The 72,089-nt window shown below is 38.1% G+C and overlaps 2 protein-coding genes across 7 annotated transcripts; one reads left to right on the forward strand and one right to left on the reverse strand.

Annotated features, from left to right (window-relative positions):
* Positions 1-26,440: 26,440 nt before the first annotated feature.
* On the forward strand, positions 26,441-43,771 carry LOC149260884 (paired amphipathic helix protein Sin3-like 4). Of its 4 annotated transcripts, none has more exons than XM_089421242.1 (25): positions 26,441-26,877; positions 27,236-27,330; positions 28,492-28,641; positions 28,747-28,933; positions 29,032-29,076; positions 29,175-29,273; positions 29,485-29,667; positions 29,778-30,126; positions 31,271-31,407; positions 31,646-31,721; positions 31,849-31,878; positions 32,029-32,333; positions 32,498-32,652; positions 32,797-32,924; positions 33,038-33,292; positions 33,729-34,409; positions 34,581-34,672; positions 35,318-36,001; positions 36,401-36,501; positions 36,619-36,757; positions 36,846-36,998; positions 37,168-37,355; positions 37,456-37,567; positions 37,774-37,952; positions 43,219-43,771. In XM_089421242.1, exons 2-24 carry the CDS (start codon positions 27,260-27,262, stop codon positions 37,930-37,932), a joined length of 4,479 nt encoding a protein of 1,492 aa, XP_089277368.1. In that variant the 5' UTR covers positions 26,441-26,877; positions 27,236-27,259; the 3' UTR covers positions 37,933-37,952; positions 43,219-43,771. The 4 variants fall into 4 exon arrangements, with proteins under 4 accessions (XP_089277368.1, XP_089277365.1, XP_089277363.1 ...); XM_089421239.1 differs by having other exon boundaries at positions 27,252-27,330; XM_089421237.1 differs by having other exon boundaries at positions 26,441-27,330.
* A 3,057-nt stretch (positions 43,772-46,828) lies between these two features.
* On the reverse strand, positions 46,829-55,361 carry LOC149260885 (uncharacterized). 3 transcript variants are annotated; one of them, XR_016258342.1, is made up of 3 exons: positions 54,877-55,351; positions 53,227-53,673; positions 53,016-53,117 (listed from the first exon to the last, which is right to left on the reverse strand). XR_016258342.1 is itself a non-coding variant. In XM_089421253.1 (2 exons), the coding sequence occupies exons 1-2, from the start codon at positions 55,199-55,201 to the stop codon at positions 47,585-47,587; spliced, it is 345 nt and encodes a 114-aa protein (XP_089277379.1). In that variant the 5' UTR covers positions 55,202-55,361; the 3' UTR covers positions 46,829-47,584. The 3 variants fall into 3 exon arrangements, 2 of the variants coding, with proteins under 2 accessions (XP_089277379.1, XP_089277382.1); XM_089421253.1 differs by lacking the exons at positions 53,016-53,117; positions 53,227-53,673 and adding an exon at positions 46,829-47,604 and having other exon boundaries at positions 54,877-55,361; XM_089421256.1 differs by lacking the exons at positions 53,016-53,117; positions 53,227-53,673; positions 54,877-55,351 and adding exons at positions 46,829-47,604; positions 49,786-49,916.
* Between the last annotated feature and the right edge of the window lie 16,728 nt (positions 55,362-72,089).

Below are 72,089 nucleotides of genomic sequence, written 5' to 3' on the forward strand. Positions count from 1 at the left end.
GAGACATTTGTAAAAAAGTAACTTCATTTTTTAATTCACTTTAGGAAAAGGTGAAAAGTAGTATATTTAATTGTTGAGTCTAATAAAGTGTATTCCATCATTAATGACTATGAATAGCATTAATCTTAAGCATACATCTTACTAAAAGATTAAGGTTTTGTTATATTAGGGTTTTTGCTATAAGTACAAGGACAAGTTGAGATAAAGGGTTTAGACATGGTTTTTTGTTGGGCAAAGATAACGACCATTTTAACAAAGCTAAAGGGAAAGAGAGGAGCTAGAGTAGAGGGAATAAGCAAACCATATAATAGTGGGTCATATAATAGCCATCCATACAATATATATGCATAATCCTATGATCCAAAGAGGAAACCTTTACATTCACATCGAGTTGTATAGAAGATATGTGTATTCATATGGGTCCATGAAATAAACCATATAGTGCTCCTTACAAGCTATTTATTCTTAATTTTTGTGCAAATTTGTTTGTGAGGTTATTTTTATTAACCATGTAGTTGTTAGTTTTCCAAACTATGGAGGTTTTCTTGTACACTTCGGACAAGGAACGAAAAGTTGGTTTTGAAGGATAATTTGATTTACTCTAACTATTATGTTATCGATGCTATAGTCTAAAGATAAATTTTGTGTCATTAAATTTAACATTTTATTTGCTTAATTTGGATCGCAACGACAACAATCCCCTAGGGATGAAAATTTCTACATGGTATTATAGTTTCTCTATGATTGAGATTCTCAAAGTTTTACAATAGTAGATCAATGACCGAAAACAAAGACCAACAGTTGGTGAGTTTCAAATTTTTGTTTAAACTAACTTTGAAATCCATGAGTTTGTTAAGTAGATATTGGAGTTGGCGTCAACTTACCTCATAGTCAAGGATATATTAGATGATGTTACAAATTTCCTATCTTGGAAAGTTGAGGTTACACTTTTATTGTAAGAGAATGATATCTAGGATATATTCAAGTCTGTCGTGCATTTTCATATAGATCCATGACAATTTCCAACTCATAAGAAAATGGAAGTGAGGGCCAAGGGGATGATTATGGATACAGTTAAGGATCGCTTGATTTATTACCTATTTGAGAAGAAGACAATAATGGAAATGTTTGATGCCTATGTTAGCCTTTGCTAGAGTGAGAACATAAATAGGAAGATGATATTGTGGAACAAACTCATGTCCATAGAGATGACTAGATGAATTTTAGTAACTAGTTCCCTTGTGAAGGTCATACATATTCATGATTAACTTGCAACAATTAGGGAGAAGGTTGTAGATGTAGAGATGATGAACATGTCATAAAATGGGTTCTTAGCTTCATGGGAACCATTTTCCAAAGGTATTTGTGCTTGTGGGAACCTTTCCAACTTTGAGAGGTTATGGGATGATTGTATGTAAGAGGAGACTTTGATGGAGTCAAAAGCCAACGAGAAGGATGTTGATAAGGACCTAGCCCTATTTGGATAGACAAATAAGGGTAAAGGTAAAGGACGTAAATGAGTGCAAGGCAAAGAATGATGAGTTAGCTAATGAGGAGGGTAAACAATGAAGAAGAAGCAACAATAGAAGCAGACAACATCCTCTACAAAAAGTTGGATGGATGAGTTTGTTCTTATGTTTGAGAAATATTTCTCAATTGTATATTGCCTTTCTACTAACACGATTATGAGGAATGCATGGTACGTGGTTAGTGGGATACCCTATCATATGACATCATCCTAATGGTTATTTTCTAGTCTAACATAGTAAGACTTAGGGGTTCAACTTGAGCTTAGGGAGAATGCCAAATACCTAGAAGTAGGAGTTGGTAGCATTCCATTCTATCTATAATCAAGTAACTCTTTAGATTTTTATGATTTTTTTTGTTCCAATTCGTAGGAAGAATTTGCTTTCAGTTTCGGTTATGGGGGACAAGGGCTATGCTATCAAGTTTAAGGACCAATAAGACCTCATTAGGTCAAAGCAACTTAACCCGGATAGCTAAAGCAATAAGGGTTATAATAGTTGATTTTTATAGGTTTTAGGGTGAACATGTTCAAGGCCTCATTCATAGAATTGATAGCTCATGTAAGTTGTGGCACAAGCAGATGGGGAACTTGTATTGTTATATGTTGCCTATTTTGAGGGTGATAGTTACATGTCTTCCATGGTTCAACATTTAGAAACAAGGAGTATGTAGACAATGTAAGCTTGGAAAGCATGCCAATACTACCTTCCCAAACAACAATTATATGTCTAAAGAGATTCTAGACGTGGTACAGTCAAATGTTTGTGAATCGATGTCAGCAAATTCAATTTTAGGAAGCATGTACTATGTTCCCTTTATTAATGACTTCTCTCACAAAACTTGGATCTACTTCTTAGAGACTGAGATTGAGGTCTTTAGTAGATTTAAATAATTCAAATCTAGTTGGAAACCAAATGGGGAAGAAGATCAAAGTCTTGAGGTTAGACAACTAGGGTGAGTACAACTCTAAGGAGTCAAAGGGATTTTGCAAGGACACGAGGATCAAGAGGGACCTAACTATTCACCCAACCCACAATAAAATGGGGTTGTAGAGAAGAAGAATCAATTCATCGTAGGGATTACTAAGATAGTGATTCATGACCAAGACTTGCCAATGTTCCTTCGAGTAGAGACATGCAACACAGTGATCTACATCCATAATAGGTGTACTTACAGGACCTTGGAGGAAAAAACACAACATGAGGAATTCATCGAATTGAAGCTAGAGGTGAGTTATTTCTACATCTTTAGATGTCTAGTTTATATCCATGTATTAGTGGATAAGAGGACCAAGTTGGATCCCTCCAATAGGAAGGATTTATTTGCAAGTCGCAATGAGACTTCTATTATGTGTAAGGTCTATATTTTATAGTAGAGTAAGACAATAGTGAGTAGGGATGTAAACTTGGAGGAAGACTTTGCATCCAATAAGTCCCTTAAGCCTATTAATGATAAAGGATGAGTAGGAAGCTCCAAAGGCTAAGCCAACATGATTAATGACTCATAGTATAAGATAACAACCTTTAAGTGGAGGAAGAGACACCGACTCTTTCTAGTTTTGTCAGGAGACCTTGATGGTTAACTTAGACATAAAGGGATGATCTAGAGTGTGTCGAGACTCTTGGGAGCACATTTGGAGAGAGAAAACGTTAAAGGAAGTTTCCAAACTACATGGCATTTATGAGAAACATCATAGATTATGAGCCTTCCAACTTTTAGCGAACAACAAAATCAACATGTAGGGTTGGATTCCATGGTGGAGTGCCCTTACATCATGAAGAATGATGTTTGCCAAGATTGGAAGGGAACTATAATGAGTTCCACGTGGCTCTACAAATTAAGCATGCAATAAATGGTAACATTGAGAAATTCAAGGTGAGGTTCCTAGTGAGAGGGTTCTCCGAGAAAGAGTGAATGGACTCTAAGGAAACATTTGATCTAGTCGCTCAATACACTTCCATCATAGCAATTAGATCCTTGGTTTCATTTATGGTATGAAAGATACATCAAATGGATGTGAAGACAATTTTCCTTGATGGGATCATTGAGTAAAAAGTGTACATATAGCAACCTCAAGGCTTTGAGGTGAATGGGAAGGAGTCCCATGTTTGTAGGCTCAAGAAGGCCTTATATGGGCTCAAGCAAGAATTGAGAGCATGATATTCTAGGATAAATGTTTATGCACAAAATATAGGCTTCATCAAAAGTGGAGAAAATCTAACTTATATTATATGTTGGGATTGATTTACTTATTTTGGTGTTGTATGTAGACGACACCTTTCTTACATGTGTAGAGAAACTCATTATAGGGTGCAAAGTAGATATGGTTGTTAAGTTTGAGATGGAGGACATTGGTGTGATGCATTACTTCTTGGATATGGAGGTTTGATAGAGACCAAGTGGGACATTCCTTGGTTACAATAAGTGTGTAGTCGAGATCCTTAAGAACTTTTACGTGGAGGATTGGAAACATATGGCCACACCCATGATCATTAATTTTAAGAATGTGATAGCTTTAGATACGCAGTTGGTGGATCCCACATTGTATAGATAATTCATAGGTTCGATAAGGTATTTGGTCAACACTGAACTAGATATATGTTTTGCAATGAAAATTTCAAGTTAATTCAAAGTGGAGTTGATGTGGAAGCATCGAGTAGTAGCAAAAAATGTGCTCAAGTACTAGGGGGGCACAATGGGGCATGGTATGAGATATATTGGAGATAGTGAAGTGAAATTGTGGGGGATTATAGACTCAAAGTAGGTACGCAATGGAGTAGATAGGAAGAGCGCCTCAAGATGTTTCTTTAACTTGGATTCAATAATGATATCCCATTTCAATAGGAAGCAAACTTCCATGGTTGTTAGCTTAGTAGAGGCGAAATAAATGGTAGCTAATACTACTAGTTGTAAGCTCACTTGGCTTAACAATGTTATCGGGGATTGTTTGATTAAGAGTTGGATACCATGATCATTTATTAAGATAATCAAAGTTGCATCAAACTCTTTGAGAATCTAGTATTTCATGGTCGGTCCAAGCACATAAAGATTGTATATCACTTCATATGATATAGGATTGAGAAAGGAGTAGTCAAGCTCTAATATATTCCCACAAATCAATAGGTAATTGATATTATAAGCAAGCCCTTAACAAAAGGGAAAGCTTGAAACATTTAGAAACAAACTTGGATTGATGTAGAATTTCTTCCTTGCTAATAGGGACTATTGAAAAATACAGCTCAAACATTAAATTCTACATAGGTTCAATGTGAATGTGTTGAAAGTGGTTCAAGATATTTTGTATGGTAACTCCATTATGTACTTCACTTTAGGAAAAAGTGAAAATTCTCATATTTAGCTATTGAGTATAATAAAGTGCATTTCATGCAGGGAAACTGATTAGTTGAGTAGAGTTGGAGAGTAAGAGAGGAGTTGGAGCACAAGGACGGAGGGGGTCATAAAACAACCATCTATATAGATCTGCACGGGCATGCAAGTTTGTACAATAAATTCATACAATCATGTGGAGCTACACAATATAATTGTACAATTGTATAGATCCATGCAACAAGGCATACAATCTTCCTTGCACGTTGTTTCTTATCAATTATTGTGTATACCTATTTATGAGGTGATTTTGATTAATCTTGCAATTGCTAATTTGGCAAAATATGGGGGTTTCCTTGTAAGATTTGAATAAGGGATGAAAATTTTATTAGAAGGAGAAATTACCTGTATATACGTGAAACTATTTTATGTTTTTGATATTAATTTTTCCAACCATTGTTTGATTGATACTAGGTTATTTTTTTGTTAATTAAATTCAACAATTTACTTGTTTATTTGAGATGGAAAACACAACAATCACCTAGGGTTGGAATTTTTTGCATAACCCCACATTCTACAAGTCATTTTCCCTTAATTAAAAAAGTTGATTAGTAGCTACAACATTAATCTATAGTTTCTTGATAGTTGCTTTGAAACACGTGCTAATTGATGTGGAAATTATAAATCCAACCTGGAAATTGCATAATTTGGGGTTTATTTGTTGGTGTGTTATGTAACCACATGTCATAGATCGAGTCTATAACTCATCCTTTATGTAAATTGCTTGCCATTCACCTACAACAACTCCTTTTGTGTCTAAGCCCAAAACTTCAATACGCAGACAACTAAGTCATTGATAAGCACGTGCCTTAGATCACTCTTTGACATCCATGTACACATGGATATATGATTGTTGAATTGTAATTGTAATGGGCAGATGCATATCATTAATTGAGTGTTGTATTGGGATATTGTAATAAGATGAGTTTATTTTTTGGTTTGTAATTAAACTAGACACACAATTATATAATTGGAATTGACCTTGGTAAAGTGAGTAGTGCATCAATTTGAAAGGAGATCCATTATTTTATGCATGTTGATGAATAATAGCAGGGAAGCATGATTCTCAACATTGACATATTGATTGTTTAAATTGCAGACAATTAATTATCCAAATTTCATGGTAAGTATATGTGTTGATAAGATGGACAAGCCATGTGCCTACATGTTGGGTCCTTCATTTTTTACAACAATTGTGGAAAATTTGATAAAATTTTGGTCGGAAAAGGGTTACATAAGACATTATCGAAAAAGGTGAAGTAAATGGCCAAAATAACCAGATGTCAAGAATAACTGGAAAGAAGCGGCAAAGAAAACAAAAGGCAGTTACGTTGGAATTTGTAGAGACCATAAAAGAAGGATAGTTGCTCTAGAATTTGAAAGAATCAAAGGCGTTAAATACCAAAACACCCATATTTTGTCAAAGTGTACCATATCATGCAAGCGGGATCAAGGAAAGAAAATCTATAAAAGGCTTGAAGAAAGATGGCAGGAAGAGAATTTTTTGAGCATATGCTGAGATACTGCTAGTATTGTGTTGGAAGGATTTTTTATGTTTCTACTCTAAGTTCTATTGTATTTTGATCTGATAATGATCCCAACTCCTATGTCTCATGAAGATCATTTTGTAGTGTATTGATCTAATTGTTAATGGAAAGAGGTGTTGCAGGAATTATTTGTCTGATTGATGATAATTTATTTGGCCTCTCAATTTTTTTAAGATTATGATTCTAATTGCTTTATGTTATTACTTATTCTATGGTGTTTTGTCCTATTTCTTATTGTGTTGGACATGTTCATGTAAGATCTGATATGATATCAATGAATAATGACCTATTTGTTAAGTTGTTCCTTGATGTTATTTATTTTTCTGCTAAGTCTCAGCACGCCTCGGGTGAGACACCTCTCTTATTTAGGGAGGTAAAAATACCAACGGATTGCTAGACTATGATGAGCGTCTTTGTTGGCACCCTGTGTCCGAACCCAGGGTCTTTCTTTGTTAAAATTTTAAGCCAACAAATGGTTCCATTGTCGGGACCCTTAATATTCTGAAGGGATCCAAACCATGATATAAAGGATCCTCAGTGGAGATGTTCAATTTTGGTGGCATGAGCAGATTGATCGATTTATTTTCCAGCAAGTAAAGTTATAGTAGAAAAATTTAGAGTGGGTAAAAGGGGAGGTTTTGTATGCAAAACCTACCTGCGACCAATACGAATATTCTGGTGTAAGTTTCCTGAAGAACTTCATAATTGGTTGCGCCAGTTGTAGATTAAAGAAGGAGATGGAAATCATCTTAATTCTCCTCGTATCTAGACAAGTACTGATCTAATTGAGTTGCATAAATTAGATATTGAGTAGACTAGAGCCATTGATTTTTGGGTACAAGCAACTTTAGAAAGTTATATTATTGATATTGTTGCAGAATATCATTTGTCTTTTTCTAAGGCTGAATTTGTGTTCAAGTACGAGTTGCGGGGAAGGTTGTTGGAGGAAATCCCTCTCTAGATTAAAGTTTTTATGGTGGAAGAAAACTTGTTGTCATTTCAAGAACTAAATATGGCAACTTAAAATTTTATGTATTAGGGGTAGGATTTAGGGGAGAAATGTTGTCTGGTTGTGAAAGATGAAGACATTGTGATGGATGCAGATGAGTCATGGAGGGATCAATATTTAAGAGTATAGAGAAGAGTGCAGATAGTTGATGAATGGAGGGAGCAGACATTGTGTGAAATTCAAAGACGACGACAAGAGTTACACCAAATAGGATAGGTGTTGACTAGTCCAAGGTTGTGAATATGAGGAACAAGTAGTTCAAAGTTGCGACATATAGGAGTGCGTAGTGGTGCAAGTTCCAGTCGAATAGAAGGTCTTGGGAGCATTGTCGTCGGACAAATGGAAGGAAGTAACAAAGTTCCCCTTGAGTCGGAAGGAGTGAAGACGTCAAACGAATCACTTTCAGTTCAGTTAATGGACTTGAGTGCCCCTCGTGATGAAGAAATGCATTTTGTGATGAGGTGGTTGTTTTTCGAGGATGATACATCCCCTGTAAGTAATATTTCATTGGTTCCTAACACAAGTAGCTCCTTCCCTAACCTCCCCCTGGTACCTTATCAAAATCCTATTCATTTTATTTCAAAGTCAGTTAAGACTATAAAAGTTCAAAAAGTTTACAATGCATATACAATTTGTGCTTCTAGTAGTGGCAATAGTAGTTTTCAATCGAGTTCTTCGGGATCTTCACAACCAAGTTCACAAGGGTTTATACTCGTCTCACTGCGTCAATCTACAATGGTCAGTAACATAGTAAGTTCATTCACTTTATACCCTAAGTTTTTAAGAAGAGGAAATGAAAATGTTGAGCAACATCGGTACTTGTGTGAGGGCAGATGGAGGGCTAGACAAACACCTGGTGTTGCTAAACTTATTGAATTTTAGAATACTCTAGAGAGAGAGCACTCAAGTGGTTTATTAAATGGTTCTGTCTACATTTTAACCCTACTATTGATGAGGTACAATGAGAATTTATTAAGGAGTTTAAACTCGCTTAGACAAACCAACAAGGGTTATCTGAATCATGTGATATTAAGCAATGAAAAGGGGAGATTGCATGGGAGTGTATGCTGCGTTTTAAATATTATATTAGTAAATTGAGCTACCCTATTGATCCTAATCATCAACGATATTGGTTTATTAAATCTATGTTGTCGTTAACTCAAATCCCCTTAACAAAACAAAAGATTGATACATTTTAAGATGCATTGGAGCAAGCCACAAAGATTGAAACTATGGTAGGGTATCCTCATGAACACAAGGGTATTTCTACTTCTAATGATCTCGTTCTTGTTGGTTTACAACATCAAATTATTGATATGACATAGAAATTAAAAGTTATGCATGTAGTGCGACCTCTGCAGTCTTAGATATGGTGCACTAATTGTCATGTCGAGGGTCATCATGCAATAAAATGTCCAATATTGAGAGGTCCAGGACCATCCTCTATGCCTATGGGACCAACTCTAACTTTTTCTACTATTGGAGTTGCACAAGCTGGTACACATACTTTATATCCAAGGCACACTCAATTTCATGTGTCCCTAAATCAACAAGGTGCCTCTCTAACTAAGTATTGTGAGATATGTCGTATGTATGGTCACTCCCCTTGGCTCTGTCCTATATTACAGAAATACTCAAATTTTCCAAACAATGTTTTTTGTGAGTTTTGTGGATCGCCGACCCATCACACTAATCAGTGTTAAGCTTTGGATACCCTGGCCAACTGACTTGATCAATCTACATTTATAGTGAAGAAATCTCCTCGAGAGCGAGGAGGAGGAGGTTCAAAGGGGGGAAGAAATGGATGAAGGGTTTTGATCCATTGTTATAATTGTGATTAAGAAGGGCATGCTGCCCGTGATTGTCCATTACCTAGAAGGCCTCAGTGTTCCCAATGTAGAGTAAATACTCATGCTACAAAAGATTGCCTTGAATTGATTGCTCTATGGGAAGAGCGTAATCGACAACGAGGAGCAAATTTGATTAATGTAGAGCCTAGATAACTGGAACCAACTCCAATACCAAATATTAATATAGTTACCAGATGAGGAAAAAGGACTAAAGTAGATACAAACACCTTTAAACAACTAGCCATAATCAGACCTACATCCCCTAGGAAGTATTATGATTATAATTGAAATAAATAATACTACAGAGATGTAGCAAAAACTTTAAGTAGTTGGCATCATCCTATAGCCCTCATGTGAGACAATAGGAACCGGTAAGAATGCAGAGTCCCAGGTCGCCTCAAGAAACATCGCAACTTGTAATGGAATGGTTTAAATAATTTTTGTAAATTTTGAATGATGAATAACTATCAAGATAGTTCCGCAAGAAACTCAAGATTTCCGTTAAGGATGAGGAACTCTCGAATAGGCATGTTTTTGTAAATTTGTATGAATGACATTATAGGCGTGTTCAATGAAACAAGAGGAGAATAAGAAGATAATTTCAAGTTGATGCTCAAATTGCATGATTCCAGATCAAGGATTAAATGTTAGATTCGAGTTTTGATGTCAATATCCTACCATGGAAGACTTGGGAAGCACTAGGGAAACCAAAATTGGTGTTTTTTCCAATTCAATTATGTATGGCTAACCAATATTGTATTCTTCCAATTGGACACATGGAGGATGTCGAAGTTGACATTGCAAGGGTAAAAACATATGTATATTTTGAAGTCATATATATTATAGGGGACAAAGACCCATATCAAGACTTATTAGGTATAGATTGGGCCTTTGAGAACTATGTTGTCATTGATCTCAAGCGGGAGATAATGACTTTTGAGGTGGATGGAGTTCACATTATACAATCAATAGATCCTTATCAACGTCCAAGATTTACAAAACTTGTAGATGACAGAGAAGAGCCTACTATTTTAGATTAGATATATCAATTCACTGCAGGAAAAAGAGAATATTTTATTAATCTTATAGCAAATGTTTCCATTGGTTGGAGGAGTATACAAAGAACCAAGGTTGGTTTGGACATTGCATTGGATGATTGGAAGCAACTAGAGCATGAACTGCACTCTAGATGGTGTGCAATTGTTCGTTGTGTCAGTTGGATTGGCACTGAGGTACGATATTTTCCCACTTTTAATGGTATAGGTTCTACTATTAATTTCATTAATGAAGTTGATACAGATATTGAAGAAACATAGAGGATACCCTAGTTGGATGTTTTTCTTCAGGCAACACCAACAAGGTGGTGGGAAGCCCATCAAAGTCATTTGCAAATTGGGAGTCAATTAAATCTGCCTTTTTATGTCGCTCTGGTGCCTCAAAGAATTATTCAGCTAGAATTCCTATATATGAGGGATATATTAGTCCACAAAAACACCTTCTAACCCGCAGAACTAAGTGGACTGAAGCAGAACTTCCTGTAGACATGTGGCTACATCAATTTATTCATACACTGGAAACATTTCAGCAAGCTTGGTACTTAAAGGAGGAAATGAGAGGAAAAACAATCAAGTGGGAATTTATGATAGCCTAGTTTTCCATTGATTTTTCCTTTTCAGATGAGGATGAAAAGATTGCAAGAGATTTAAGAGCAATAAAAAGAGTTCTATTCCCTACAGGAAAACATGTTCAGGAATATGACAACAAGGATCTCTTTGAGCATATATATGAATCAGGGTTTCATGAAGTTGTTGCTTGCAGTAAGGTTAATTGAGACCATAATGATGACAATTTGGAATAATTGAGGCATTTGAATTTCAAATAGTCTGAAGGTGAGCAAAATATAAAGGAAGATCCCGTATGGGATGCTCCACATTTGAAGCCATTGAAGTTGTGGAATCATAACATTGGCACCAAAGAAAATCCTAAGCTAGCTTCTATTGGTGATTATTGGGATGAACAAACCACAAAAGAAATGTTTGATATGTTAAAAGAGTACAAGGATATTTTTCCTACATATGTTTCCAAGATTAAAGGAATTAAAAGAGACTTAGGAGAAATGCAAATTTGCTAGAAGTCAGATGCTCGACCAGTTAAACATCGACCTTACAGATTAAATCCCAGAGTGAAAGAATAGGTAAATAAGGAGATAGATAAGATGCTTGTTGCAGATCTCAAATTTCTTGTTGATGAAGCTGAGTGGACCAGTCCTATTGTAATTCAAGATAAGAAGGATTCTAATGATATTCAGGTTTGCGTAGACTGTCGAAGCCTTAATAACGCCTGTATTCATGATCCATTCCTTACTCCCTTCAATGATGGAGTATTGAATAATGTTGCTGGAAACGAAACCTATTCTTTTATAGATGGAATTTCAGGTTATCATCAGGTGCACATTGTGGAAGAGGAAAAGCACAAGACTACTTTCATAATTGTAAAGGGTTCCTATGCCTACCATGTCATGCCATTTGGAGTAAAGAATTTTCCTATTGTGTTCTCAAGGATTGTTATTGCATCTTTCCGAGATCATATCCATAAATTTTTGGAAGTATACATGGATGATTGGATAATATATAGTTTTTTGAAAAAACATTATAGTCTTTTGCAAGTGATGTTTGATCGTTGTCGGCAACTGCATATTTCTTTATATTTGAAGGAGTGTATATTTGTTGTTCCCTTTGGTACTCTACTTGATCATATTGTTTGCAAGGAAGGATTTTGTGTAGATCCTGTTAAAGTCGCAGTAATTTTCCACCACCAACTAGTGTTAAGCAATTGTGATCAACATTAGGGCATACAGACTACTATAGCCGCTTTATCCACAACTATGCTTTCATCACTGCACCTTTGGAAAGCTGCTAAAGAAAGCTGAGCGTTTTGTATGGACTGTTGAATGTGATATTCTGTTTAACACTTTAAAGGAAAAACTTGCAAGTGCTCCAATTATAGTTTATCCATATTGGAATAAGGAGTTTCACGTGCATATAGATGCCTCAGGAAATGCCTTAAGAGCCATTTTAGCTCAACCAAGAGAAGGTAAATTAAATCATCCCATTTATTTTTCTAGTAGAAAGCTCTATATAACTGAAAAGAACTATACAACGACAGAGAGAGAAGCTTGCACTATGGTATATTCACTTCAAAAATTAAGGCACTATCTTCTTGGCAGACCTTTTAAATTATTAACCGATCACTCTGCTTTGAAATATTTAGTTAATAAGATTATTTTGGAGGGAGAATCTGCAGTAACCTTCTGTCATTTCAATAATTTACATTTGAATTTATTGTGAAACCAGGGCGATCAAATGTAGGACTAGATCATCTTTCTCGGTTAGAGTTTAGTGAGGCAGGAGGATTAGTTGATGACCAGTTACCAGATGCAGATTTGTTACAGATTAAAGTAGTACCTGATTATTTGGAGGATATTGCAATGTTTTTAGCCACTGCAAGTGTCGTGGTGATTATACTACAACTTAAAAGAAACACATGGTGGTGTGTGTTGCATATTATCAACCCATTGCAAGACAATTATACAAAATGGGGCTTGATACCATATTGCGTAGACGTGTTCTAGACCGTGAAAAGGAAGATGTTTTATGGGGGTGTCACTCTGGAGTTGTGGGAGGAAAACGAACCGCCATAAAAGTTTTGCAAGCTAGAATTTGGTGGCCTACCTTGTTTAAATATGCTAAAGAGTATGCTAATAAATGTGATGTTTGCCAAAGTGTGGAGCGACCATCGCAATGAGATGAGCTTCCATTACATCTTGTTTGAACCCTTGAAGCCTTTGAGAAATGGGCCATTGATTTTGTGGGGGCCATCAATCCACATGCATGACACTCTCATGCCTGATACATTATCACTACTACTGATTATTTAACATGGTGCGATGAAGTTGCAACTGTTAAGGACTGTATTGTTGATATTGTTGCATGGTTTATCTTTGAAAATATTATTACCAGATTTGGGTGCTGAGGAGTCTTGCCAATGATTAGGGTGCACACTCCATTAATGAGATTATCAACACATTATTGCAGAACTTTATTATTAAACACCATAAGAGTAGTTCATATCATCGCAAACTAATGGGAATGTTGAAGATTTTAATAAAATCTTTGAAAAGGGGCTTGCTAATATTTTTCTAGAAACATAGATGATTGGGATGGGTGAGTTTCAACTATGCTCTGGGCCTCATACTACTGTGAAGTGACCATGCAAGTATACTCTGTTCCAGCTTATTTATGGTCAGGAAGTTTTAGTGCAGACTGAGTTTACTATTTTGAATATGTTTATTACACAAACTACTAAGATGTTTGATGATGAATTTATTGGAGAACGATTACAGGAGATATGGGAGTTAGATGAAGAAATATTTTGGGTCAATTTCCTTCAGACTTTTGAAAAGGAATGAAAAAAGGCTTGGCATGATCACCATATAAAGAAAAAGTCCTTCATTGTTGGAGATCAAGTCTTGCTCTATATTAAAAACAAATATATGAAGCATTCGAGGAAATTACAAATGCACTGATTGGTTCCCTTCGTTGTTGCTGAGATATGAGATTTAGGAGCTGTCAAACTTGTGCAGATTGATGGAGCTCTTTTTCTAGGTTGGGTGAATGGTGCACACATGAAACCTTAATACGGTCAATAAAATTTTTAGGTAATTGTTGAGCTTTGAAAGGAGGTCATAGTCGGGTCTAGGATCGAGTCAATCATGTTAGTTAGTTTGTTTCTATTTGTTGTGATAATTAATGTAGTTGCATCAATTTCGTCAGTTTGTTTTAGTTGTGATCCAGCATAACTGATTGTGGTCGGAGAAGCACGTGTCATGTGTCTTGTCTGTCAAGTTTGTAATAATTAACATAGTCTTTTCAGTCATTATTATATTATTTCATGTAATATTGTCTCACCAATTTTGATCATCCACTTTCTAACTTTGTAATCATTCCCCGTTAATTGGCCATAATCATAATCTACTTTTTGAGTTTTTTACATCATCAACCTGAGGTCCACCTCCTAATCATCATTATTATCCCGATTCAAATCGATTTTGGCAAGCTATTGTATTTATTAGTTAATGGTCTAATCATTCTGCGTCCTATCAAGATTTTCTATATACCCTGCATGCATTTTCCATAGTTCTTCATTATGTTTGTCTGCTTAATCGAATTATTCACCCTAGCTTCTGTATCAAATCCTTCTTATTCTCAACCTTATTTTCAACCTCCTATCTATCTTGTTTACAGTCGTCGACCTTGTGTCATGGCTTATCCCTCTAAGCCTGTTGTCTCTCCAGGTTGCTCATATTCTCACATTGTGCCCATGAAAGACACCGTTGGGAAGTATGAGAAAGCTTCATTAGTTGATAATGATTTGGATGATTCTTTTCTATTCCCAACTTTAAAGCCGAAGTTTTTATGAAACCTTCAACAAAGCAAGGTGGAAGATCTTCTTCCCGCATTAAGAGACTTCCGACCTCTATAATGGTCTACGTTGATGACGTTATGAAATCTGCCTGTTTTTTGTATCACTGGAGCAGCTATGCAATGTACTAAATTTCTGATTAGTGGTTGCATTGAGGGTCATTGTGACTTGACAAAAAGTACTTGATCCATGTTGATGATATTCATAGGTTGACAAGATTGTTAGTTTATGGCATAGATGTTTCCTCTACCTTTGGGACTACTTCTAAGCAAGGTCAAAAAAAAGGCGATGACAACTTCTATACTAAGTATGCCACTCAAAGAGGAGGGCATGATGTTGTTATTGACATGATAAATAATCCCAGAATCAAGTTTGCATGTCACATTATAGCCCGTAAGCTTATGCGTCATTACACTAAAGGTGAATGTACTTTGGATGCCATCTTTGTCGTAGAAGCCTCTAACTAGGGTGAGTCGCTTAATTGGTGCAATTATGTATTGTTTGAGTTATTTTAAGCTTGTGAGGATGTTTTCAAGTGGAACACATATTTTATTTATGGTTATTTGGTATTTTCTCTTGCCATGATGAAATGGTGCACTTGCTTATACCCCATGGCATATTTCAAAAGATCCAGCTAATAAGACCATCAACGAGGAATCTTTTACACTTCAGTATACTAAAATGGTATATGTTACATAAAATGTGACACAAGTTCCTAGGTCAATTTTGGATGAATACTACCACTTAATCTGGTTTGGGATCAGTCATGGTAATACTTATATTCATCCCAAAACTACTTGTGTCAAAACTTTTCATATGAAGCCACTGCCCTTTTATATTTCTGAGGAGGTGTTCCACATTGAAGTGATGTCTTGGACAAGAGTCCAATGTTAGTGCAAAGATGGCAAAAGAGTCTACTCGCTTGAAGGAATTCTACCTCGCATGTCTTGCCTCGAGAGCCCATCCACTTCCAAAAAGCACACTGTAGTCCAAGTTCTTTAGCCGGTCTTGAAGAAATTTCAAGAGTTTATTTTCTCTGCTCATAGCACTTTGCAAGCGTTTGGTCCACTGGTAAGTTCTACACCTTCTATTGTTGAAGTCCACATTGTTGTTCCTATTAATAGTCACTCACTCAAACCACCAACTATCCCTTTTTCTACCATGGGCCCCATTTTTGTAACCTAGTTGGCAGTTCCATATACTATTCTATTTAGTTTTGATGCCCTCTTTCCATCCATAGTTTGACATAATCCACACAGTCACAATTCTCAGATTGTAGCCCTCATAGTTGAAGAGGCTCAAGATTTTGTTGCCATAGCTCAAATAATTGAAGAAACTCATTGTTCTCTGCCTGCTAGGTTTGCCCATTCCCCTAATTCATTGCCACACACAACATCCCCCTCTGCTACCATTTTTGAAATCCCACATATAGGAAACCTTAAGACTGATGAGGCTGAAATGGAAGTTGATTCCACTATTCATAGTATTACAGAGCAAACCCATGAAGCCTCATATGTGCATACCACTCCTGTTACTACTGCCTTTGTAGCTGCACCCGATGAATTACCACCAACATCTTGTCTAGATATTTCAACCACCCATATTGTACAACTTAGTCAAAACCCTGTCCATTTTCGTGAAGTTTTGAGCCTTATTGCACAAGCTCACAGTCTTGTTCCTTTATTACCTTTGCATACTGTTAACTAGATTCATGCTTGGTTTCATAAAGGACAAAGCCAAGAACACGAGACTTCACTGCATGATCACTCTGAGAAATCTATTGCTAGTGGTTAACCTTTACATGCTCAGTTTCATTTGCCCGATGATTTGTCATATGATAATCTTCAAAGTTGGTCCTCTTTCTAGTTACTTAATTTTATTCAAGCCACTGCTCACCATGTGGAAAATTGTCACAACTCTTTAGCCTCTGAATATGAACAATAGTAGCAACAACTTCTTGTTGTCACAACTGCATGAGATCAATTGTGTAGTGAGAAATAACATTTGGAGCGACAGGTTGAAGAAATTAGTACTAAATTACATAGAATGTGGCCCAATGTTACAAATGTTGTCCCAAATGATCCTGAGGATTTTAAAATGCGTTCCCCGTTCAAATGTTGCAACCACATTGTGACTGCATACACTAAGCTCATTACTACTAATCAGGAATTGCGCCATACTGTTGAGACTGTTCAAAACGCTTTTGGATCTCGTGATTGAGTATAATGCTAAGATTGAGCAGGAACTGGTTGACGGTTCTTCCCTTAGAGATTCTCTTCGCCAACTCATCGATGATGCACAAGAGGTCTTCCGACAAGTCCAAGATTGGGTTGGTCTAGTTGCGAAAAAGAATCATCCCTTATATGCTTTGCGACAACAAACACAACAATTCTTTAATCAAGCATTGGTCATTGTTGACCTTACTCAACAACAAGAATTGTTTACCCGAGTTGATGCATTGGAGAAGTAGATCCACCAGTTAGAAGAGGACTCGCGTGCAGCCAAGGATGTGTTGCAGGATCTTCAACCGCTTGCTCAGAAACACTTCTTCCACTTGCGCCAAATCAATGTTGAAGTTAATAGTCAATGGCAAGTTGTGGGGAGTGAACAACAGAAAAAATCTATTGTTGAGCAGATTACTCACTTTATTGATTAAGTCGCTATTAAACCCATAAGAATAACGACTTATCTTATGAAGTACATTATGACTTAGGTCAGGCTCTACACATATTCATTCGTAAATTATGATGCCTTAGTAGATTAGGATTATTTCAGACTTAAGTATTTGTGTATTCCAATGAAGAAAATGGTTGATGGGGAACTAACAACCTCCCCAGATATATGCAACAACCCGCAAGCCACATATATCAGAGACTCATAGTTTAGCCTAGGATCGAGACGTCTGGAGACCACTGAAAACTAGAGTTAGGATCCCAAACTCCAAGGGGACGCCTATCCTTCCAACCTTACTATGATGGGCCATGGTGCTCCCTTGTGGGATTTGAAACCGGGTGGAGAGGATAACATCCCAATGAGATAACCACTCGGTCATACTAGTGAAACAACCACCCCATCATCCTTAAAATATATTTTGTGTATTCCAATTATTTCTATGAATTAATAGAGTTTACATAAAGAAGGAGGGATTTCCTATCCTCACCCACACGTTGGCGTTGTTGTGATAGGCATGGTATTTGGGTTCAAAACTTAAAATCATCATTTAATGAAGAAGCTACCAATACTTAAAGATGGAGAGATCTACTAATCTCGTTTACACATTAGTGTTGTTGTTATTAATAAGCCTACAGGGTTGAAAACCTAAAATGATGGTATGACAAAAACATAACCAATATCCCAAAATCATTCTTCCTCTTCCAAAATCTTTTTAAGACTCTTAAAAAAAAAAACAAAAGATTATAAATAAGTTAATATCTTTCTCTTTTTTTTTTTTTTAAGTGATACCCAATGTATTAGGATGGTCAATTTGTGGGATGTGCCATTTATGAACATTATCCAATGATGTTGACATATAATTTTACACAAGTGGAAAACCATATTACATGGAATTACCCACTAGTGGTTCGTATTGGGGGGGGGGTAGACTTTCATTCTTGCTAAATGTTTGTCTCTGACCATTACTCTATTTCCTTGTATTTGAGAGGGACAAGCTCTAAACCAAGCAGAAGCAGTTTTAGGACACACTCAAGGCCCATATAAATTAATATCAATAAAGCAATTACCATGTAAATAATAATTGTCTTGCAATTAAAAAAATATTATTATCTAATAATTATCTTGTAAAACTCAAGATTTTTGTATTATGATGGATCTGGTCTTTCGAAGCTATTTTTTAAGTTGAACTTATATTTCATTGAAAAAAGGAGACTACAAAGGTTGTCATTTAGATCCATCCAGTATACCAAAAAACCAAGATAACCTAAAATTCCAAATACATCCAAAGCTAGAGAGTAGAATGCTCAATCTGGCACATCTAGGCACAATCATACTAATCATCTCCATAGTGGGAACAAACATGAACAAATGAGACTAGGTTCATAAGAACTCCTCAAACCTAATTACAAAGTTACAATGCAGTAATAGAAACAGACATCAGGTTACTCAAGAGGAAACAAGTATACCAAACCCAACGAACTAGCAAAATCAGGCTTGCACTAGTAAAACTAAAAGCCAATTGACAACATACCATAGAAAAACATTCCTCCATGCAACTCAGAATCAACAAGAGTTGATTTCCACTAAAGAAACAATATTTTTCATGCAATACCTAATGCTCGATATCGAAATAAGCCAAGCACAACACCTCCATACCATTCAAAAGACTTTATAATTTAATATCCACAACAGAAAATACCCAACACCAATGAAAACAACAAACAACAACAAGATATATCATCACCATCTAGGCAATATATGTCACTAGTGAAACCAACAAAATGATGGGAAGATGTATCATCATCATCAGAGCATGAAGTCACTTTGTTTAGGATACAAAACATATGACATGAGGTACCAAGACAATGCAAAAACAACATATAGGCGACACCCCTAATACACATCTAGTCCACTTCCATTGCAAAATATATAAGGGAACCATATCCACAATATTCAATTGAAGTGACCAGGAAGAAACACCTTGACTGAGAACCCTCATAAACACATAAAGCCATATCAATACTGTGTAACCACGACCGAACTAAAAGCTAGCCCTCTCTGACACTATGTCACATATTAGCCACGAGGAATTCTTCAACCAAATCGCACAAGGACTAAAATTCATTAAGGAAAAAAACCAAGAGTCCAAGGATCCAAAATGCCATACCTTATCAATCTCATTGAATATTACCCAAAATTGTCGCCAAAAACTTTGAAATTCTTCATCTTTAATCATGGTTGGAAGAAGAGATTGTAGTCGGCGCTTGAGCACTGGATCCTAGAGGATCCGTAAGGCCCCGAGAGGCATAATCACTCACAAGAAATCCCTCTACGTGGGCCAAACAAGATTCCAATCTATCCAGGCAAAACTTGTGATTTTGGAGCATGCGTTTGATATCCTCCAGAGATGAGAACACATTGTAGTTGTCCACCTACCTATCCTTGAATACCATTCACAATAGAGTAGAAATTTGAATATTTAAAGCAAGATAATTCAAAAGATGAAGCTTCCTACTCCTAGACTTTCCAGGATAGGAAATGCCTTTCCATTTCAAATCAACACCTACTAGATCTGAATCATGATATAAATGCTCTCCTTCATCTTGAGTGTCAAAAACTTGAATTTATTTCCTCACCTAAGGAGGAACACAATTAAAAGGGGAAGCCACAAAATCATATGCAAAAGGATGAGACTGCTTTCTCCCCAAAGAATAATTACTTCCTCCACCTCACCTGCAAGGCATACTCTGCCTCAGAGGCATTAGAACGCTACAAAGATAACACTTGGGGCAACTACAAAAGGACTTTTAGCCAAAACTAAAGTAGGAAGAAGGACTCAACATAGGACCTAGAGCACCAGACCTAAGAACCATTATATCATCACTGAATTGCCATACTAAAGGTTCCAAATTCACCAAGTAATCGAGCTCCTGACAGATAAAAACAATGACCCAGCCAACTTGATAATGCCTCAAAACAAAGAAGCGTTGACCCTTACACTGACTTGATTTTGATAAACAAAGACACAACATTAATAGGGTAGAGCCATGAATTAACAACCAACCTAGAAATAGCTGAAAGAAATTCCACGAGAAAACCTTACAACTATTCTGAGCAACAAACAATCTATAGCTTAAAAGCTGACTGGAATTAAAACTGAAAACACACCCAATGACCAATACAAATCCATAAGGACTGGAGAATTAACATCGGGATAGACAAAGGTAAAAAATGAATGACCCAACTAAAAACAATATGCCAGAGCCAAAATTAAAATAGTATAAAAGAAACAAGCATCAATATATCAGTGACCACTCCCATGAAAGGAACTATCACCGCATGTTGTCTTCAACAGTGAAACATCAAATCATGAATGCCAACATAACCACAAAGCAATGGAGAAACACCAATTGAAGGTGGTAGAAGGTTTTCCATCACCACCATTCACTAAACATTCCACGCGACAAAAAACACCAAGATCAAAGTATTAAAAGAGGACACCACCACTCATTGTAGAAATTAACAGAAATTTGCTACTACTGATGAATTTGAACTGAAAATGAGAGATTACAAATTTCCTCTACTATTTTGCAGAATGGAAAACACAATTTAGAAACACATGCAATGACATGCAACCATCAAAACCATAGGAACACAATGATTTACAGGGGAACCCAATTGGGAAAAGCCTCTCAGTTGCTTTGCATTAATTTAGATGAAAAGAGAAACAATTACAATGCCTTGCTTCAACTCTGAAGCACATCTTGCACTGCAATCTTGTTCTCCTGCTTCCTGACCTACTCTGGTCAACACTTGGCCAATTCAAGCATTAACCAACCTCCTATTTCCTTGCGCATTCCTGGAGGAATTAACCCCTAAAAAATAGGAGAAATTCTCTATTTCCTTGCGTGATAGCTTGAGGAATTGATCACCTGCTCAATGCAAAAGCACCGTACGCTAAAAAATATATAATTATAAATACAAACATGTCTTTTCCTCCACCTCAACTAGGCAATTCAAATTCCATGCATGATTGTGTCTATTTTTAGTTGATTAACTAGTTAATTGAGAGATCAGTGAGTTAACAACAACCTTAACTACTCAATTGACCTTCAACTAACTCAACTAATGACTAGAGCTCAATTAACTGAGTTCAACTAACAATGAATCAATTAGATTGCTAAATCTTAGCAATCAATATATGAACAACTCTACTCTTTGCCTACAAAATCCAATTTACTCATGTCACTGATGTAGAAAATCGAATTACTCAATTTAACTAAGGCACAAGTCAAAATTGAGCCTTTTCTTGCTACAATTTCTAACACTCCCTTTTAGTAAGAAAAGGGCTCTGCACAACCTCAATCCAAATCTCGTGGAATGTACTGTAGTACCACCTCTCACTGTTGTTGTTGCTACTGCAACAACGACAACTGAGAAGTATCTGAAATACTAAATCAATTGTGTCTATGAGCTACAATTGTCTCTTGAGCATCTGAGTGCTACTAGTCTCTGCATTGTCTACTGGGAAAACTGCATTGTTGATGATTATGCACTGTGCCTCCTGCACTCTTGTCAATATTGTTATGTGCTCCTCAACATTTGATTGCAACTAGTCTGCAACTATTGCTCAAGATTTGACTACATCAACTGACATTGATCCTTTTGCTACTAAATATTGTGGGCCGCAATAGCAAGGGTAATGATCCATGAGATGAGTATATTGCAATATAGCTACAGAGATCAAATTGTTCTTCAACCCAGGTACACACATAACATTTTGCAAATGAAGATGGGAGCTTGACTCCCTCTTAAAGGTGACAATACCAATTCCTTTGCCACTATACCTCCCATCATATCCAAATTCTATATGTAGTTGGATATCCTTCTCCTCTAGGCTACTAAATAATTCTTTACACCCTGTCATACGGAATGATGCACCAAAATCTAGGTACCACTCACTCCCTCTTACTATGCTTTCCATGCAAGCAAAGAGGATAAAATCTAACTTAAATTGAGATGCCTTTTTCCATGTAAGCAAAGAGGATAAAATCTAGCTCAAATTGAGATGCCAAGGCATCTCCTCCTTCTCCTGCTTCAGGGTCCTTGCTAGATTTCCTATGCGGACACTTAGATGCATAGTGTCCATATTCATGGTAGTGAAAACATTTTATTTTGTCGAGGTCCTTCTTCTTGCCTTTGTTCTTGTTGGACTCAGCCTCACCTTGAGCCTTTTTGCCCCTAACATTCTTTCATTTGCCAACTAGATCAAATTCTTCTTCCTCATCTACAATGGATGCGACACCATCTCTAATGTTTCTTCTTATCTCCTCCTGCACCAAATCAAACCAAAGTCTCTCCTAGTCTGGTAGCTTGTCTCTTCCATTAACTAAATCCTGATAGTTGTGCTAGGATTTGGGAAGGCCAAGGAGTGCTAAGCTCACAAGTTCAAATGATGGCACATTTTCTCATACTCCTCCAAGTTCATGTCGAACCTGAGTGAATTTGGAGAGGTAGTGTGGAATGGTTTCATTTTTTTGCATGCAGATGTTTATGAGCTTCTCCCTCAATGCCAATTTCATGGCATCACTACCATTTTCAAATAACTTAGTGAGGGTCTTCCACACAGCAAATGGAATCTCCTTGCCATGTAAGTTCGATACTATGTGGTCTCTCACACCCTCTAAGATGATCCTCCTGAATTTTGTGGTATCTTTCTTCCACTAGGCTAACTGTTGTGCATCTGATACTGCCGATTTTTGAATGTCAGTTTTCGTGTACTCCAACACTCCATTATCATCGAGTACAACTTCCATCGTATCCTTGCAAGTTATGAATTTCGAGGTTCCCTCTAGGGCATACTCCAATCTCAATCCGTTGAAAGACATTTTCCCGCACAGAGGAAAACCTGCTTCACTGAATCTAGAAATCGAAATATTTGAAGGAGAATCTCTATTAACTGGTTTCTATTATGTTTTGATCTGTGATACCATGTAGAATTAATAGAATTTTGCTACTACTGATGAAATCAAACTGAAATCAAGAGATAACAAATTTCCTCTAAAATTTTGCGGAATGGAAATCACAATTTAGAAGCACATGCAATGACATGCAACCATCAAAACCATAGGAACACAATGATTTACAAGGGAACCCAACAAGGAAAAACCCCTCCGCTGCTTTGCATTAATTCATATGAAAAGAGAAACAATTACAATGTCTTTCTTCAACTCTGAAGCACACCCTGCACTACAATCCTGTTCTTTTTCTTCCTGACCTGTTGGCCAACACTTAGCCAATTCAAGCCTCATCCAACCTCCTATTTCCTTACGCAATCCTGGAGGAATTAACCCCTAAAAATTAGGAGAAATTCATTATTTATTTGCACAATAGATTGAGGAATTGATCACCTGCTCAGTGCAAAAACACTGTACACTCAACAATATACAATTATAAATACAAACATGCCTTTTCCTCCACCTCAACTAGGAAATTCAAATTCCATGCATGATTTTGTCTATTTTTAGCCAATTGACTAGTTAACTAAGATATAAGTGAGTTAACAACAATCTCAATTACTCAACTGACCTTCAACTGACTCAACTAATGACTAGATCTCAGTGAACTGAGTTCAACTAATAATGACTCAACTAGCTTGCTAAATCTTAGAAATCAATACATGCACAACTCTACTCTTAGCCTACAGGCTCGAATTTACTCATCTAACTAGGATACAAGACGATGTCACTCTAGCTAAGTGAAATCCAAGTCATCCCGGTGATGTTGAAAATCGAATTACTCAATTTGACTAAGGCACAAGCCAAAATTGAGCCTTTTATTACTGCAATTTCTAACACACGTCACCTTGCACGCGAACACTAGCTGACACGATAAAAGATGCCTAAGCTCCTTAATGGATTTGGTACCCTTGGGAGGAGAATGACACAGGCTCCAACATGTCCATCAAATCAAGAGCAACATCCCCATCAAAGATGGTCTATCAAAGCTTAATAAATATAAATATAAGGTATTACTTCGTTTATTATTATTATTAAGAAAAATGTTTAAAAATCACCATAATTTTGATGAGTTAAAAGATTAGGAAAGTTTGATATTACAACAAATATTTTCAAACTATAATATAGTTTGAATTTATTAAGTCCATAGACATGGTCTATTTTGGAATAGGGATTCCAAAATTTTCATTTATTAAAAAATAAAAAAAAGTATGAATGCTTTTGATTTAATAATTTGAGAATATTCTTCATCGTATACACAATCTAATGGATGAAATCAATGATTTTTTTTTTTTTTTCAAAACTTATGTGGTGTGTTTAGCACTTCCACTCCCATGCTGACATTACAAATTCTCAATATTACATAATTTAAATGGTTGATAAATATTTTGATGAATATAAACACTTATCACTCAATTAATTTACATAGCTGTACTAATATAGAACATTTTAGGAGAAAATATTTTTACACCTTTAATAACAATACAATCTAAACCAGTCTAGATCCATCTTAACTCCGGATCTACCAAGGGTTGAGAGGGATCAAATCTTTTTTCACTTTAAAAGATGTTTGCATCTCAAGAGATTTGATCCCTCTCGGCACTTGGTAGATCAAAAGTTACGATGGATCCAAGCTAGTTTAATTTCCCCTTTTAAATAAGCTACATTCCACATAAATACCACAGGTTCTCATAAGCTTGGAGCTCAAAAGCCATAGGTAATTATTATAAAAGTTAATAAAAATAGCAATTTCTTTTTATTTTTCATTTTATTTTGATCAAATTAAAATATTTACATTACATTACAACATCTCTACCATACCAACCTAAATCCATCTTAACTCCAGATTTATCAATCTTTGAGAGGGACCAAATCTCTTTTCACTCTAAAAGAAGTTTGCATCTCAAGGGTTTTGATCCCCCTTGGTGCTTGGTAGATAAGAGTTAAGATGGATCTAAGCTAGTTTAATTTCCCCCTTTAAATAGACTATATTCGAGATGAATACCAAGGCTCAATACCATAGGTTATTTTTATTAAAGTAGTCTAACTTATACACGAAATAACCTTTTTTACTGAAATGACAATACAATTTCAAACAAGAATGTGATTTTTGTTATTTAAAATACATTTTTGAATGCATAAATAGATTCAAAAAACCCTTAAGACACTTAAACAACTTAAACTCAATTTAAAAAAAAACTTTGCTAGATTTTAGTAACCAAAATAAATGTCATATAAAAAGCTATTTCATTTATAAGTTAGACTATGCCAATAAAATTTTATTTTGATAAGTTAAAATTTTTACACTACATTACAACATCTCTACCATAATGAATTAATATCTCTAGACGCAACTAAACACCTCTCGATACAATCACACAATTAAATATTTTAAATTATAAAAATATATTTAAAAACACTCCATAGCAAACAAACCTAACAAAACCTAAACAATCAAGGATTTGCATGGAAAAACACTTAAAAAACAAAGGGCAACATATAAGTAACACACCTACCCTTTCAAAAATTTTAGACCAAACGTGCAATATCTCCATGAATCATGAGTCATAATAAAAAAAAAAAACCCAATATCAACAAAATAAAATAAAAATAATCACCTTGCTCCACCGGTTGTAGCCGGTAACTTTCGCTCATCTCGTCCAACAGGCTTTGCGCGCATCGGCACGGTCACGTACTATCGCCGGTCGTCGGATGCAATTCCCCTCAAAACAGCCGTGGGCGAACGCCGGCTCTCTAATCCGACTTTAATTGGGTCCGGTTCACTAATCCTAACTTAATCTAGTCCTAATTGCACAATATTATGCCACGTCAGACCATATTTACCCAGGAGGGAAAAAACTTATTAACCCTCACAGGCAAAGCGAAAAAATGATATTTAAACCCGAAAATTTACACAGTCTGGAGTCCTCTTATAACATCTCTTTTTTTTTCATATTGTTTGAAGGGAGGGGGAAGGGGTGTAGAAGACTGCTCTAAGTGATTTTTCCATCTTTATTCATGGACTGCGGAGAGCGTTAAATCATTCGCAACAGATCGCCGGAGGCTCGAATCTTACCAGGGAGCGCGTTCCTTTCTTTCCACCCTTTGAGACGACGTATTTTGGTTCACAATTTCGTTCTCTGAGGATATTTTTCTGAATATTTCTGCGCTTGTTTTGCATAAACACATATTAACTCTGAAGTGTGTTTCCCGGAGGCTTATTTGGCCTCCAGACTTGTATTCTTGCCTCCATGGAACGTTCTGCACGCGATTCGAATCCATTCGCCATTATCTTTTGCATACAAAACCACTGATATTTGGCCTTTCGTGGTGAGGCTTCAACTGTCTCGTCAGGACGAAGGTTGTACCCGACGGAAAAAATCAAGGTAAGAAGGGAAGCCGAAACAAGCCTCGTGCGACTCGATCTTGAGACCTGAGGCCTTCGAAACCCTTGCTGAAAGCGTTTACCGGAGAAACTTCAGTTTTATAAACGTTTTCTGCTGTGGTTAAGTCCATGAACGGCGTTAATGGAGCTTGCTTGTTAGATCTGCTACCTTGAATTGTTGTGTCTTCTGATTCCTTCGGTTTACTTTTCTCTTTTGAAACCTGTCAAGAATTCTTGACGCATTTTCGCTGTAAAATTCGAGCCTTAATTTAGCGCTTTTCTTACGATTGCCAACGTTAGAGGGATAAAAAGTACAGGCCGGAACTATACGTGGAAATAAATTATTTTTGTAACAGCAGCTTGGGTGACTGCTAGGGAGGAGCATGAAGAGGGGACGGGAAGAGAGCTACATGGGTTCTCAAATAAAACGGCCCGCTACGTCTCGTGGAGAATCGTAAGTTTTTTAACCCTCTATCTTTCTGTCGTTCTAATTTTTTTGCCAAGTTTTGATAGCTATAATTTTAGTTTTCCTGTTCTCTCTTTCCGTTTAAAACGTCCTTTGTCCTTGAGCCCTTCCTGTCTATCGGACCTCCGAAGATTTAAAAAAAAAAGGAGGAAAAATCATTTTAATGGGGTATTTTGTCAAATGTGTTGGGTTTTCAAGATCCCGTTTATGTGGTTGATTAGCTCAGTTATTGAAGGGCCAAATCTGGCCAAGCCTGCTGCGGTCTACTGAAATCAAATTTCATGATATTTTGATGGAGCAATGGTATCTGCTTGGATTTTTCATAACGAAGTAGACCAGTCTGGTGCACTGTCCTTGTAAATCCATTTGGTCTGATGTTCATGATTTATGGGCTGAAAACATCTGTTTGTGTATACAACATAATCAATCTCCATATAACATATGTCCATTTAGCAAGTCATGTACTCAATGTTGGATCAAAATATTTGCATGGACTGCAATAGTGTTTGTTTTCAACAAATTTCAGTCTGCCGACGCCGTAGCAAGTCTATTAACAAGCCAATGGAATGAAAACCTAATGGTCGTGGGTACCTTGCTGGGGGATCTTCGTTTGGTCTTTTTGGCCGAGGATCCATATTTATGTGCAGGAGATTTCAAGGTTAAGTTTTAGCGGTGACATGTTGTCTGTTGTTGATATTGGGCCATCATCTGAGTGTCGTAATGTTAATGATGATTTGTTTTCTTGGCACATGAAAGCAGTCAGCGTCAATTACCGGGCAACTGCATAATTGAATTGTGTCATTTCCCTTAGTTTTACCTCTTGGAGTACACTTTGCATATAATATAACACGTATACCTTTGGACTTTGATAAGTGTTTAATGATAAAGTAATTTTGGCAGTGTGTAGGAATGATGATTTTTTAAAATAAATTTTTATTGTGAAATTTACAGTCCTTGAAACTTCCGCTTTCACAGCATTTTTACATATTACATATTGTATTTCTTAGAACTTGTGAGCATTTAAGTGCATGATAGGCTTGGAATATCACCTATGGATTTCTCAAATATGGCCCTGTTGTGTATAGATATAGTGGATTACAGAGTGATAGTATTACTAACTTTCGATTGTTTGCGTGTGATATGAAATAGCTCTGGACCACCTCAACCTTCGGGAGGGTCTCAAAGGCTAACAACTGATGATGCTCTGGCCTATCTCAAAGCAGTTAAAGAAATATTTAAGGATAGGAGGGAGAAGTATGATGAGTTTCTTGAAGTAATGAAAGATTTCAAGGCACAAAGGTTCACAATTGATATTTTATATGATATTAGTAATGAGTAGATTTAGCTATTCATTATTTATTTGAGAGGGACCTGCATTTTTGACCTGGTTTCATTGCCTTTCAGGATTGATACAGCTGGTGTTATTGCCAGGGTGAAGGAATTGTTTAAAGGCCACCGCAATCTTATTTTAGGTTTTAACACCTTTCTTCCTAAAGGCTATGAAATTACACTCCCACTGGAGGAGGAACCTGCACCAAAAAAGCAACCAGTTGAATTTGATCAGGCAATCAATTATGTCAACAAGATTAAGGTAATTTAATTGACCAAGTGAGTACTTGAATACTTTTAGATTTAAGCTTTGGAGCCTTTGTTTTCTAGCTAACAATGAACCCCCCACACAAAAAGCAGCAAGTTGAATTTGACCAAGCAATCGATTATGTCAGCAAGATTAAGGTAATTTAAATGACCAATCGAGTACTTGAGCACTTCCAGATTCAAGTTTTGGAGCCTCTGTGTTCAAGCTAACGTTTTAAATTGATGTTTGTGTTTAGACTCGGTTTCAGTATGATGAACAAGTATACAAAGCCTTCCTGGAGATTTTAAATATGTATCGGAAGGGAAACAAGTCAATTAGTGAAGTATATCATGAGGTACACCATATCTTGGACTGTTATTTTTTCAAACTTTCTCATTTTTCCAAAATATAATGCAAAGACATACAAAGTCAGTTTTAGTCTCGTTGTATTTCCTTTTATTTAGTGAGTCCAATGCTCCTCCTGTAGCAGACATATGATGCAATATTGCATCTATGCCACAAATTTGAGATTTGTATGTTATACTGATCAACTCTGGTTTTGGCAGGTAGCTTTATTGTTTAAGGATCATCAAGATTTACTCGAGGAATTTACATATTTTCTACCAGATTCCTCAGGTTCAGCCCATGTCTCTCATGCTCCCACTTCTGCAAGAGCTGCATCTGTACCTGCAGTTCGTCGGGATGAGAGAAGTTCGGGTTTGGCTTCAAGGCATTCTCATGTGGAAAAGGTGGCTTTGGTCTCTCCCTTTGTCTTTTTCCTTGTAATTTATCCTTCTTTTGTCCCACTGAATCTATATGGCTTGCCCTTAGCTGACTGCTTTTCTGTGGTTTTCATCAGAGGGAGAAAACTGTATCTTCACAGGCTGATCATGATCGTAGTGCTGAAAGACCCTCTGATCATGATGTTGATAAAACATCAATCAAGCATGATAAAGATCACAGGAAGAGAATTGAGAAGGAAAAAGAGAGGAAGGAAGACAGAGAGCGTAAGGAACATGATAGAGATGATAAAGATTCAGAACAAGATAGGGACAGAGACTTGGATCCCATGCAAAGACATAAACGCAAATCTGCCAGGAGGGCCGATGAGTTGATTCGCAAGCAGACGCAAGGGGGGGAAGGTGGTGAAGCCTTTGTAGGGCAATCCGTCCTGACTTCTTCGTTTGAGGACAAAAATGTTTTGAAGAGTAAGTAATTAATAACGAATCATTTTTCGGTTATCCTGGGACATTTGGCATGCATGTGTTTTGGCTCTGTGGTTTTATATTTAAATTATTATTTTTTCCTTGGTAAAGGTAATGCAAAACGGATGTGTAGAGGCTAAGGCATGTCGAAACTTGAATTAACTGCATATTAGACAAATAGGGCCAATGTAATTATTTTTATTGGTTGGTTTATAAGAGGATTTTTTTTTTTGAATACTTGAATGGGCCCTTGAAGTGGCAAAAATTGCTCTTATTGTCAGCAATTTGAACACAAGCTGGTGTCATGTTGAGCAACTGCATTTTCCACACACGGTCCATGGTACTACATTTTCCACACATGGTCCATAGTATCAATGTCAAACACAGATCTACTTGAGAACAGTGGATTGGTTGTGTCAATATTCCATCGAAATATTTAGTATTAAATACATAGGTGTACTCTAGACATTACTGTTGTAATTTTAATTGTATCTGATAACAAACAACTTTCATATATCTTTATTGATTTGCATTTGATGCTACCTTTATGTGGTTGTTGGTGACATTGTTTAGGGTCATGCATGTGTTGCTTTCTTTTGACACACACTGTTATGCACATTACCACATGTAATTGTTTATAATGACCTGAGTTCTATCCAGTTGTTTGTAATGGTTGTTGCAGTCACCATATATATCATAAGTATGGTCTAAATTTTCTACATTTTTAACTTTTCTGGGCATGCTTTTCTTATCAGTTTTGCCCAAATTCCAGCCAGAAATTTTGAAATTTTAGATTTCAGTTGTTGAGTTTGAGTGCCCTCCGGGTTTTTGAGGGCACTAAATCACATTTACGCCATCAAAAATCTGATTTAAACAATGTAAAGCTGTGATTTCACCAACAATTCTGTTGCTGGGTTCTGGTGAGGGTTGCTAGAAAAGTAAAATAAATAGAACGTTTAGATGCTTCCATATATTATGTTATATTTTTATTGATTGTTTTGCTGATCATTGTGTAGAAAAATGGTGTACTCTATGAAGAGAATCTGAAATTGTATCAGTGACCATTAACAAAAAACTTCAATTCCTTAATTATTCTCTGCAAACTTATACTTGTCTGGGAGAGTAGCTAATGGAAATCTATATGCAGATGTGTATCAGCAGGAGTTACATTTCTGTGATAAAGTAAAAGCCAAATTGCGTAATCATGATACATATCAAGAGTTCTTGAAATGTCTGCACATATACAGCAAGGAAATAATCAACCGCACACAGTTACAAAGCTTGGTAGGTTACTATGTAGATGTATTGTAAAGGATTTACTTAAATACGGATCCCATGGACCTAAAATGCAATTGTCTTTCAGCTGTGCATTTGGTGTATGTAAATGCATGTCTGCATGTGCATATTTGTGTGCCATGGGTATGTGTGGGTTACCAAGTTAGAGTTGTGATCCAAGTATTTCATTGCAAACTGTAAATTTTCTTTCCAAATCATGATGACTAACAATTAAATTCCTTTTCAGGTCTCTGACATCCTTGGAAAGTTTCCAGATCTTATGGATGGGTTTAATGAATTTCTTTCTCAATGTGAGAACATTGGTATGAATTCTATCTGACACTTAGTAGATGTCTTAATTTCATAGCTTGCTATATGTGATTCTCTTGTGTTTTCTTTTGAATTATCTGCATGATTTTTTCTTAACATGGCTGCACAACTATCATGCAGATGGTTTTCTTGCTGGCGTGTTTAACAAGAGTGAGTTTTTGGCCCAACTCTACTTCAGATTATGTTTTCACCTAGTGGATACAGAATGCATTTTCCTCTAAAGCTCTAAGTCTAGATTAGACAGTCATGCAGTATTCCTGTTAATTTCTAATTTCTAATTAGAGAGTGCAACTGTTGTAGAGTCATTGTGGGCAGATGGATCTCTTCAAAAGCCTGTAAAGATGGAGAAGGACAGGGAAAAAGACAGAGAACGTGATCGAGAGAGGGAGAAAGAAGAGAGGGAGAAAGATAGAGATCGTGAAAGAGACAGGGAAAAGGAAAGGGAGAGAATTGATAAATCGACAATATATGTTGCCAAAGATTCATCCAGTCACAAGGTTTCCTTACTCCCAAACAAGGAGAAGTATATGAATAAGCCAATTTCGGAGTTGGATCTGTCAAACTGTGAACGGTGTACTCCCAGCTATCGTTTGCTTCCAAAAAATGTAAGGAAGTCTTCTTTTAATTTATTACGTGTTATTTGGACTAATTTTAAAGGTAAGATTGCTTTTTGAGTCAGCTTAAAAATATCTTAACATTTGCGTATTAGATTATGAACTTGCTGTTAGGTTCCATTTTATACTAAACTGAATGTCCAATTATCTTGCAGTATCCCAAGCCTCCTGCAAGTCATCGCACTGATCTTGCAGCATCTGTGTTAAATGATGTTTGGGTATCAGTGACATCTGGTAGTGAGGATTACTCCTTCAAGCATATGCGCAAGAACCAATATGAGGAAAGTCTCTTCCGCTGTGAAGATGACAGGTGTAGTTAATTGACATTTATAGTGTTATTTTTTGATGTACAAAGTGTTTTAGGTGAAATGATGTCATCACTATTCTCTTTATGATGGGATATTTAGTGTTGGATGATTGTGACAATTTATGTCCTTGTGTTTTCTATTATCAGATTTGAACTGGATATGTTGCTGGAGTCTACTTCTGTTACAACAAAGCGTGTAGAGGAGTTGCTAGAAAAGATGAAGGATGGTACTGCCAAGCAAGATGGTCAAATTAGAATTGAAGACCACTTGACAGGTTTTTGTAACTCTGCAAATGTCTTTTGTAGTGAGCCTTATGAATTGCAAGTAGTAGTAGCTGCTGGCCTTGCACAATCTCTACTCACATTTTTTGTTGTTGCTTATTTACAGCTCTAAATTTAAGGTGCATAGAACGCATTTATGGTGATCATGGGCTTGATGTAATTGATCTACTACGGAAGAATGCAACTGTTGCTTTGCCTGTCATATTGATCCGCCTCAAGCAAAAGCAAGAAGAATGGTCAAGATGTCGTACAGACATGAATAAAGTCTGGGCTGAAGTTTATGCTAAGAACTATCACAAATCACTTGATCATCGTAGCTTTTACTTCAAGCAACAAGATAAAAAGAGCCTGAGTACTAAGGGTCAGATAATTGTTATTTTCTAATATCTTTCTATCTATTATAACTTCTGTTATTTTTAATTTATAATTTTCCCCTTAAGTGTCTGTCTGAATAATTTTTGAGTACACTTTTACCTGTAAATAGTGTTAAATTGTAATTTGTGATAGGACTTTGAGGTTTCCTTCTTATTCGGTTAATGGTAGGGAGTAAGACAGGGGTTTGATGTTTTCTTTTATGTTTTGTTTGATTTATAAAGATTGTTACCGTTGTATCATATGAAAGAATATGTATTGATTCCTGCTCCTGTTAATGTAGTTCGTGATTTCTGGATTGCTGTTATTTGAATCGTCTATGAAAAGTCCTTTTGTAAAATTATACTTTCATTGATATTAAGTAAATATTGTATCATTAATTGCTAATAGATATCTGAAACACTATTTTATCACTTGTTAAACAGCTCTTTTGGCCGAGATTAAAGAAATAAATGAGAAGAAGAGGAAGGAAGATGACGTACTTCTTGCTATTGCTGCTGGGAATAGAAGGCCAATAATCCCTAACCTGCAGTTTGAATATCCCGACTCTGACATTCACGAAGACTTGTATCAAATTATTAAGTACTCTTGTGATGAGGTATGTACAACAACAGATCAATTTGATAAAGTGATGAGGATTTGGACGTCCTTCTTAGAGCCTATCCTTGGTGTCCCTCTGCGACCTCATGGTGCAGAGGACACAGAGGAGGCAGTGAAGGTGAAGAACTCTGTTGTAAAAGGTAGTGCAGCAAGTATAATAGGGGAGAGTGATGGCAGTGCTGGAGCTGATATTGCAAACACTAATGTGAAACAACAAACTCTGGGTGGTAATGGTGAGGAAAATATAATAATGGGAACAGCAATCTCTGCCAGGGGTAGAATGGCAAATGGTGAGAGTGCCATCAAGGGAGATGGTGTTCATGAAACTGACCAAAATGGGCATAAAAGTGATGGTGGAAAATTGCATTCCACTGCACCTGCTGCTGATGAGATGCCTGGTACAGCCATGCAGGTTGGTCGCATTGAAAAGTTAGATGACTCAAATGCTACGATTGTAGTTCCAACAGAGTCAAGTTCAGGACGATTGACTTTGGACCATGTGTCAGGTTAGAATACTTATCCCATTTATGGGACACAGTCATAGCTTCAAGAGACTTAAAACTTACTAGAAGAATCCGGCTTTAACAAGCAGTGTAATATAGAGAATTTTATGTTTGTCTTTACCGATTTTGTTGTTCATGTCTCTCATTTTGAGATTATTGTGGTATTCTTGATAGGGACTGGTGCACTGCATTCAAGGCCTGGGCAAATGGTTGGTGAGAGTGGGCCTGAGCCTTCCATAAAGGATAGGGTGGGGCCTTTAGTAGAGGTATGGTTCTAGAATTGTCTATGTTGTTTTAGAATTTATGAATACACAGAGGACATAGGACTCAATACATCATTGATTAAAATACACTACTAGGAAGCTTAAGAAAACTTAAATAAGAAGTACTGCATTGGTTTTAACTGAAACACAGCTGATTGCTGGTGAGATACCTCCCACCTCCCATCTTATGTTGCATTCTTTTGACATGCTATATAAATTATGACGATGCACATCGAAAAGAATTTGTGAGCTATTCTTTTGCCATGTTGATTTCATATGTCTCTTAGTGGTGGGAATGCTTTATGACTCTTGATGGTTATAAATTTACCATGCATGGCAGTTGAGTTCATTGCCATTTATATGTCTGTAGTATGCCACAGCATATTTATGGTTGGGATGTGGAGTGAAATACGTACTTGTTTTTGCTTGCAATTTTGTGGTTCTCTGTAATTTATTTGGTCTGAGAGATGAAAGGTGCAATACCAAGAGAGTTCTTGCTTGCAAGTCACTGTCTTTTTTGTCTGTTATTTTTTTAATTTTTTCTTCGTTTCCTGTGAGCTAAAAAAATTGTTATGTATGTGAACCCTTGTTAAAACTTGTATATGTATTTGCACTTGTAACTAGACTTTGTCACACAATGCTGGACAGGAAAATGAGAGACGACATATTGGCTTAAGAATGGAAGGTAGGACCATGGATTTGAGATATCTTGAAGAAGGAGCTGTACATAGCAGCTTGAAAGTTGAAAGAGAAGAAGGTGAGTTGTCACCTACACCAGAGACTGAGGATCGACAGAACACATTGTATGCCAATGCTAGCAATGTAGTGTCTGGTACAGATGCTGTGCCTAGAGGGGAGGAGAATGGCGCAAACAGGCAGTATAGGAATAGACGCGGTGAAGATGAAGAGGTTGAGTGTGGTGCTGAGGCAGGAGGAGAACATGATGCTGATGCAGATGATGAGGGGGAAGAGAGTCCTCAAAGATCGACTGAGGATAGTGAGAATGCTTCTGAAGCTGGTGAAGATGTTTCAGGTAGCGAATCTGGAGATGGTGATGAGTGCTCGCATGAAGATCACGAGGAGGAAGAGGAAGATGATGATGAGCATGAAGAAAATGATGGGAAGGCTGAAAGTGAAGGTGAGGCTGAGGTAACAGCTGATGCACAGGATGTTGATGGAGAAGGGACATCCTTGGCACTTTCAGATCGTTCTCTGCTTACAGCCAAGCCTCTTGCAATACATGTTCCTTCTACTTTAAACAATGGAGCGCAAAAAGATTCAAAAGTTTTCTATGGCAATGACTCCTTTTATGTGCTTTTCAGGCTCCACCAGGTATTCTCAGACTGAGCGATGAAATATATTAATGTTATGTGTAATTTGTTTAATGTAGTAAGCATTTTATGTTTGTTGTAGGTTAGCATGAAATGTTAGATCATTAGATGTCCCATTGGCATTAAATCTTAGTCTTTAGACAATTAAACCTTTTGTTAAGATTGATTTCAGAACTATCTATTAACTGACCTTAGTTTGCATGAGAGGCCTCTCCCGAATCTTCTCTCATCTCAGCAATTCCTGATGGTGAATATGCTCTAAATAAATCTGGTCTTGATTTCTTGCCTTTCTGATGCGAGTGGGTCCAAATTTACTCTTAAGTTTTTAGCAGTAGTACATGAACTGACAATTTCTGTTTTTTAAAATGAATTGAGGCTGTAATGGTTTGGTATAATGCAGACATTATATGAGCGAATACTCTCAGCAAAGAAAAATTCGTTATCTGCCGAACGTAAATGGAAAAGTGTAAAAGATACAAATCCTCCAGATTTGTATGGAAAGTGCGTTGTGCTCAATAAGTTTTTATATTCCTATGTTCCTTTTCATTTTTGTTTGAATATTTTTTTTCAATTCCTTTCAAGTACAATTAACAATTTGCTTGAATTATCTGATTGCAGATTTATGAGCATATTATTCAGTTTACTTGATGGATCGGCAGATAATGCTAAGTTTGAGGATGATTGCCGAGCAATTATTGGTACACAGTCCTATGTGTTGTTCACATTGGACAAATTGATATTTAAACTTGTAAAACAGGTCTGTTGAATAACAGCCCTCTATGTTTACACTCCAATCTTCCAAAATTAAAAAATATACTATTCCTGATTTATGGATTTTTGTCCAGCTTCAAGCCATTGCGTCAGATGAGATGGAAAATAAATTACTTCAGCTACATCTTTATGAAGGGTCAAGGGCACCAGAGAGATTCATAGACACCGTGTATCATGCAAACACCCGTATTTATCTACATGATGAAAATATATATCGATTTGAATGTGTAAGTTTCTGCAGGTTTGTTTAATCTTGCTGTGTTGTTCCCAAGCTTCTATAGAGAGTTCTATCTGGGAAATTAGTTGTATAAAAATTTGTTGGACACTTCTTTGTTCGTTCCATTCCTAGAATGTAGGAAATATGGTATCACATTCCCTCATGGTATCTACTTGCAGATATCAAATCCTACTCGCTTGTCCATACAACTTATGGAACGTGGGCCAGAAAAGCTTGAAATTGGAGCTGTTGCCATGGAACCATCCTTTGCTAGTTACTTGAACAATGAATTTCTGTCAGCAGATGTTGATGCCAAGGAAACTCATTTTATTGATACCAAGGAAATCCATAATGTTTTCCTTGCAAGGTACTCTGGCTTTCACAAATTTCAAAGAATTAATCTAGATTATTCTAATTCTTAGATGCTTTTGTTGTATAAATGTTTTTGACAACTCTGGTTGCTGCAGAAACAAGCGCAAATATGCATCTGATGATGAGTACACGTCAACCTGCAAGTCAATGAAGGGTGTTCGAGTGGTCAATGGATTGGAGTATAAGATAACATGCAATACATCTAAGGTCTTGAAGAATCTCTATATTGAATAAAGTTGAATTAAAGGTTGCTGAATTTTGATTAAATGAAGAAGCATGTGTCGGAGAAAAAACTTAAAAATGGCTTCCAAATTTATGTGCTTTAAGCAAAGTAAGGGAGCAGAAGAGGAGATTCTGTGAAAAAATCGCTTAGTTATTCTAATACTTGCCTGTTGTAATTTAATGTGTGGCAGGTTTCTTATGTTTTAGACACAGAAGACTTCTTATTTCGTAGGAATAAGAAGAAGCAGAGAATCGGAGCAGGGAGCAACTTTGGCGATTATGATATGGCTTCTCATATTCACTGTGATAAGAGGGCCATCCGTTTTCATAGATGGGTTGAGGACTCTTAGTTGGGCAGTAATGGGGAAAGGCATGTTTCTAGCTTTTTCTTTTTCGTTTTTCTTTTGTTTTCTTCCCTAGACAAAGTTCCTCTTAACTAAAAATTAAAGGATATAGTTGCTTTTTATGTCATGCTTTGTGCTAATTAATAGTGCTGTATCTTAAAAAATTGTAAATGCTTGGTAGCGTATTTTATATTTACTTTGAGTACTTAATATAAGAATAGAAAAAGGCACATCTGGATTAGTGTTTAACTAACTACTTTAAAGTAGTATTTACCCATGATTTGCATTCAACCAACTATGGACCAACTCTGAATAATAAAAAATTTAAAAATATTAATAGCAACTGGAAAATGCTGTCTAGAATTGACAGACTTTGAGCTCATGATTTCTATACAATTCAAATGGCTGTTTCACATGGTGGTAGTGGTTGTTATGTTTCCTGGCTAAATGGAGCATATGAAGGGAAAGGTGAACGAGCCAGGCAAGGTGTTGACATTAGGCCAGCAGCCCCTAACATTTTTAGTGGCCTGAAATATGTTGAGTTAATTTTACATTACTTGTTTGATAGTTGGGAAGGTAATGGAATCACTTCTTAGAGGGCTTTGGAAATTTTACTATTTGTTTGCTTTTAAGAAGCACATGTGTCAACACAAATATTACAGTGGTACAAAGGTTTATACTTTAAAAGTCTCCCTTAGTATAAAATACGCTGAAACGGGCCATATTCAACAGAACTATCAAAAATGAAAATCAAATTGACTACCTGTCAAACATTATCTGTTTTTTGGTCTTTTGAAAACAATTGAAACAACTAGTAAAAGAGGAAATGGATGCTTATTGTTTCTTCTTGAAAGGTGGAGATCCGTGGTGAGGAGGCTGTTTGAAGGCCTCATACATCTTTCTCATTTTATAGATGTCCAATTGTGCATGCTCTACGGACACCTAGCAGTCAATTTCCATCTGGATGTGAGTTTGAGTAACCTTAATTTGCCATACATAATCCATTTGGTGTATGATCTTTCTTTTTGTCAAGTTCTGATTTAGTTAGTTAGTTAGTTTTTTATTTTTATTTTTTTGATTCTCTTTTAGCATGTCCTCCATGCTCTCAGACCTCTAGAGCTTCCCAGTCACTTTCTTCCATTCTCTGTTTCATCTTCCTCAGATCCTATAAATCGTTCTTTCGCTTAGCCGTGCTATGGCTTTATGAACCTTTTGCCTGTACTTGCTATAACCAAATCAATGTTCACCTGCCCCTGGAATCTTTGGGATTGCTTTAGCTTGAGGATTTGCATATCTCCTTTGTATCCTTTCCTCTCAGATTAACTACCATTTCATGCTATTTCTGACCTTTCTCTGTAATGTCCTGTACAGTCCCATCAATGGCCTTTTGATGGACCTCATTTATCATATAAAATAGGTTCTTCAAGTTTGGTAACTCAGTGACAGGTTTCTTTGGAGTCGCTTGCATTTTTTCTTTCCCTCATTTAGCATATAAAACCGGTTTTTTGAACCTGCTAACTTAAGAACATGTTTTTTTTGAGTTGCTTACCTTTTTCTCTTTCCTCAGTTTTGATCCACAATTGTGGTGATGATATGTCAAAAAGCTGCACTAGATCATCACTAGATCATCTGACAGTTCTTGTTCCAAACTGCCATCTCAAAGAGAGTGAGAATTGTAAAGATTCCATGCCTAAATGTTTAATGCCCTTGTAACAAATAAATTGCTGAAATTGATCTAATCCAGAAATTAAATTCAGACAATAGCATCCATCACACAATAGCTGGAAATCAAATAGTGGAAGCATAAAACAATTTTACACATACACGTAATTATTTCTTCAAAATGAGCTTTTAATTCCTTCAAATAGCTTACGTGGAAACCTTCACAAGTTGCCAAAAAACAGCAGTTGCATGTTCACAAAATCACTCTGAACTGAGCAGAACAGCCTGCTTGGAAAGTATGAGTGTACTCCAGACTGTATGGCATGTCTATACCCACTCTACAGACAATTACCCAATCAGTCCATACAACTGCATGGACAAATCTATACAGCTGTATGGATGTCTGAATATCTGAATGATTGTATGGATATGCTTGTACAACTGTACGGATTTCTGTGTGGCTATTTGGAACTGTTTTGTATAATTGTTGGAACTCCACAGCAATCTAGATGGAACTTCCTGCTGCTTGGATTTCCTCTGTTTGAATCCATAGCCCCCCTGTTCCCCCCCACCTCTCTCTTTCTCCCTCTTTTGGTTGCTCAACCCACTCAACCGTTCAAGTGTGTAGAAAACCTCTATTTTGACCCTTCTTTATACTTCTAGTTGAGACCAAAACTCTAATTTGTTTTTGAGTTTCCTCCTAGTCTAATGCATGCACGAGATGCACCTTTTTCAACTTAACAGCTTAATAAGAGACTTTTCACTTCTCTACTAAAGTGAATTGCAAAATACAACGACTTTTAGAAAATATCTTAAATTGCTTCTTGCATGTTCACATTGAACCTGCGCAGATTTTCTTGTCTCAGCTATAATTCTCAACAAAAATAACCTCCCACTCACATTTGATTTTCCTATTTGGGCATGACTGATGTGATTAATGTATGAGGCAATGCACTGTAGTGTTAATTGTCTCCAAGGTTACAAATTTGTACAGTGAAAAATAAAACATCCAAAAAACCGATAATACCATATGTTCCATAATAATAAAAAATTGTTCTTTGATTGATTCTGGGAGTTGCTTATCCTTGATTTTCTACTTTGCTTGTCATTCATGGAATTCATTGGTTAATTGTCCGGGCCTAATCTTTCTTTGGATGCTTGGACTAACATCTCTTTCCACTGCAAAACCCCCTTCTTGGTTCTCGGTGAAGTCATTACCACCAACTCTTTTTCCACCTTTGTGCTTGGTTGGCCCACCATTCTGCTGCTTCATATGCAGGTTGTATCACATGATTAAGCTCTATATACCCAAACCCTGAACATGCCTCTTTAGCCATTAACTGTTAAATTTCCAGTTTTGAGGTTATGTGTTCTCCGGCATCACAGAGATAATAATTTGCAAATATTCTCCTTTGATGTTGCTTATCCCCATTTTTAGGCAGATCTTGATGCCTGCTATTAAGGCCTTAACTTCTGCCTGATTATTGGCTTCTTCCCCAATTTTTCATGTGATTTTATTTATGAAATTTCTTTCATGATCCTGTACTACAATTCCTTCCATCCTTTACAATATTAGCTTTTGTCACCTTGTCAAAGTTTACCATTGTATATTCTATTTTTGTAGATCTCCAATATTTTTCCTGGACTAGTTTCAGCTGTCCTCTATTCCTGGTTTGGGCGTAAGAACTAGGTAGTGTGATTTGACTTGTTAACGGACGAACAGAATTTATGGGATTCAAAAAATCCAACTAAAGATCTAAGATAAATCGAATTTCAATATATATATATATATATATATATATATATAACAATTAATCAAATTAAAAGCACTTTATAAATAATAATTTAGATGATTGTTAAAATAGGTGAATCGCTGATTTTTTTTCGTCAATGGAGAAAATGAAAATTTGATGAAACATCATGTTTGGACTATGCAGGTACTATATAATAACACAAAAAAGGCACCTCATCTTACAGGCCAAAATTTTGCCTTGGGCTTGACCCTCTGCATCTACATATTCCAAGGATCCTTGGGTCTCATTGGTGCCAGCATTTCTGTTTCAAAAATATTCAGCAACAAGTTTACACAACCAATTCTTTTGATAATTGGGTGTAGCTAGAGTGCCTGAGAGGAATCTTGTTATCCTCCCCTGCCTGGGTTCAAGTCCCACTTTTCTGACATGCTTTCTTCCCTCATGAACCAATTATTGACTGTTGACCTGGTTTTGAGTCCTGAAGAAACTGGTTTACCTTGGGCATCATCCTCAGAATGAGGGGGATGTGCTGGGTGGGTTTTCTCATAAAATGCATTACACAGGCGAAACACCGAAAAGAAAACACAACCCCTTCTTTTGGCTGTGATTTTATTTTGTTATTAGGCTTCAGCTTAGTTTTTTCTAAAAGGTGTGGTCGTGTTAGTATGCTAGGTTAATGTTAGAAAACTAGTTTAGATTTTTTTTTTTTTGGTAATTATTTAAAGATAATGCCTGCTGCTTTAGCGGGGCAATCAGAGAATGGGGATATTCTGGCTGCCCTATTTTTGTTAGGGAATGTCACAGGGACAGTTCCTAGGCAATAAATGGATGACCAGGGACATTTTCTAGATGTCTCCCCATCTCTAACGTAAAGAAGGGTATGTGTTCCCTTTCATACAGGGGATGTGTTCCTTTCCATACTGGCGAATATGGATCCTTCTTAATTCCACTGACAGTGTTTTATGGCTTCAGTTAATTACCGTAGTTGTGCTGATTTTCAGTTCACATTGGGACTAATTCTGACCTGAATAATGTCAGGAACAGAATGATTGTAGTAGTATATCCAGAAAGAAATAATTTCTTCTAATTTGATGATATTTTCTTTCTTAATCATGCTTAGATGGTTGCTATAATAATAGTTTGTCATTTGATGTATATTTTGTCTTTTATTGGATCTACTAATGAATCATAATGTTAGTGACTAATGACCTTTTTGTCTTTAGCCGCTGTTTTTTCTGCTGCAAGGCTGTATCTAGTCTTTGAAAGTTCGATTGAGATATTATCTGTTAACTGTTTAAAAGCACAGAACGCCTAGTAGACTTGTTTCGTTAACTTATTTCAGTAAGAACTGAAAAATACTCAGCCTTTAAAGCAAAGCATGAAATATGACAAGGATTTATTATATGTTAGTTCATTTAAAGTTTATGTGCGATTCTGTGCACATTTTTAGTGAGACACAGAAAATAATGCCTGGACAAAAGTTGCTTATATATTGCCCTTGATATCATTATGTAACTTGTGACTTCCCAGTGGCACCGCTATCTAAACACAGACACTGAGTTAAGACTTTGTAAACCTCATTTTATAATCTACTGGTATAGGTGATTGAAGATTTTGTTGTTTGAGCTATTGATGGTCATAATTTTTGTTTAATTATTTTCTGATCATAAATTTGCTGTATTTTGAGTCTCTTTCCTTTATATGTTCTTTTTATCTTCAAGAAAAGAGATTTTCAGTGTTGCATTTGATACTAGATAGTCTCCTTTCTTTAAGGGAAGGAAAAAGAGATTAAATTGGAATATTATACTGTAAAGTCTTTTAGACCTGTTGTATTTAAGAAATAAGTAGTATTATTCTTTTGTATGGTGTTTTACAGATTCCATGTTTCCAAGGAGCTGGGCAAAATCCCGTTGGATCTGGAGTGTGGTCTAGCATTTCTGAATTCATTTAATATGCGGGGTGTGAATTTGGAGCAACAGCACACCATGAGATGTTAACTTCTTTCTATGGCACCTCTGTGTTGAACAATTCTTTTCAGGTGCCAGATAATCACCTTTGTATGAAGTTTGAACTTACGCCTTGCAAATGGCCAGGATATCTGAAAGACAGCCGTTTTCTTTTACAACTCCATATTCTTATAATTTCTTAATAATACGTCTCGAAGCCATGAGATTTTCCCTTGTAACGTAGTTGTGAAGTCTTGACTTTTTCTCAACATGTATCTGAACTTCTGAAGGGTTAAGGTCTCACATTTTTTAGGTACAGGTACAGTTCCTACATTGTATTTGGAGTATCATTCAGGATAATCTCAAATTTTCTTACGAAATCAAAGTGTTCTCCTGTTTTTTTCATGTTTTGTGTACTTCGGGAATCATACATGTATATATATACATATATAATAGATATTTTTCACTCAGTGTGTTCATGCATTCTCTTGTAATTTTATGGCACAGTCATTCTGGGATGTGGAAGCGTGCTTTATTCCTTTATAGATTGATAAAATGGTTGCAAATCACTGCCGTTGTTTTCCAGAGGATCACTTGGTGAGAACTGATATTACGATTCTCTTTTCTGTGGTTGAGAAAAGTTCCCAGTTATAAAGTGATTTGTCTGTGGGAGCAGCATTGATGTTAATATGATTACATGTGGTAGTGTTCTTTAATTGTTTGCACCGATAAATAGATGCCTCCGTCGGGAGGAGAGGTAAGCTCTGGAGCCATTTGATGTCGGTCATAACCTTCTAGCTTGGCTACGAGCAATGGTAACACCCGAGAATTTAGTTGCACTTTTCAGTCTTTTGTAAGGTCCCGAGTTACATGAGATTTATTTCCCGAGTTTTTTTTTTTAATATTATTTGAATATGCTATATGGACCGATATTAAATAATTATCTATTTATACATTTAAACCTTGTTCGGGCATTTTTGGACCAATCTTTGTGCCATGTAGGTCCGCTGCAGGGGTCATGCCGGGCAAGTTTATTTTGATCCTGGAAGGTCTAGATAGCTTATAACGTGTTGGCACTATCTTTGTAAAAGTGGTTGGATGGAGGCATATTTTCTACTCTATGGCGTAAATAAAAGTTCTTTCTGGAATTTGCTAGGTTATGGATTTATTTGCAATTTTCTTCGGGTCCAGATTTTAACAATTCTCCGAGAGTATCAAGAAGGGTAATATAAAAACTCTCGTGCCACACGTATGAGCCCTCCGGCGGTATATTAATTTTATAAAAGCTGTTGAATGGAAAGCATATGTTTTTAGTGCATTTCATATGTATATATATCTGGAATTTGCCCTATACTTCATGGATTTTTATGCAATTTTCTTTTGGTCCAGAGGTACCAATATAATAGTTCTTGGGCAATCACAAATTACAAGCAAAATTTTTGTAAAAGGCAAAGAATATGACGTCAAGCTTGTGATTTGTTCCCAGTGTGATAGCGTTATATATGGTAGGTGGCATTGCAAAGACGAGGATGACTCTGCGGTGAAAAAAATCTACTAAAAAGGATGCATATAACTGCCATGATGGCCCAGGAGTTTATGTTTTTTTTGGTAGCGTTGTTGTTGCATATAGAGAATATACTAGCAATTGTCCCAAAAGGTACAAAGAGAGGCCGATAGAATTATTAAATTGGAATTGTTGAATTTCACCTTTAACTTTGCGGGGATCTAATAATCCAGGAAACAGTGTTGTCTGAAAATATTAGTGATCGAAACTGCTAAAACACAATATGACAAAGCAAAACACCTCTTCTTGTTCTTCTTCGGCTGCTCCTTGTCCTGTTCATGTTTCTCCACCTCTTGTTCTGCCAAGCTGGATGGGGCGGTGCCAATGGCCATCTCCACTATTGCTATTGCTTCCACCATCCGGGCGTCGCTACTTGAGACTTGAGGGCACCAATGCCGTGGGATGCGGAATCGATGGGTATTTCGCCACATTGCTTAGCTCTTACAGTCGCGTCCCTCAAGATCTTCTTCCTTGGGTGATTGTAAAATTCCTCCACGAGGGCTGCTTCAAGATCTTGGTCGCTCACATCCAAAACCTAGAAACTTCAAGCCCCAATCTCATCAAACGCTTCCAGAAGGATGTGTAAGCTCTTGACAAAGTACTCGGAAACAATTTGTTTCATTTTTTTCTAGACTCCTTTGACCTTTGCCAGAGACTGTTTTTCAGAGCTAGACTCCTTTGACCTTTGGCAGAGACCGATTTTCAGATCAGACATGCCGTTTTTTTTGTTTACTATTGTCAGCCTATTTTCCCATGGAGCTTGGGTTTATATATTTGCATTGACAAAGGCCAATTTAAAGCATGATTTTTAAAGTGCTATAATTCACTCTAGACCCCTTTATAGAGGGGGCTCCTTTCATCCACCGCTATTGCTTTTGGTTGGAATTCTTAAGGAGTTATCATAAGTGAAAATAGGTTTGAGGGTCGATCTTAAAATCTAGAACAATTATTCAGATCTTAAAGTCTAGAACAATTATTCAGATGCGAAAGCTTGTTAAAAATGATTGCAAGATTCAATAGAAAAACATCTTGGATGCAATATTTTGATTTTCAATCACGTTTTATTAGCTTGTACCTGTCTGGTATTGTCTTTGGGAGCCCAATCTACTGAACCAAAACTACAAAGGTGTGCAACTGACACTTATAAGCAAGTGAAATCCATCAGATTAAAATAGTTTAAACCCTAAATTGTTGCACAGACCAGAGAATAAATAAATTTATAGAATTTTTATAAATAAAATGATGAACAATTACAGAGGTTAATTTACAATAAATAACTCCCACAAGAATCTAATTCAAATGTGTCAGGGAAGTTGTTTGAATTAGACATTCAATGCAAGAATTTAACCTGGCTCGGAACAAAAATTGTGGCAAAGATAAAGAAAAACAACAATATAGGCAAAGTGAGGATTCACTTGAAAATGTTGTGCACAAACTTCAAAGAATGTTAAACAAATATTGTTGCCACTGTACGAGACCCACCAAGATATGAATCAAATATCTCTAACTAAAAGGTAGCATATTTAACGGTTGCCGGCAAAATACAAAAGCATATATATTTAAAATATTAAAATTTTGAATCAATAATTTTAATAAAAGAAAGTTTTGAAGCTTGGAAAGAAGCGTCACAGAGAATAGTATTAGTTTTATCTTTGGCATTAGAGGTTGAAGGGGTAAATCAATATGTAGACCCATATATAGAGCGTAAAAACTAGAATTTAAGGCATAAAACCAAAGAATCTATCAAGTTTTTGACTGAGGAAGCCAGATTTACCTCTGATTACATATGCACGAACATTAGGGAACATTGCAGATATCAGTTTCATTCAGATGAAAAACTACGAATGAGATCTCTGGCTAATAACTATGGGTGAACATTGAGCGAAAAAAGTGGGACTTTGGGAATTTGACTAAGTTTTCAAAAGAGATTTTGTAAATGATCAGAGGCGCACAGCACACCAACACATTCAGACACATTGAACACAAGAACCTGAGAACTTGCTTTCATTGATCAGATATATATACATGCAGGAGAAGTTTTGGTGGCTTCCATGAGAAGCCTCCCTCATTGTCAATTCCGCCGACTTCTAGAACAACGGCTAATACAACACTTCTAGAACAGCGGCTGATACAACATTAAATAGTTTGTTGAATATTGCGGACAGGTAGTTGGAATTACTTATGGTTCCCAACACTCCCCCTTAATTTCAACTACATACAATAAACAAGACACTATACTCTTAATTGTCATGCCTGCTGGTCTAAGTCTCAGCTAAGCTTACAACATAATTTGGGTTTTCTATAATGTACATCTTATTTCTACATATTTCAAATTTAGCCTTTCCAAGAGGCTTGGTGAATATGTTAGCCACATTTTCATTTGTATTACAATATGATAAGTCAATTTCTTTAGATTGCAATTTTTCTCTTACAAAATGATGTTGTGTCTCTATGTGTTTTGTCCTTGCATGATATATAGGATTGTTTGCCAATTTGATAGTGCTTTGATTGTCACAACTGATTACTGTAGGTGCATTTTGTGTTTCCCCAACATCTTCAAGTATTCTTTTAAGCCATATTGCTTCACAGGTAGCACTGCATAATGCTTTATATTCAGCTTCAGTGGATGACAATGAAACTGTTGGTTGTTTCTTACTGCTCCATGATATCGGTCCTGAACCAATGTTGAAAACGTATCCAGTAGTCGATTTCCTATCATCTGGATTTCCAGCCTAGTCAGAATCAGAATAACCTGCCAATTCAACATCAAATTCATCAGTATACATAATACCAAAATTAAGTGTTCCTTTCAGATATCGAAGGACTTTCTTTGCTGCTTTCCAATGGCTTTCACAAGGCTTAGCCATGAACTGACTAAGTATGCTGACAAAATATGCTATATCTGGCCTGGTAGTGGTGAGATAGTTCAGACTTCCCACCAGTTGACGATACATAGTTCCATTCACCTCTTTGGTTCCATCATCATTGCACAATTTGACATTTTGTTCTAAAGGAGTAGATGTTGCCTTGCATTAAATCATATTGAATCTTTTAAGGATTTCCCTTGTATATTTGCTTTGTGTGATCAGTGTCTTACCAGGCTCCCTCCAAACTTCAAGACCTAAACAATAATGCAATTCACCAAGATCTTTCATCTCAAATACATGTGACAACTGATTTTTAATTTCTTCAATCAACTTGCATGCATTTCTTGTTATGATTAGATCATCAACATATACAGATATTAAAGCAACATTCTTGTCTTCATCTTCCTTAATGTATAAATTAGGATCATTCTTGCTTCTTATAAAACCTTTCTCATAAAAGAAAGAATCAATTTTCACATACCATGATCTTGGTGCTTGTTTCAAGCCATATAACCAGATGCTCCTGTCCCTATTTTACAAACCCTTCAGGTTGAACTAAATAAACTTCTTCTTTTAACTTTCCATTCAAAAATGCAGATTTGACATCTAATTGGTGCATTTTCCAATTATATTTTGTAGCTAATGCAATCATAATTCTAATTGTGTTCATCTTAGCTACAGGTGCAAAAGTATCTTCATAATCAATTCCCTCCTTTTGTGAATATCCTTTGGCAACCAATCTAGCTTTATGTTTATCAATACTTCCATCAGCATTAAATTTAAATTTATAAAGCCATTTGCATCCTACGGGAACTTTGTTTTTAGGCAATTCTGTTAATTCCCATGTGTCATTCTTCATTATAGAGTTATATTCTTCATTCATTGCATTTCTCCATTCTTCATATTCTTTAGCTTCATCATAGCTTGAAGGTTCTACAACATTCATAACCTGAGACATTAATGCATAATCTTTATACTTTACAGGTACCTGACTTTGACGTGATGACCTTCTTGGAGTTTTACTGCTTTCATCTTTCTTTTGGCTTTGCAGAGTCTCCTCTCCTCTCTTTGGAGTGTCATGACTGCTTGATGCTACTTGTTCTTGATCTTGTACCTGTTCCTGTGCTTGTTCCTGTTCTTGTTCAACACTTGTGTCTAATTTGACATAATCATCAATATTATGCCATACACTATTATTTATTTTATCACCTTCATTTGCATTCTCATGAAACACCACATCCCTACTTGCAAGCAGTCTATGAGTACTGGGATCAAACAACTTATATGCTTTCTGATTATCACAATAGCCAATAAATATGCACTTAATTGCCTTTGCATCAAGTTTTCTTCTTTCATCTTTTGGAATATGAGCATATGCCTTGCAACCAAAAACTCTTAAATGACTCACTTTTGGTTTGTACCCATAAAATGCTTCAAAAGGTGTTTTAAGCTCTAAGATTTTGGTTGGACTCCTATTTTTCAAATAAACAGCGGTATTAATGGCTTCAGCCCAGAAAACATTAGAGATATTTTTACCTTGAAGCATACTACGTGCACATTCAACTAGTGTTCTGTTTTTCCTCTCAGCAACTCCATTTTGCTGAGGTGTATGTGACACTGTAAATTGTTGCTGAATCCCATTGCTTTTACAATATTGATTAAATTCTCATGATTTGAATTCTCCCCCTTGATGAGATCTCAAGATTTTGATATAATTACCAGTTTGTTTTTCTACCATATTCTTAAATTCTTTAAAATACTCAAAAACATCACTCTTTTTTCTTATGAAATAAACCCATGTATATCTAGATCTATCATCCACAAAAATAAGAAAATACCATGCTCCACCAATAGATCTAGTTTGCATAGGTCCACATACATCAGTATGAATTAATTCAAGTATTTCCCTTTGTCTTTTTTCTTTATGTATAGGAAATTCCTCCCTATGTTGCTTGCCAAGTACACATGCCTCACATTCAACATGATCATCTTTCAAGACAGGAAGACCTTCAACCATAGTGTTCTTTTGCAGTAGCATTAAATCTTTGTGATTTAGATGTCCATACCTTTGATGCCATAAATCTTCTGTTGATATTGCTGTAGATGCTAATGCTTGATGACTTTTCCTGGTCACATCCAACTTATACAAACCTCCAACTCTGGTTCATGTGGCAATAACCTTGTATTTATCTTGAATGTCTTTCACTACACACTGTGATTTAACAAATTCCACCTTCAAATCTTGGTCAGTAATAGTAGAAACTGAAATTAAATTCTTTTTAATATCAAGGACATACATCACATTATGAATCTGTTTCTCTTGTCCATTAGGCAAATTCACACCTATTACTCCATAACCTTGAACTTTAAGTGATCTGTTATCTCCTAGGAAAACATATGTTCCATCAATATTTTCATGATATTCATCAAACCACTCCTTATTACAAGACATATGGAGTGATGCACCAGAATCAATGAACCAAACATTCTTATCATCATTTTCCACAGACAATGCAGCATAAAAAACAAACAATTTAAGATTTTTAAATCTATCATTGATATCTTTGTCCACAAAATTTCCATTATGCCTTCTGTTTCTCTGCCTAGACTCATTATATTTCCTTTTATAGCAATCTTTAGAATGATGCCCAGGTTTGCCACAATAATAACACTCATCATTTTTCTTTGGAAATTTAGACTGTATCATACCTTTTTGCTTTGCTTGAAACTTGCCTCCTTTGTTCTTGTCCCATGGTTTGCTTCTGTATGGATATTTGCCCTTGGCCACCAATGCCAAATCTGAACTGCTAGAGCCCAAAAAATTCTTCATCCTCTCCTCCTCTTGTAGAAGAATTCTTGTCAATTCATCAAATGAAGGGGGTTTTTCTCTAGCTGCAAGACTTGAAACAAAAATTTGATAATCTTGCACTAAGCCATTTAATACGATGGTGACTAAGTCAGTATTAGACACTTTTTCACCAATATCTCCTAACTTATCACTTAATTGGTTATACTTTCATTCGCTTCCATTTTTAAAGATAAAAGCTTAGTCTTCAAAAACAAGATCCTGTTTGTATTTGTTGTTTCATACAAACCCTTCAATGTATCCCATGTTTCTTTTGATGTCTTGCAGTCTCTGATATGAGGAATAATGTTGTCCTTTACGGACATACGCAGCAGCACCTTTGCTTTTGTCTCCCTTCTCTCCCAATCTGGGATAGAACCTGCAACAGTGGGTTTGGGCTCATCCCCACTTACAATGGACCACAAATTATTACCTTCTAAAATAGTCATTAGCTTGAATTTCCAGTTTACATAATTTTCGCCATCAAGCTTGGTGGATTCATTCATATAATTATCAAGCAATAAATTTGCCATGAAAAAAAACTTTATCCAATCACCAAAATACCACCAAATCCAAATGCACCAATTTTTCACTATATCTCAAAATCTTTTACACCACTCATGCACCATAAAAATCTTTTTTTTTTTCCTTTTTGTTTTTTAATAAACCCAATTAAAACAAAAATACACTCAAAAGTCTCCAAAATAATTTTGACGTAAGGTTCTTTTACAACTTTAATGACAATATGTAAATATATTAAATTCTTTCCATTATTTCAATCGACCCTCATTTATTTTATTGCATTTTGAGAAAATTCAACACCAACGCACATGACTTTTACTCCATACTTGGCTAGGCTTGAGCAGGAACAAGCTTCACGACTTTTACTCTAATGCACATGACTTTTACTCCATATCAAAAAGCGCATCAGAAACAAACATAACTTTTACTCCACACTATATCAAAAACGCATAACTTAAAACAACACAGCTTACTCAACATATCTTTTTTAGAAAATCAAACCAAACACTAAGAAGTAGTTAACGTCTGTCTTACTATCCATTAATTGACCAGACTTCTCACAAAGCAAAAGTTTCAAATCCGCTGGACTTGATTCCCTCCGAAACGGCGTGCTTCGCAAGCTTCTCCACCCTCACCGCAGCAACCCACAGTTCACACCTCACTTTAAAGCGATATTTCACCTCCTTATATACTGCACGAAGCTCTTGACCACACAGCTCCTCTGCAACACAACAACGCACTCCTCACACAGCGCTCAACTACACAGAGCCACACAGCGCCTCTGCAACACAGCGACAGACAGCTTCTCGACCTCACAGCTCTGATACCTGGTAAATGATCAGAGGCGCACAACACACCAACACACTCAAACACATTGAACACAAGAACCTGAGAACTTGCTTTCATTGATCAGATATATATACATGCAGGAGAAGTTTCTGGAGCAGGTTTAGTCGGTGGCTTCCATGAGAAGCCTCCCTCATTGTCAATTCCGCCGACTTCTAGAACAACGGCTAATACAACACTTCTAAAACAGCGGCTGATACAACATTAAATAGTTTGTTGAATATTGCGGACAGGTAGTTGGAATTACTTATGGTTTCCAACAGATTCGACAAATTGCTTGATGAAAAACATATTATATGTAAATAGAGAATTAAAATTCACAGTTACTTCACCAGTGCATCTTCCCAATTCATCTAGTGTCAAATGAAAGGAAAAAAAACATATTATATGTAAATAGAGAGAATTAAAATTCACAGTTACTTCACCAGTGCATCTTCCCAATTCATCTAGTGTCAAATGAAAGGAAAAATTCGAGGAAGCAAAACTGATTTGTGAAGATCTGGAATTCCGAAAAAGATTTGGAAGGGATTATCATTCATAAATTTTTTTCTTACACCAAAATTTAAACTTCTCCTAACCCCTTCGAATAAATAATATTTAACCTAACAAAAAAAGCTTGAAAGAAAGCAAAATTAGGGGAAACTTAGCTTAAATTGTTAGAATTCTACCATCGATTACTTCACATTTGAAGATTACTTCAAATTTGAAGCAAGCTGAACGAAATGGATCTCAACGTTAAAAGTCCATACATTTAATGGTCGACTGCCACCTGTAACGTAACCAGGACTCAACTGCAGCATTACAGTTCAACATTTTGCAATTTTCTGCCACACCTTTTGCCGTGGCAACTGGTTCCTCCTCTCTCAGCCAATAATCTTTGCAGAAATCGTTTGAATTTTTTACCGTTATCGCATAGTGCGGCAATCTGTCCTGACTCCAATAGCCTTTTGGTTCTTGAAATTTTGCCATCCAGAGCACTGTTGTTCTTAAGGCTTTCAAATTCATTGCTGTGAAGTGAATCCATTTTTTTGATCCTCAGCTTTATTGAAAACTTGAAGAAAGGATATCCTGTCTTTCATGACCTAAGGATAGCTCTCAATATCTGCGAGGGCTTTCAGAATTTGTTCACATTCGCCGAGTCTTTGGGCGGCTACGCAAGAGCTTTCAGGCCTTCCCGCCCTTACACTACAGTAACACATGGGAAACTTAGCTTAAATTGTTATAATTCTACCATCGATTACTTGAAATCTGAAGCAAGATGAACGAAATCGATCTCAACGTTAAAAGTCCATACATTTAATGGTCGACTGCCACCTGTAACGTAAGCAGGACTCAACTGCAGAATTACAGTTCAACATTTAACAACTTTTTGCAATTTTCTGCCACACCTTTTGCCGCGGCAACTGATTCCTCCTCTCTCTCACAGCCAATAATCTCTGCAGAAATCGTTTGAGTTTTTTACCGTTATAGCATAGTGCGGCCATCTGTCCTGACTCCAATAATCTTTTGGTTCTTGAAATTTTGCCATCCAGAGCACTGTCCTCAAGGCCTTCAAATTCATTGCTGTGAAGTGAATCCATTTTTTTGATCCTCAGCTTTATTGAAAACTTGAAGAAAGGATATCCTGTCTTCCATGACCTAAGGATAGCTCTCAATATCTGCGAGGGCTTTCAGAATTTGTTCACATTCGCCGAATCCTTAGGCTGCTACCCAGGAGCTTTCAGGCCTTCCCGCCCATAAACTACAGTAACACATAACATGAAAATTCAGGGGAAAACTAAATGTGATGAACCATAAACCGTAAAACTTCATTAGACACTGAACGTTACATCTGTTGGAGACAATTTGATAAGAAACTGCACATCCTTGTCAGTGGAGAAAATAGTCAGTGGAGAAAATAACAAACAAGAACACATAAAAGAGGCGGAGAAAATAAGAAACAAGAACACATAAGGAGAAAATAACAAACAAGAACACATAAAAGAGGCAAATATCAGATTGAGTAATTAAAAAAAATCAGATTCCTGCCCCCATATCGAACTCCACCGCCTTCCTTAACCCCCTGCAGTGTGGATTTTCGCATTTCCTCGATTTGTACTGGTAGATTTCCCATGCCGCAATCACAAGAACAAACATCAAGATCGCCCAGACGCATAGGCCATCGGCGCATGATAGATAATATCGCCGATCAACATAAAGGTAGCAGGAAGAATCTCAGCAGCCTCATTAGGGAAAAAGCAATAAAAATATCTTGCCACAGAGTGCACAGCAGAACTAGGTGGTGAAAAGAAGGTAATTCAACTGATATTTGGAAAAAGCAGTCACATTCAAATCAACTGTGTAACTGTGGAAAGTGTCTCACCTGATCAACGAAGCAGGGTAAATCAACTGTGCAACTGTGGAAACTGTGAAAAGTGTCCCACCTGATCAACTCACGTGATCAACGAAACAGGATAAAAGTGTTGACGATGGTTGATGCATAGAAAAACCTGTCGGCCTAATTACTAATTTATGGATCTTGTATCTGAGAGTAGCAAATCCTGATCTATCAGGCAAGGTTGGATATTTTAGGTATATATTTCAGGGGGAGTTACTTTTCACTTTAAAGTTGTTTTTAATTGAAGTTACTTTGACTCAGTACCCGGTAGTATGCGGGCGTGGTCCATAAAAGCTTAGTTGCTTAAGACTGCCACACCTATCATAGCTTTGTTTCTCGGCTAAATTCAAGTGCTATTGAAAATCAATTCAGTGAATACTTTTCATTGATTTTGTTTTTTTAATATGAATTTAAGTATGGGAGGGACAACAATCTACAAACCCCCCAATTGGCACCCATTGCCAAAAAGAACAACACATGAAAACAACAGAAATCCATTAATTAGCATTTTAAATTTAGCGGCACTCGATGTTCTGGAGCTGAACCGGAAGGAGATGAGGGTTTTACCTCTCAATGGTCGTGACTCTCTATGTGAGCAATCCGGTTTGCCAACAGGTCTAGCTGCTCCTGAAATCACCTCTGCCCTCGCTAAAGGCACACCAATTGCAGGTGCTCCGTGAAGTCTAGGTTGTAGGATGTCGTTATGGTCGTATTGGTGTGCTCGGTCAAACAGGACAATCGAATCGTGCAAATGATGGAGTATGTGAACCATACCATCTTGAGAGGGAGGACTACCATCCGGAGGAAGGGAAAAGGGCAACAGTGGATCTATTGTCTCGCGAAGTCGTTGCCCCTGAGACGGTTGGCGGTGCTGAACTCTGTGCATATTCATCCAAACAGCCCTCTTCCAATGAGATAAAATCCAACTCAACCTTTATCTACGGTCCTTTTACGCCCAAGGAATCCTTACACCAACACTCTCTTTTCCCCAGTCCTCTTCCAATGAGATAAAATCCAACTCAACCTTTATCTAGGGTCCTTTTACGCCCAAGGAATCCTTACACCAACACTCTCTTTTCCCCAGTCACGCCCTTTTACCCCTCTAACCCAAATGCAAGTGGTCTTTGTTTAAAGTAGGGTTTGTAGATGAAGCAATGTGTTTTACTCTGACACTTGTTTTTGTTTCAAGCGACTTTTTAACACTAGCATTCTCTTCTTTTGGAACACCTTTGCTCAATCAACGTGAATGCAAATTGGAGAAGTGGACACGAGCAAATTACCCATAAATGGAGATCTAGTAACTAAGATCATGCGTTTCATAAAATGGAGTTTAAAATCAAGGAATGGTAATAATAATATTTTTTTATTATTTAAAATACATAATCATCATCATAATTTAATTTTAAGATCATGTTCAAGCTTGATGCCAAATTGATGTATGAGACACTTTGGTATGTCCAAGCTTGATGCCAAATTGATGTACAAGACATTTTGGTATGTCTTTGGTATGTTTTTTTTTTTCCACCGAAAAAAACGAACCATCTATTAATAATAATAGGTAGTTACACAGCGTATGCAAAGCATTGCTAGAGGACTTGTTCTTTGCCAGAGAACAGAGTCGCTGCTGAAAAATAAAGATCAGCACCATCAAGCGCACCCGGAAGGCAATGAGCCAGCGCAGGGACCCCTAAAAATTACATTTAGAAAAGAGAAAGCGAGCGCCGAAAGGGACCATGAGAAGAGGCGTAAATCCTGCGCCGAAAAGGGCCATGGGAGGAGGCGGAAGCCTGTCAAATAACACGCCTCGCTGAGGCCCGAGGAAGAGCAAACCGATGAAGAGAAGATCCCATGCAGAAAGAAACACCGATTCGCACAGGGAAAAAGCATCCATCTGCCAGGCGAAAATCCTGCGTAAGCACGACCAGGATTCTGGAGAAAAGGGGAGAGAGAAAAGACCAGGTCAAAGCGGGCATCCTCTTACAAGGAAAGCAACCCAAGAGACCTGATATGGAGCAGAGAAACAGCAAAGAAAAACCAGAGAAACAATACAAGTATGTACAGAACACAGGAGAAAGGAAAACAGAGGAAAGAACTAAGCGAAAATGGGCTGCTCAAGAGGACGAGCAACCCCATTTTCTTCTTCCAGGACAATCCACGACCCCATCGCTTGATTAACACCCTCTTTGGAGAGACGGTCAGCATCAAAGTTTCTTTCCCTGTAAATGTGACTGAGAGAGAGCTCCGAGAAGTGATTTTTTAGTCGAGAAACTTCTCTGAGCAAGGGAAGCAGGGTGAAACTGTTGCATAATTGCATCCCATTGAACCAACGCACAGTGTTCATAGAGTCCCCAAAGATCTGAACCTCATGCATATTCCGCAGGACAAGCCAGCCGAGGAGAAGGTGGAGGGCTTTCAATTCAGCAAAATTATTGGAGCCTTGTCCTAGGCCAACAGAAGCCTTGACAGACTTATCCTTTGAAAGATGAATTATTAAACCAGCCCCACAGCGGCCATTTATATCTGAGGCTCCATCAAAATAAGCCCACGGGATGGAGGGTCTTATTATTTCTTGTCGAACCAGCCTGGGAGGAGGAGAAGCAGGCGGAGTGGGATACTATCGAATATTGCAGCTCCTTCAGCGGCCAGTCTTGCGATCGGGAAGACAGAGTCCTTGAAGATGACCTGATTCCTAGCCAGCCACGTCCCCCAGGTGATGAGGAGTGGGATGGATCTCTCTCTGTCGTTTACAGCTTCATTCCACCACTTTTTCCAGGCTTCCGGGATCCCTTGCCCTTCCCACCTATAAGGAATTTTGATTAACCTTAACGTTTCAGCCCATAGACTAGTGTTGAAGGGGCAGAAGAGGAACAGGTGTTGAACTGATTCAACGCTGTTCTTGCATAGAGGACACCAGCCCGGGCCTATCTTACCCCGTCTTTGAAGAAACTCCCAAGTAGGGACTTTTTGGAGAAGAGCACACCAGAAAAAAAGTCTTGTTTTCGCTGGACCTTTTAGCTTCCATAGAGGTTTGGCCCACCAAGACGGGTTTTCCCATCCTTTCTGGGTCATCATCCATTTGTACCCCATCTTTGGAGTGTAGATTCCATTCTGAGCAAAAATCCATCGAAGTTCATCTGGGGCGTCTGAGAGTCTGACAGAAGAGTTAAGGAGGTCATTCCTGTACGAATCCCATTCCTCCAACCATTCTTCATCCAGTTGAAGATCTATTCCTTGCATCCACCCTTGGTTCCAAATAGAAGTAGTCTGGGGGTCGGCCACCTGGTTTAATGTGAGGAGACCTTTCTCTTTTAACACCGCAGCCAATCCCTGAGATAGGGTGAAACGCTCTGAACAGCCAATCCAGGGATCTCTGCCTAACCTTATTTGAGTGCCATCGCCCACGCTCCAAGCCAAACCCTTTTCAATGATGTTGACAGAGGAAGCCACAGCTTTCTAGACCACCGATGAGTGTTTGCTGGCCTTTGATGGCAATCTGATCCAGTCTGTCAATGATAGGGGGTCGATATATTTTCTCTTTGTAACAGAAGTCCACAAATTGTCGAAAGAGATTAACCTCCAAGCAAGCTTCACTGCTAGAGATTGAGAGAAGCATTGCAGGTTTTTGATCCCCCATCCTCCCCACTCTTTGGGGCGAGCCACTTTATCCCAGGCGATCCAGGGAGTAACCTTTTCTGACTTGGAACCAGCCCAGAGAAACCTGCTGCAAACTTTATCGATTTGGGAAAGGACTCCTTTAGGAACCCATGTCAAACTAGCCCAGAAGACAGGCACAGCCATGAGCACTGATTTTATTAGCACAAGCCTTCCCGCCCTGGAAAGCCATCTGAAGCTCCAGTGTTTTAGCTTTGATTCGATTTTGGCAAGAATCCAGGTCCAATCTTTGTTTCTGTAGTTGTCCGGTTTGAGGAGAAATCCCAAGTATTTAAAAGTGTCCTCTAGCGCTTTGACATCGAAATTTAAAACCATCTTCACGCTGTGCACCATATCTTCGGACAAACCTGAACACGTTAGAGAGGATTTCTTCTCATTTATACAAAGTCCAGTCGCCTTCAGGAAAAGGTCCATGATCCTTTTGAGCGTCTTACAGTCCTCCAGACTGCCATTACAAAACAGAATTATGTCGTCCACGAATAAAAGGTGGGTAACCCAGAGATTTGCAGCTGCTTCAATGCCTTTGAGGGTTCCTTGTCTTTTAGCATCATGGATCATTAGGCTGATGCCCTCTGCAGCTAATAAGAACAAAAGTGGAGAGAGCGGACAGCCTTGACGCAATCCGCGTTCAGGGTTGAAAAAATTGGAAGCCGCTCCATTAATTAAAACAGCTATGGAAGAGGAAGAAACACAACTCATAATCCATTTCACAAAGTCATACCTGAATCCCAAGTGAGTTAGCAGAAGTCTGAGAAACAGCCAGCTTATTCTGTCAAAAGCCTTTGACAAATCTATTTTCACAACAACTCCTTTCTTTTTCCCGATTTTGAGACTATGGAGAGTTTCTTGAGCAACTCCAACCGCTTCATGGATCTGTCTTCCGTCGAGAAAGCCGAATTGCTCAGGGGATATGTTTCGGGAGAGGAAGGGTTTTAATCTGGAAGCAATGACTTTAGCTATGATTTTGTAAACACAGGTGCACAAGGATATGGGTCTGAAATCTGCAAAGGAGCCTGGGAGGTCAGATTTAGGAATAAGAGCGAGAAAAGTGGAATTGAAGGGATGGAAAATTGATCCCGTACACCTTGACTCTTCTACAACTGCCACAAGCTCATCGCCGATGAACTCAAAAAAGTGTTGGAAGAATTCGACAGTCCAACCGTCCGGGCCAGGGCTTTTGTCCTTTTGCATGGAATTGAGAATGTGCTCAACCTCTTCCTTAGAAACAGGGGCCATGATGGAATCATTTCCTTCTTCCTCTATGAACCTAGGGAAGAACTGAGCAACTCGAATGACTTCAGCGATAGTTGCTTCCTCTGGTTGTTTAAAGAGATTCTTAAAATAGGAGTTCCCTAGAGAAGCTAGCTCTTCGAAAGAGCGAGCCTTATCCCCATTGGCTTTTTTCATTTCCCATATGGAGTTGGAATTTTTCCTGCCTTTTGCATAGTTTTGGAAAAACTTGGTGTTGTCGTCCCCCGCCTGCAACCAGATCGCTCTACTTTTTAAGCGCCAGCTTTCTTCCCTGCTCTGAAGAATCCGCTTCCTTTCCAATTCCAGATCTTTGAGTCTGGCCCGAGACTCTTCAGTTCTATAACCAATACCTCCTGAATCTTCAAGAAGGGCTATTTCCGCATTGACATTTTCCAGAGATTTTTCTTCATTTAGTTTCTTCTGGTGAGCCCAAGTCTTGGAGGCGGCCTTCATCCTTGAGAGATTTTCCATGAAAGCCTTGCCACGACCTTCATCTGCGCTGAGGTTATCCTTAATCCAGGTGTTGTGGAAGAGATTGATATAGGATGCATCCATAAGCCAGGAAGCATTAAATTTGAACGGAGTGCCCGGTTTTGGGAATGCACCCTTCACCTCAAGGAAAACAGGGAAATGATCCGAGAGACCTCCATCTCCAACCCAGTGTCTAAAAGCCTGAAGCTTTTCGGACAACGAATCACACATTAGGAATCTGTCGAGCTTCTTCCCAACCCAATCATCTCCTATTCTTCGGTTTCTCCACGACGGACGCATCTTAAGTGGAGTGACATCCACCAAGGGAGAGGAGGCCAGCTTGTTTATGAAGAAATCCGTGAGAGGGTCAGCACGGGCTCTGACCCCCCAGGACTCTGTCGTCCCCAGAGAAAAGTTGAGGTCTCCGCCGATTACAAGATTTGGGTGCGATATGAACGACTTAGCAAAAAAGGGGTTCCAAAATTTCTCCCGCTCCGCAACAGGACCATAGACATTGATTATGAGGAAAGGAATGCATAGCTCACTTGAGAAGAGTTCCACAGCCAGAACATTTTCCCATCCCCACGAAGAGATCTCTCTAAGAACCTTCGAATTGAAACCCAATGCCACCCCTCCTGAGTGGCCATTAGCATCAATGACATTAAAACTCCAGTCAGGGAGAATCTTCTTGAGACAGCCTGTGACTTCTTCCCCTTTCCCCAAAGTTTCTTGAAGTAAAATAATGTCTGGTTTGTTGGACCTGACCATTTCCTTCAGAGCTAGCTTTTTGGGTTGGCTAGCTAGACCCCTACAGTTGTAAGATAAAATGATCATCGAAAACTTGCAGAGGGTGTCCGCTTTGCTCTAAGCACCCCTGGAATAGATAACTGCTTCCCATCTGCAATGTCTATGACTGCCTTCAACTGAGCCTTCGACAGATCGGTTTTCCTTCCTCTTTTGGTCCTCAGTCCAGAATTCTCCATATCCAGCTCCAATCCACTTATAGCAAGCCCTTTTCCTTTTCTATTGGCCAAAGGTCTGAGGTTGTAAGGGGGGTCAGGACTTCGAATAGAAGGAGGGGCAGAGCAGACAGTCTCTAAGGGAGAAGAGGACGGCTGCAGGGGGGAAGGGATGGACATAATAATGCTGTCAGAGGAGATTGGCCCCTTCCTCAGGACCATCCATTCATTCGAAAGCTGTCTCATAGGACCAGCGTCATCAGTACAAGGCATAGACGGAGCAAAAGAGAGACATACAGAGGAGGGAGGGGAAAGAATCAAACTCGCCTGATCCTCACCTACCATTTCAGAGATTTGTGAGGGTCCCCAGGAGTACCTCTGGCAAGAGTTGTAGTCCTTTGTTGCTGACCCCGTATGATTCTGGAAATCTATCTTTCTTTGCTCCGTGACCAATCCCAGAGAAGATGCCGGGGGCTCACTTTCCGGTGTCAGAGCCACAGCTTCCTGAGGAATCGCCTTCTGATTTGTCTTCTGGGTGTTTCTGCTTCTCCTTTGTCCTCTGCGCCGACGGTATCCAAGCGGACATTCCCGGGCCAGATGACCATATTGATGACATCGGTGGCATCTGAAGGGGAGATTTTCATAGTCCAAGACCTGAACGAACTCCAGACCACGATACTTTAGATTCATAGCATCCGCCAGACCCCCCCTGGGGTTTAGACTAACTAGAATGCGGGCCACTCCCCATTCATGCGTTCGGAGGTATGATCTATCGGTGTCGAGAAATTTCCCCAGAGTGTTGCCAATAGAGGTGAAGGCAGAATCGGTCCAGAATTGCATAGGGAGGCCCGGAAGTTTAACCCAGACTGGGGACTCCACCTCTTTTTCTTTCTGGGCGTCAAACAGGGGCGTCCATCTTTTGAAGAGGATAGGTCTCTTACCGAAACTCCAGCTTTTCCCCATAACCCAGTCAGCGTGCTCCTTTTGTTCGAATCTAACACAAAACCAACCTCTATCCAAGTTTTTAATTTGTTCTGGTTGTCCCGGGGCCTCTTTCCATTCCAACTGAGTCCATTCTTTTATGTAACCTACCGAGAACTTTCTTCCTCGGACTCTACCAACTAGTAAAGTTTCCGATGCTTCCATAGCCTGGTCGATGAGGATGTCCACTCCAAACACACAGCTAGGACGTTCCTTCTTCATTTTGATGGGATTGATCTTTTTCCTTTTTCCATCCCCACCGACCTTCCTGGCTTCTCCCGTTTCTGTCTCCTTACTGACAGGGTTGACTGCCTTGTCTGCCTCATTCAGCTCGGGATTATTTGCGACATTGTCTCTGTTTTCTTTTTCCTCCTCCTCAGCCGGCCTCTTTGTCCCAGCCCCTGGAATAAGAGGTGAACTTCTCCCTAAATCCTCTTTTCCGATATCTGACAGCTCCCTTCCCTTTTCTTTATTAGTGGTGTCTTTGATCGTGATGTCAGCCGGGACTTCCAATGCAGGATTTATGGCACAGACCTGTTCCTGACCTCCTGACTTCATCCTCCCTACTCCCATCGCCTTGTCAGGGGACCGATCGAGCTTTGTTTTATTCGGGAAGAAATGTGACAGGTTTTTCTCAGAGACTTCAAGACCCCAGCAGGCAAGAAGGTCTTCTGGTGCTGGGTCTATATCGACGGTCTCAACCTCCAGGGCCATCTCGCGATGAGCACCGCTGCTTGGGTCCACCATTAATATCCAAAACTGAGAACTATCATAGCTTTTTCAATATGCGGTCCTACCTGCTTACTTCAAAGACCAGCTTTCCGCCTCCCTGGACGCGTTGCTTCCTTCTTGCAAACAGCGCTAACACTGCCAGAGGAAACTCTGTTTGTCTACATGCACAGTTGCACAGGGTTGGGACTTTACTGAGCTAATCTATCTCTGCAGATGAAACCTGTCCTCGGCTTCCATGGCCACATTTGAAATTCTCCCGCCACTAGGGTTTAGTTGCAGAGCTCACTTTCCTCGTCACCGTCGTTTCATCCCCTTGATGTCCTTGGTATGTTGAACAAAGGACCCAGAGACATTTTGGTATGTTCTTGTTATGTTGAACAAAGGACCTAGCAAATCGCGAAAGTCTCCAAACACATACATACTATGCTCTAGTTTGAATCTAGATATATTCAAAAAATTACATGTACCTCAAAAAATAGAAGTTACAAATACAAAAAGTGAATATAAACATAAAGATCAATATTTAAAAAAAATAAAACATTTTCCAAACACTTGATATCCCTTTTAGATTTTGTTTTACACACGAACTAGAGTTAGTTTTCAAAACTCAAGGTAAGGTCAACATCTTAATAACAACGACTCGTGAAAAATAAACATGTCAATCTATATTCGGTTGGGGATGGAAACAACACTTGATATCCCTTTTAAATTTTGTTTATCCGCATGAACTAGAGTTTTCAAAGCTCAAGGTAAGGTCAATATCTTAAAAACAAGGACTCATGAAAAATAAACATGTCAATCTATATTGGGTTGGAGATGACAACAACTTTTTCTTTTAGCCATTTGAGCTAAACCATATATGTGTACACACCCCTTATTAAGAAAAAAATCATGATTTTATTTCAAAGCAGAATGAAAAACATCTTCATGAAAAAAGATTATGATTTTATTTCAAAGCAGAATGAAAAATATCTTCATGTGTTTAAAGCATTGTATTAAAAAGATTTGTATGGTAGTACTTGTGGAAAATACTTGAAGTTTAGCTCGAAATTCATATAGATAGTACATATTGTTAACAAAAATTATTTCAGTTACATACTCTTCATTAAAGCCTTACAAAGGCTCTTAGACAATACTTGTAAAAGTCTTTAAAAGTGAGCAAATATTACATTTTTTCATTATAGTTTCCCACGTTCTTTTTCATAAATAGAGTAGATAAAGCTACATCAAATAGTCGAAATTTTAAGTGAAAAATGTGAAGAATTCCATGAGCAACAAAATTGGTAAGGTGCTATTATGTGATTCAACCATGCCAATTCATGCCATGAGCAACAAAATTGGTAAGGTGCTATCATGTGATTCAACCGTATTAATTCATGAGAAGTATTTTGAATGCCTTATTTGGATAATGCATATGTGGATGGATTCAACCCTTTGAATACATGGTAAAGATTATACGTTCAAAAAGTGTGTTCTTTTTTTGTCGATGCACTAAGTCTTGGAGAGAAACACAATGTATTATCTATTCATTATTTAATGGAGTCCTCCAAAACCAATGTTTGTAGATTTTTATTTTTATCTAAAGCTAGTTTCATAAGGGTTTTTATTGCCACCAACTAAAGAGGAACACTATGTATTCTCTATTCATTATTCATCCACTTGATAACAATATTGAGTTCCTCAAAACCAATATTTATAGAATATTTTTTCCAAAGCTAGCTTAATAGGGGTTTTCAATGTTAAAAACTCTGCGAGGTTATTAGTAGTACCACCACCCAAATTTGCCCTAAAATTTAGAAAATAACCTTTTTGTCATATAAAGTATCTCCCCAACACCACGAATCCTCTTAGGCTATTGATATGCACCATCAAAAACTCCCAGGGAAGAGACTTATCAATCAATATGTCCCAAAGAAATGTTAGCTTGGAAATTTAAAACTTGTTTTTTAGAATTGAAACATGGCACACATTTGAAAAGATAACTACAAATTTGTATACATTTTTTTGAAAAATACTGTGAACCAACGAAATATTCTAACTTGTTAAAATGAAAATTTATCTTAACTATCTCAGCCACCTCTTTTGAAACCAACTCTTTAAGGATTTGTCTATTGAAATTCCTTACCAATTAAAATTAAATCCAATTCACTCACCAATATCTCAATAAGTCTTCTAAGTGAATGGGCTTGTAAGAACATAAGTTAAACATACGTTTTATCCCTTATGTAAATGATACAAATGCAAAGGTCATGTTTGTTGCTTGTATCCAAAATGTCCGACGTTCTAAAGTCTATTTCACAATCATTCTTATTTTTGAGTGTTGATTTTTGTAACTATGGTCAGTGTTCATAATGTATGTTAGAGTAATTAATGTATTTGTAAAACATATTTTAAATGCTAAGAGTAAAAGAAAAATATTTGGTGCCAAGTTCCATTTATACTTTCAAAAGAAATTGGAAATTTTGAAATATAAGGTTTTGGCTCCAAGAAGTGAAGTCAGCCTCCTCCTAGTCAAGTCGGCCTGACTCCAAGTAAAGACACAACCATTCGACCAAGGAAGAGGCTATATAAAGACCTCACATTCCTCCACATTTGGTAAAGCAATTTGATCTCTCATCTTTTATAATTAGGAATTTTGCGACACAACATATAGGGTAGTCTGAGGCAAAAAATGAGCGAATATTGAGGCATATAGGTTGACATATATGAGGCAAAGAGGCTCGCATAATTGATACATGGTATCTTGCATATCTCAGGCAGGATTCTAAGGACAAATTTCTGAATGGAGAAGAAGGATAGACCAAAGCATGGGTCAATTAACTTGACTAGGAAGATATACCATGTTTGACCTAGTTGCTGACTTAGATGTATCTCTGTTAAATTGAAGAATTATTAGTAAAAAAGTTGTTGGGTTTTTCCTTATATAAATTTTCCCAAAGTAAAAACTTTTGTGTAGATGCTACTGTCTTAAATGTTATATAGTTAATGTCTTTTGTGTAATTATTGAATGATGAAAGAATGAATAAAAATGTGAAAAAATCAAAATCATAAAAACATAAAGGCTCTTGTACTCTTATAAAATCAACTTGGAAACAAAGCCACGGATAAAAGAGCAGCCTTATTAAGCCACGTCTTCTTCGATGCCCTAATTTGAGCCACTAGAGTTTTGACCTTAATCAAAGATTCTGTCTTGATGGCTGAAAATTTCAAAAAGTTACACGGAGGCTGAAATCTTATCTCTGTAATGTTAGAATCTTTGTCTTCAAAAGGAATAGCATTTTTGTCGATTTCTAAAATCTCAGAGGACTGAGAGCCTCAGTCATGAAGCTTTAACCTGAATTGCTAAGGATATCTCAAGGACCGAAGATCTAAGTATAGTTATGGTAGAAGGCCGAAAGTCTTAGACCCAAGAGAAAGACAACCTATAACTAATTTTGGTCTTGTGTTGAACTATTCAACTAAAGGAAATCCATGAAGCCTGTCCATTAGACCACAGGTGTAACGTCTTGTGGTTCCGCCTGAAGTGCGACCGCGTTCAGGCGACGAGCGACCGTGGGTGAACGCGTGGTTGGAGGTGAGAGCTGCGATTATGCGACAGAGGTATGCGAAGTCTCTTGGTTATGCAACGAACTTATGCGATGATATGCAACGATAATAAGAAGCTTGGCATATGTATATACACATGGAGCGTGGAACGAAACGTTGGAAGGCCGACCTACAAGGAGAGCAAAGCCGACATGTAATGGAGCGTTTTGTGATGGCGTAGGGGCTTGGGGCAAGTCGACTGGGCAGCCAGACTTAGCCCCACACTTGCATATATATTGCCATACGTGGATTGGCATTTGGACATCATTCATTCGATGATCATTCAACACATCTTCGCTAAGGAGAGGAGTGCGCAGCTCTAAGTGCGCAAAGACAAGAGGGGAAGGCGCAGATATCTCATGCGCCCATTCTTGGGCTAGTTGCATGGGTGGAAGGTGTTGCACTTGGTATTGGGTGAAGGTGCGGGCAAGAGCGCCCGGTGGTTGGGTGAGGCATGCACGGTGAACGTGTGGCGTTCGGTTTGTGCTAAGTCTTGGCGTGGGTGTCTTGGTGACTCGGGGAGCGCCCGCCCATTGTGCAAGTGTGCACGAAGGTGAACGAAGGATTGGCAAGTCGTGCGGCGACCGTGCCAAGGTGCCGACAAGCTAGGAAACCGAGTTTTGCCTTGGATTGTAAAATTGGCTAAGTATGAAACTTGGTACTTCCAAGTATACTTGTAAAAGCTTGTAACATTGAAGATTGTATAATATATATTTCGGGCAGACTCATTGTTCAGGGAGTTGCCCCTCCCTTTATACTGTGCAATTGTGTTCTCGTTTATAATTGCTGTTGATAATGAATGTGTATGGGTGTTCATTGGTATAAAGGATAAACATAATAATACTTGGTTGCGAAACACAAACTAAGTAGGAGTAAGTGGTTAGGCATAGTCCACGAACATAAGTATTGGTGAAAAGAAAGTGTTCGGTGGTGCCGCACCTCGCTAAGAGCGGTTGAAAGACTATCGTCGGCTTGGGGGCGTGATAGTTGGTATCAGAGCTCGGTTGGAGCTGGTGAGTAGGATTGCTCGTGACGAAGTGCAGGTGAAGGAAGCTGTTTCACACAAGTGGAACAAGGGCTGGTTCAGGTTGCAGGCATCTTGGTGAAGCTGTTGGATGGTCGAAACTAGATTGCAAAGAAGAAGGAAGCTGTTAGCAATGGCAGCTGAATCTCAGGCTGGGTCTAGTCACGGTGTGCAGGATGCTACTATGGCACTTATGGAAAAAGTGTTGGAAAGGATGGAGGACTTAGAGACTTTCTGGAGTAAGAAGATGGACTTGTTCGATAAGGAGCAAGAGGCCAATTCGAAGATGAAGGAAGAGCTCGATGAACTCCGGACTCAACACGAGTACACTGATCTTATGTGTACACAACTTGAAGTAAGGGTCAAGGAGGTTGAAGAGGCAAGAGACCAGGGTCTTGCAGAGATCATGGACTTGAAGAAATCTCTTGACGAAGCCAGAGATGAGATCGCGGTGTTGAAGAAGGCCGTGAGGCATAACTCAGGTGGAGGAGTGCCTCATGTGAAAGTCAAGGAACCAGAACCTTATGATGGTACAAGGAGTGCAAAGACTCTTGGCAACTTTCTATGGGACATGGAGCAATACTTGGAACGATTGGGTCTATCTGATGATGAGACGAAGGTCAAGGTAGCTGCTCAGTTCTTGACAAAGGATGCTAAGATGTGGTGGCGAAGACGGATGGATCAGATTGCCAATGGCAGTGCTGGTGACATTACTTCGTGGGATGAGATGAAGAAAGCTTTGCAGACCCATTTCAGTCCTCAGGATGAAACGTGGGAAGCAAGGATGAAAATTAAGTTCATAAAGCAGACCGGGAACCTTCAGACATATCAGCGGGAGTTTGCAAGTGCGGTTCTGGAACTTCCTGACATGGCGGAGAGGGACAAGGTGTTCAACTTCATTATTGGGTTGAAGCCTTGGGCACGCAATGAAGTGAAGAGGCAGAGGATTAGAACACTTGAGGAAGCTTTTGCTGCTGTTGACAGGTTGGTGGAGCATTATGATGAGACTTCTGATGATAGGAAGAAGAAGTCCGATAAGCCGAAAGAGAAGAAGAAGGATGATGCTTCAAAATCGGATGATAATTCGAAGACGAAGAAAGCCTTGAAGTGTTGGATATGTGCTGGACCACATATGGTGAAGAATTGTCCTTCTAGATCGAAAGTGGCTGCGATTGCACAATCTAATGCGAAGAATGAAGAAGCTTCTGTGGGGATGATGCAGATACTGGGTGCTGCTGCTACTACAGAGGTGGTCTCTCGGAGGGATCCTGAGAGGAATAGGTTGGAGTATGTTCAGATGAAGGTTGGAGGTGCTGATATACTCACTATGGTGGATAGTGGGGCCTCTCACAACTTCATGGGAGAAGATACTGTGAGAAGAATTGGGCTGAAATTTGTACCGGAAATGGCACAGATGAAGACAATCAATTCTCCTCCTGTTGAAGTTCTTGGTATAGCTGAAAGAGTGGACACAACACTTGGTGGATGAACAGGGAAGGTCGACTTCACTATAGTGCAGATTGATGACTATGAGGCTGTGTTGGGGATGGAATTCATGAAACAGTTTGATGCTATGATTGTTCCACATTTGAGGAAGCTGTACATTTACGATGGAAGGGAAGATGTACCCATTGGTGTGCCAACCATTGGAGTGACAAGACCTGATTGTAAGTTGGCAGTGATGCAAATGGAGGATGAGAAGCGGATGGAAGATATGAGTAAGCGGTTGTCCATGGTTGAGACAAAGCTTACCGAGCAGTCATTGGTCATCAGGACACTTTCAGATAGCATCTTGGATTTGTCAAGAAGGCTAGAAGTAGTTGAGGATGATGATGATGATGATGAGGTATATGTGAGGCCGAATGTCCGGGAGGAGGATCGGGTCACTTATCTACAGAGGATGGAGATTGAGGATCCTGACAGATGGATTGAGTTGATTAGTGAGGGAGAGCCTTCAGGCTCTACTCCCTCCACATCTTCTTAGATGGACAAGAAGATGGGGCTCATTGTTAGCTGCTCATGGCAGTGAGTCCTTAAAACAGGTTGAGCAGGTATGATAGATGGTGCAGGGATGGCTTGGCATCAAGCATCATGACATGTTGCAGATGAGATGAGGACTACTTCATGGACTTGAGCATGGCTTACACTTGTATGGAGATGGATTCTTGATCGAGTTGAGGATGTGACAGGATGTTCTGAGAAACGACTGATGGTGGCATGAGGATGTGCATTCTCATGGTTTGAGCGTGACAGTTGGATTAGCTACCCAACTAGTTCGAGTCATGAGGGGATCCAGTGTACAAAATGATGTTGTTGTTGGGATGACATGTTAGCACATGACAAAGATGTGTTAGCACTTGTTGGAGTATCATGGCAGCAGTTCACATGATGACACATGATGAGGTCGACACGAGATGTTACGGGAAGCATGTAGTTTGGGATGGAGGGACCAACCTTCTACGATGGAGAGCAGCATTGGAGATTGTGACAGGGTGATCGATGATCATGGATTGAGATGATCTCTGATGTATGACATACCGATGGGGTGTACACCTTGGTATGGTAATCTTGGTGACAGATGGTTGCCGGGATGAGGCATGATGGAGACGATGGTTCTACATATGTTGCAGGGATGTTTGCAGTATGTGGAGGAGTTGACATCATGGATATTGATGATCTTGGTGGATGGCTACCAGGATGATATGTTGTCGAGGACGACAACGACTTTAGGTGGAGGAGGATGTAACGTCCTGCGGTTCCGCCCGAAGTGCGAATGCGTTCGGGCGACGAGCGACCATGGGTGAACGCGCGGTTGGAGGTGCGAGCTGCGATTATGCGACGGAGGTATGCGAAGTCTCTTGGTTATGCAACAATATGTGACGAACTTATGCGACGATATGCGACGTTAATAAGAAGCTTGGCATATGTATATACGCATGGAGCGTGGAACAAAACATTGGAAGCCCGACCTACAAGGAGAGCAAAGCCGACATATAATGGAGCGTTTTGTGATGGCGTAGGGGCATGGGGCAAGTCGGCTGGGCAGCTAGACTTAGCCCCACACTTGCATATATATTGCTATACGTGGATTGGCATTTGGACATCATTCATTTGAGGATCATTCAACACATCTTCACTAAGGAGAGGAGTGCGCAACTCTAAGTGCGCAAAGACAAGAGGGGAAGGCGCAGATATCTCATGTGCCCATTCTTGGGCTAGTCGCATGGGTGGAAGGTGTTGCACTTGGTATTGGGTGAAGGTGCGGGCAAGAGCGCCCGGTGGTTGGGTGAGGCGTGCACGGTGAACGTGTGGCGCCCGGTTTGTGCTAAGTCTTGGCGTGGGTGTCTTGGTGACTCGGGTGAGTGCCCGCCCATCGTGCAAGTGTGCACGAAGGTGAACGAAGGATTGGCAAGTCGTGCGGCGACCGTGCCGAGGCGCCGACGAGCTAGGCAACCGAGTTTTGCCTTGGATTGTAAAATTGGCTAAGTATGAAACTTGGTACTTCCAAGTATACTTGTAAAAGCTTGTAACATTGAAGATTGTATAATATATATTTCGGGCAGACTCATTGTTCAGGGAGTTGCCCCTCCCTTTATACTGTGCAATTGTGTTCTCGTTTATAATTGCTGTTGATAATGAATGTGTATGGGTGTTCATTGGTATAAAGGATAAACATAATAATACTTGGTTGCGAAACACAAACTAAGCAGGAGTAAGTGGTTAGGCGTAGTCCACAAACATAAGTATTGGTGAAAAGAAAGTGTTCGGTGGTGCCGCACCTCGCTAAGAGCGGTTGAAAGACTACCGCCGGCTTGGGGGCGTGACAACATGCCTTGTAGAATACTGGAAGATCTAATTCTTCGTCATGTTAGACTGAACCTCATTGATCTCAAAGAATTATAAAGCTCTGAGATTCTTCTTAATCGATTGCTTCAGAAGATCGAAGTTTTTCTTTGATGGTAGAAAATGATTGCTCCAATGGGAAGGTTGAAGTCCTCATCTTGCGTTGAAGACATCAGACTTTAACTCCAGTATGTTTTGTCTCGAATGGCATCAGATCTTGTAGTCCAAGAAACCTCAGTTGATTTAAAATCTCATGTATGAGGTCAACCCATGTTATGGTCATGAATATGTCTTGTTTTGTATTAATATTCATTCTATGATTGAATTTAATGATCAAAATCTAGGCAGATTTCTTTTGAATATTTTTGTGCTCCGGTCAAGTAAAAGGAATCTTATATGAAAGAACAAATCTTGATCAAATTCTCACAAGGAGCCCAAGTATAACCTCAATTGGCTAAGGATCATAGCTATATGATATATAAGTACAATGATAAAGTATTTCATGAAGTCGAGTGTTTCATGACAAAATTCACGGTGTTCATGACTACAAAGTCGAATTCTTCCTAAAGATATGATATGCAAATTGTCTAATCCAAATGACTTTAGAAGCATATTACAGTGATAATCAAAGCCGAATATGAGGTCTAAAAAGGAAGGTATATAAAATCTATTATTCTGAAGATTGACACTGAACGTATAAGGTATGCATCATATTAATAATTTTGTTCATATATCTCACAGAGCTATGTAAAAAGTGACCAAGTATAGGTCTAGTTCAATGAAACAAAAGATGATCGTAAAAGTCTGCAAAATTATGGTTAAGAAGACTTCGTTCTTGTGCAATCACATGGTACAAAGTCTGGAATGCTAGACTTACTGTGATGTCTTGTGAAGGAATCTAATTGTCACTCAAAGCAAGATAAGACCAATACTAAAATAAAATGGAGTGTGGGTTAACAATCTTATGCTTCCTTGAAGACATTGCATTATAAGTAGGGCATTGAAGTAACCATGGACTTGTATTATAAAAGGCCTTAGAAAGATGCATTATATGTGCTGATAATAAGGCATATATTATGAATGACTAAGTCCTATTTGAAAAGAAGGATCAATGTAAAAGGGGCTGAGTCCCACTTTAGTTTCTCTCTTGAAAAAATTAAATATTGGAGAAATTTTCCAGGGCAATAATGGATATCAAAACAAAATTGTACAACAAAGATCAACTTTATAATAGTCAATAGGATTTAATATGATGATGTCAA

This window comes from Pinus tabuliformis, chromosome 6 (genome assembly GCF_031772625.1).
Source record: "Pinus tabuliformis cultivar Carrire ecotype Pingquan chromosome 6, CPIR1, whole genome shotgun sequence".
NCBI lineage: Eukaryota > Viridiplantae > Streptophyta > Pinopsida > Pinales > Pinaceae > Pinus > Pinus tabuliformis.

What these genes read in the sequence shown, in the direction of transcription:
- LOC149260885 (XM_089421253.1), bottom strand. Translation starts at nt 55,201, where the DNA reads ATGAATATGCACAGAGTTCAGCACCGCCAACCGTCTCAGGGGCAACGA. An exon ending in AGAGTCACGACCATTGAGAG is followed by an intron (nt 47,605 to 54,876) that starts GTAAAACCCTCA and finishes TTGAATTGGCAG; the next exon opens with GTTATTCTGATTCTGACTAG.
- LOC149260884 (XM_089421237.1), top strand. Translation starts at nt 27,260, where the DNA reads ATGAAGAGGGGACGGGAAGAGAGCTACATGGGTTCTCAAATAAAACGG. An exon ending in GGGTGGGGCCTTTAGTAGAG is followed by an intron (nt 34,673 to 35,317) that starts GTATGGTTCTAG and finishes AATGCTGGACAG; the next exon opens with GAAAATGAGAGACGACATAT. An exon ending in ATATATATCGATTTGAATGT is followed by an intron (nt 36,999 to 37,167) that starts GTAAGTTTCTGC and finishes ATCTACTTGCAG; the next exon opens with ATATCAAATCCTACTCGCTT.